We start from the raw sequence: 72,089 nt of genomic DNA on the forward strand, positions 1-72,089 counted from the left end.
CACTCTTCAAGAAAAATCTTGAGTGGATGGGAAATAGGAAATACACCCTGGGGATCACTTCCATGTCTCTGTTTGACAGTGGCACAGGAAAATAACTTTCTTGGGTGGCATAAGCCAGGGAACCTTGTTGGCTAAGCTTACGTAGGCCCTTGGGCTGATAGCCTAGTACCAACCTATGAACCTAGCTGAGTGTATGACTGGAATATGCAGGAATGTGTTTTTACTGTATGATGGTGTGAAAAACAAAGTGATATATATTTTTTAAGTAACTGCCATCAGCAACATGAAACAAAAAATCAAAATCCAAGTTAAGCACAAAAAGGGAATGGTGAAGTAAAGCCTACACTGCCAGATATTTTAACTACAGAGTTGTACTTAACATGGAGAAAAGGGTATGTACTGTCTGTCCAGAGTGACAAGTGTTAGCTGCTAATTAGGCAAGATTATAGTACCAAATATATTTAAGAAAGCCAATGAATAACATCTTCACATTTTAATTTAACAGCCCACATTTCAGTAACTAGTTTACAGTGTTATTCTTTGTCTCTTAAGTTCAGGAAAGCTATTTATTGCCATTTGATAACCAGGTAGATAGGCTGATCAGTTGCCTATTTTCAGCCACTGCCTGGGTTGCAAGAGAGCAGAAAACAAGAAACAAATAGCAATGCACACTAAAGATAGTTAAGCTTTACTTGTCTTTGTTACCTAATCATAACAAGCTTCACATTAAATTGCTGTTGGGGTACCAGTCTAGGAAACTTCCTAGGGCACCAGTTGACCTAGGTATGGCTCTGACTACAAACGTGCCTTTCAAAGTTTACTTGCTTTGCACCCACCATGGCAAACAAGAAAAATAAATTAAAAGATGAAGGGAATGACATACAATGCAGAGAAAGGGAAAAGAGAAAGAAAGGAGAAGAGAAATAACAGTAGCTGGAAACATCCTTGAACAGATTGCCTTATGGTTAACATAAGTTAGTAGCTTGTCCTTCAATTCAGTAACAACTCCTACAAAATAAAATTATAAATGTCTAATCTATTATGTGGTATGTATCCAAAGCAAACATAACCTAACAGCAATTAAACTAGTTTGCACTTTTTTGTGTGGAAATGTGTGCAATTTAATGCTGTTCCCAGGAAGTTAGGATATACTGTTTGAATAATTTACAAGACTACCTTTTGAGGGGGAATGTTAACAGTTAATGTAGTGTATTTATTATTCTAGTAGGTACATGTTGCCAACTAGCTGAAGCTGTTTCAAGATTGTTTTCATTTATACTTGTAAATGTGTGCATCTAATTTTTATGCATTTTTAATAAGGTTAAAATGTCCTGCTTTGCTTGTAATGTGAATATGGGTGTGCTGCTTTTACTTGGGCCTGTTTATTGCATCGCTGTGCTGGGTAAATTACTCTTATTTGCTATGTTTTGAGGTAAAAGGAGCCCATGGAGTCTGCTGTACATTGTAGTTTATTTTACTTCTCTTGCAAAAAGTATTTTTAAAAGTTAAAATGTTTACGGACTTTTTTCCTGTTTATTTTTTTTGCGGATGGATGCTCAGAAGTTAATGCAGTGTATTTGAGATTGTGCTAAACCATGTCGTTGTTACAGGGCAGTTTGCTTTTATAAGTAGCAAAGTTTGTATTTTGTGTTTTAGTGATGTCTTCAATAAACTTACAATGTACTGTTTTCATTATAATCTGATTATGACCATTGCTGCTGCTGTTGGGCATGTTCATTAATAGATCATTACGCTGTGTATATTAGTGCCATACATTTCTTTTAACTGCTGTGGTCAAAAGCTAAATCAGGTCTATGGTATCCACTGTGCATTCTTATTCATTTTAGTGTTTTTTTGGTTCAGTGAATGTGGTTAACTTTTTTTTCTTGAGGGGTGGGGTGAGGTGGACATCTTTGGTGGTAAAAGTAATGCATTTCATTTTCTACTGTAAATTACCGGATGAAATGTTGTGACTTTTATTCAAATATTATTTCAAATCGGGCCCTTCTCCAAGTCATAAAATCAAATTCAAAATACACTTTAAAAAAAAAGTGATTTAGTGTACTAGTGTGCAGTATGTAGTACTAGGGTACAGTATGCAATTTTGTGTTTTTTCTTTGCTTTAGCTTTAATTTATAATAAAAAGTCTTAATTTTATACTTGGCTTGTATGTGGTATGCAGAGTTTTTAAGTTGTCTTTCTGAATAGTCATGGTTGGTTTATGAATTTTAAGTGCCTGTTTAATGAGTAGTGTGTTTTTTATTCCTTTAAAGTTTATTTACTGTTACAACTGAATAATGTGTGTTTTTGCAGTAATAGTTAACTTCATTTAAATGGTTTGAGTTTTCAGTATGCTGTAATGTCACAATGTTGTATCCTTAACTGTAATACTACATCTCCTTTAACACCTCTGGTGATGTCGTGGTGGGGGTGTAGCCAGTGTCATATTGACCACACCCCTATCCTATTGGCCACACCCCCATGTCCCACTTTGGCCTTGTTAAAAGGTGGCAACCCTATGCTCTATTCATTGGTTTCAATAGAGTGTGGCATGAAAAGGTCAAGACCAGACTTCAGCCTACACTTTAATAGAATCCCCAAAACAGTCCTACATTCCCACATCACAACACAGTTCACTTTCATGGGGCAAGCTTCTTGGGCACTCACTTGAAATAGGTAACATCAGCTAATCCAATTCATGATGCAATCTGTATTATGTCAGAATCCAAACCTTAGTGAGGCGTACTATACACTGTATGCTCTGTGTTTCTTAACACCAGACTGAGGGGGCATATATAGATCTTGTTCTAATTGTGACATATTAAGCTTCACAGCAGGCTTATTTGCCAAACTTTGTACCAATCCCAGCTGATAATATGTCTTTATTACCCTAATAATATCCTTCCAGTACTTACTATCTAAGCCTTTCAGCCTCTCTTCTTCTTAGCCCCTAATATCTAGTTTCTTTATTCCTCTCTTTCTCACATTTCACTCTGTTTCTCCCACTATATCTTATGAAAACTTTTCTTCATTAAAGTTTACTGACTTCATCCAATACTTAATTTGTATACCAAGCATTCTGTATTGCATGGTTTGCATCCATTATATACTCTTATTTTTGCTCTTAAGTTTTTTTTTTACATTATTGTCTTTTATTAGCCTTTTATATTATTGTTAAGACTATGGCCGGGATTCATTAATACTCCGTGTAAGACTGACTAAGTCTTACTCGGAAACTGCAGTCTAAGAGTATAACATCAGCGTGTCAGGCATATTCATGAGGGCGTGCTGACTCAACTCTAAGGCTAACATGGAGCATGCACGAGTGCAGGGGGTATGTCAGACTGCCGAGAAGTCCAAATATCCATGCCCTTGCAAGTGCCTAAACTGCACATGTCAACTGAAATGAGCGAGTCCGCTCAAATGTCTACATACCCAACACTACACTCTCCCACATTCTAAATCCATGTACAAGTTTAAAATGTAAAGCTTTCCTTTTTTTTTTTATTATTCCTGATATAGCTGCCCATATTTGCACGTGTATGCGCAGGTTTGCCCATTGCTTAGCTGCAGTTAGCAGTGTAGACATCGAAGAGGATAATAAACTACTTATATGCAAATTAAGCCAAAGAGCAATAGCATAGTGCTAGAGCCTTCGCACAAAGAGGAGGCATTCCCAGTTCGAGCCCCACCACTCCCCTTCCCATTTTCTGTAGGAAATCTGTGCATAACAATAATTCCTGACATTTACCTTTTAAATTTTAGTAAAATGCATTGAAATGGCCTATGTGGTAGTGAACGATATTATATATATATATATATATATATATATATATATATATATATATATATATGTATATATATATATATCTATATATAATCTATATATATATATATATATATATATATATATATATATATATATATATATATATATATATATATATATATGAAGGTGGAACGGTCATGCATACTGATAAATGCATAAGTAACGTATCTTAAGCAATGTGAAGCACTGCTAAGCAAAGTTTACTAGTATTAAGCACAGTTAAGTATAATTGCTCATAGCTTAGCACTGCTTTAACTAAAGCAATAGCTTTGCGCAGAGCTGCGCATCGTGCCAACTAGCGCAAACAAAATATGTTTGCGCAGAGCTGAGCACCACGCCAACTAGCGCAACGTTGGGCAACGTCGGGCAACGTAGAGCAATGTAGAGCAACATCGAGCAACGTTGGGCAAAGTTGAGCAAAGTCGGCTAAACACAGCCACACCTCCTAGCTGGTCTGGCCAGTAGTAAAATAAAAAGCAATGACAGACCTCGAACCCAGGATACTGTGCACCATAATCACAGTACTGAACCACTAAGCCAAGACAGCTTTACATATGGATGCAGTTCCAACACAGTCATATATCAATGGAAGTTTACCCAAAGCTAAGCAGGTTTGCTTTTAGCTGAGATTTTTCAAAACTGGCCAATCACAAATAAGTGCAGGAAATGAGGCATATTTAAGCTCCATAGGTGGGAATAATTGCCATAACTGGTTCTAGCTCCCATCTGCAGACAGTATGGCTGGTGTTGGAGAGGGAGCTCATTTCCAAGCGCAACGGTGGAGCATTGAGGAGTCAAAAGTAATGTTTGGCTCCTTGTCCATCATCATGATGCAAGACTCCTGCAGGGCCAGTTTCAAGGCACTGAGTACAAAGCGGAAGCCTGGAACCGTCTAGCACAATTTCTCACCAGTGTCTCAGGCGTCCCTCGGACTGGTGAGCAGGTCAGACACCACTACTCAGACCTGAAGAGTTGCAAGGAGGACCGACTGAACCAGTGGATACAGGAGGCTTGAGAAATGGAAAATGCCCCACTACTGAGTATGTAGCCATGGAATGAAGTATGTAAGAATTGTTATTGCAGTCTATATTATGGATAGGTATGTCTCAATATCCCTTCATTTACTTCACAGCTGCAGGTGTCCATGCTGTGAATCAGCAAACCTATGCAAATAGGCTGCTAAGACTGCACCACCAGACAGGTTAGTAATTATTCTGCATGTGTTGTCATATAAAAGAAGTGAGAGAGCCTGAAAAAAGTGTTGTAACCCATTAATAAAGGTATAATAAGTCTTGAATAACTTCTCTGCATGTACTGTTATATAAAATAAGTCAGACAGCATGAAAAGGTGTTGTAACCCATTAATAAAGGTATAATATGTCTTGAATAAAAGTCCTCTGCATGCACTGATATATCAAATAAATGAGAGAGCCACTAGAAAAGTGTGTAATGTAATTAATAAAGGTATAATTCCTGGAGTGTGTCCGTGTCTTCGATATGTTGTTTCACCCTTGCATTATAGAAATAGTACTGTTGTATTAAGCGCAGTCAACCCACACATGGGTAGGCCCATATAAAGTGGATGAAGGGAGTGCCAGTAGCTGTTAAGCATATATACAGTCCTCAACTGTCGGTTCATGGCTGGCATGTACAGGTTAATCTGGCACATGAGTATTTTGTTATTGTGTTCCCCAGAAATGTCAGTGTGCTGCTAGAAATGTAGGGGGCTGTCAAAATATACCTGATAATGTCACTGAAACACATCCAGATATGTAGATATATAAATATAAATGAAATATAAAAAAATGTAGCAGTAACATCTGCATCCTGGACAGTTTGAATGTCAGATACAGGTCAGGTATATCAAGAACTAGCAAAACCCATTTCACAATTTAACGGACATTGCCTAGTGTTATAATATATGTAGGGGATATATAACTGCAGTCAATAGAAATGTAGTGTAAACTATAAGTATATATAAGTTGTTAATGGATGTATCTTTTTACACCCTACTGTATGTGCATAAACAATGCAATTCCACACCTCAATGGGTATGTCTAATCTCATAACATTTGTTTGGACACATGTCCTATTGGTTTATAAATATCTGCATTTAATTTGATGCATGTGCCCTGTTCACATACCACAATCTTGGTGGCCTGTTGCCACCAATCAATCCTACATGCTGTTGGAATGTTCACTGTTGTTCTATACATGCATGTGTTATGCTTGCTGTTCAACTGTTGGAACTCTGGTGTGTTGGGTTAATGGGAATACTACTGTATGCTGTTACAACTAAATTGAAATGCTGTTGGCTATTACTAAACCATATTGTCATTAAATCTTCCTAAACATAGAACGTATGGGAAGGCCGGTACCAGCGGACCCACCTGTCTCACCTCAGCTGGTGATGGCACCTGGCAACAGCAGGTCCGGTGCCCAGCCCGGGACCTTCTCCTCCACTGTTCCTGTGCCACCTTTGGGTGGAAGCGCTGCAGGGGATGGGGCTCTTCCCCGCCATGCAAGCGTGGCCGGAGGAGGCCCACCTCTCACCCTCTGAACGGTCTGGGCTGGGGTGCGTAGGGAGATCGAGCATTCAGTCGCTGATCCTCTATGCCAGCTCAAGGCAAGAGTAGTGCGACTCATGGGTGAGCCTGCCCCTCCTAAACTTAGAACGTATGGGAAGGCCGGTACCAGCAGACCCACCTGTCTCACCTCAGCTGGTGATGGCACCTGGCAACAGCAGTTCTGGTGCCCAGCCCGGGACCTCCTCCTCCACTGTTCCTGTGCCACCTTTGGGTGGAAGCACTGCAGGGGATGGGGCTCTTCCCCGCCATGCAAGCGTGGCTGGAGGAGGCCCACCTCTCACCCTCTGAACGGTCTGGGCTGGGGTGCATAGGGAGATCGAGCATTCAGTCGCTGATCCTCTATGCCAGCTCGAGGCAAGAGTAGCGCGACTCATGGGTGAGCCTGCCCCTCCTACGCAGCCCCCAGCACAGCCACCCTCTGGGCTGTGAAGGTGCATTGGTGACTGCCCATGGGTGGGGATCTCAGTTCCACTGTTGCCATCTGTGGGCTCATGGGCTTGCGATTTCCAAACATCCTTCCCCGTCAATGATGTTCACCCACCCCATGTGTCATATTCCGCCCCTGTACACATCTTGCCTGTCTTATCTGTTTACCTCCCCAACCTACCTCCCAAAATATACCTACTTCCCCTACCCCACATTCCACTCTCACCTAATAAAAAAGGGCAATGTGCTCCCACAAAAAAATTACGCCCCGTACATAGCTGCCCATTTTGTACACATGTCCGCTGGACACATAAACTGAAATTTAATTGGCAGTACAAAATACTTCGTTGTCCTCACCCCTCTCTCAGGGGTGGAAGGTTTCAAATTTCCCTCCAAATTACTAGTATATGCACAGCTGTTGCTGTTAAAGAAATGGGCAGCTATGGACCTTCCCTACACCCGTCCTGCACATCCCTAGCTGTTTTCCTTACTGTCTTTCCCTCTTTTTGCCCCTTTTTCACCACTGTCCTATCTCCCCATTTTCTTTTCTTTCAAAGAAATGAGCGCGGGGGTTAGCGGGAGTAAGCACTTTTAAGCAGTAGTTAGCGGGTTTGCGTGAGTGTGCTCTTGTGTGCGCTTAGCCAAGTATTGCTAAGCAGTGCGCAAACCCACGAAAACCTGCTTACAACTGCTTAAAAGTACCTTAGTCACCCTGCATATGAAGGGCCATGTTCTGCTCAGCAGCAAAATAAAACACCACTGTCAGTCTCGAACCCCGGACCTTGGACACACTAGACTGCATGAAATTCCACTAAGCCACAGTAGATATACTGCAGGTTGTTGCTGAAATATATATATCATGCATCAGAATGAGTGAATGTAAAGGAAAGATAGGAATGCCATAACACAAAACCTGTTTTGTGGAACTTTACCAGCAGTTGTTGTGGAATTGCATTACATGACTGTGATAACAGAACCAGCCATTTTAGCAGTAAATAATATTACAGCAGCACTTTACAACCCCCACACAGTGTCATAGCAGGACAATCCCCACCCAAATGTATGAAATACCTGTGTGTTCAAGGTCCAGCAAGGATTAGGTTAGCACAGTACTGGAACTGTCCAGTTTTCATGAGCATCCTGTGCTAATGTCAACAAAAAAAACCCACAAACTGTGCAGAAGTGAGTACATTAATATCCACAGTATAGCAATTCACAAACAGTTCATGTACCAAATGAAAACATGTCATTTACTATGTATGTATGGCAGCTAATTGTATATGTAGAAAAGAAACTACATACTCCCATGTATCTTGTGTTAGCATTTGTAGGGGTGAGTACAATTCTACACTGACAACTGTGTACTGGAAGTGGCAACATTCAGGTCTGAGTACAACATTCAAATCACTGGCTACACCCCTAGCATCAGATACAAGAAGTATACCAACCTTCTGACATACACAACGGTGTCCACAGCAAACATGCATGGTCCCCACTTTGGAAAGCGGAAAAGGCTACGCCTACCTGACTTAGCAATTTATAGCATTTGGTTGCTATGACAGTGAGTACTGCAAGTACCACACAGCAGGCTGCATGCAATTGCCAAATGGTGGCCATCACTTGGTGCAGAGGCCATCACATGCACATGTGCAGATACCTATAAAAGCAGGCTGTACTTGCTGTCCACACATGCAATCATCTCATTGCAGGTACGGAGAGAGAGGGAGAGAGAGACACAGAGTGACACAGAGTGACACAGAGAGACACAGAGAGACACAGACCACAGCAACAGGAAACAAAAAAGATATAAAAGAAAATATATTGACAAAAATATATATTGAAAAAAATAATATATTGAAAAAAATATATATACTGAAAAAAAAATATATAAAAAAATATATTGAAAAAAATATATATTGAAAATAAAAAATATATTTAAAAAAATATATATTGAAAAAAATAATATATTGAAAAAAAAAAAAAACACAAAAAATAATTTATTTATTTTTATTTATTTATTGCAGTTGGTTTACCAGGATAGTCCATTGGGCCATTGAAGAACCCGTTTTCAATGGAGTCCCGGGGAGAAAAGCTCCAAAAAAGAAAATAAATGTACATTAACATTTGACAGTAAATATGTAGGTACATACTATAAAAGAACATAAGCAAACATAAATGTACTTAACATTTGGCAGTGACAATCTTGGTACAGGCTAACAAAGGACTAAAAGCAAAACATAAATGCGTTTTAATGAACAAACATAGTAGATGAATAGAGTAGAATTTGTTAGTATAGGCCAAAGGTAGAGTTGGTTATGTGGGGTGGGTACAAGAGCATTCCCATTGAGATGCTAGGTGTAAGTAAAGTGACTTCTTGAAGGTAGAGTGGTTTGAGGTAGTGCGGATGTTTGGTGGTAGGGAGTTCCAGAGGCGAGCAAGGCTGAAGGAAAGGAGGTTTTTGCCTGGGGGATGAGTCGGTTTGTGGACCTCTAATAGATTTTGATTATTAGACCTTAGAACTCTATTAGGGTGGTGCATTTTAAAGGCAGAGGAGAGGGAGGGACAGTTGGAGGGGTTTAGAATAAGCTTGTGGGCTAGAGTTAGTTGAGTGTAAGCAAGATAGTTGGGAAGTTCTAACCATTTAAGTTTATGGAGGGAGAGACAGTGGTGAGTGGAAGACTTATGAGTGGTAGCGAATCTAGCAATTTTGTTATAGCAAGAAGTGAGCTGTTTTTTTAATGAGCACTGAAGATTAGTAAGTAGTGGGGCACCATAGAGGAGGGAGGGAATAAGGAAGGAAGTAGCTAGAGTGATTTTAGTGGTGGGTGTGAGGTAGGCATTTTGTCTATACAGCATGCCAAGTTTTTGATGTGTTTTTTTGATGTTCTTTTGTAGGTGGGAATTAAATTTTAGTTGGTTGTCAATGTGGACCCCAAGTAGTTTGGTCTCTGACACTATTTCAAGAGGTGAGTTATTTTGACTAGTAACTAAGAGTGAGTTCATGTTGGGGGGAGGGAGTTTGGAGGGAGTAAATAACATTAATTTGGTCTTGGTGGCATTGAGAGCTAGATGATTGCTTAGCATCCATTGCTCTGTGGAAGAGAAGGCGTCTTGAGTAAGTTTTTGTAGGGTGGAGATAGAAGAGGCAGAGCAGATGATAGTAGAATCATCTGCATATTGGACAATGCTAGAGAAAGGGATAGATTTGTGGAAGTCATTAATAAAGATATTGAAGAGAAGAGGGCCCAATATGGAGCCTTGTGGAACTCCGGTAGGGGTACTTAGGAAAGAAGAAGTTGCTTTTTTTCCAATTTACAGCTTGATTTCTGTTGGATAGATAGCTAGAGAACCAGTTCAGAGAGGAGGAGGATAGGTGGAGTTTGGAGAGTTTAGTTAAGAGCAGGCTGTGAGAGATAGTATCGAAGGCTTTGGAAAGATCAAGGAGTAAGGTGGAAACGATTTGTCCAGATTCTCATGCTTTATTTACTATTTCAAGGAATGAGAGAAGGGCAGTCATGGTGCTATGATGAGGTCTGAAGCCATGCTGCATGGGAGTTATAAGGTTGTTGTCTAGGAGATGAGGAAGGAGTTGGATTTGCACACATTTTTCAAGGATTTTTGAAATGGGGGACAGGATGGCTATGGGACGAAAATTGGTAATGTTATTATTGTTACCACCTTTGTGTAATGGTATAATAAAGGCTTGTTTCCAAATTTGGGGAACTGTGCCTTCTAGTAGGGAGCGGTTAATTAGGATGCTAATTGGGTAGGCCAGACTTTCGGCAGCAATGTTAAGGAAGTAAGAAGGGATATTATCAGGAGCATTGGTACATGGTTTCAATTTCTGGAGGAGTTTCTTAATAGTAGTAGTAGGAATGGGATTTAAAGTGAAGAGAGTGCAGTCGGGCAGCGTTGAATTCTGGGGTGGTATGGATGAGGATATGATTTGTATGGAAGAGGGGGTAGAGGAATTGGTGGATTGGGAGTAGGGTGTTGATGTAGAGATTATGGGGGTGAGTGATGGGGTATTAGAAGATGGGGAGGAGGTAGAGAATGAGGAGGTCAGTTTTGAAATAGAGTCAATAAAGAAGGAATTAAATTGGGTGCTAAGTCTAGTTCTGGAGCATTTGGATCTGGGGTAGGAGTATCTGGTTCGCTGGGGTGGAGGAGAGTGGAGATTCCTTTCCAGAATTTTTGAGGGTTGTTTTTGTTTTGGTTTTGGAGTGTAGAGAAGTAGTTTTGTCGATCAAAAGAGATGTGTTTCTTAGCTTTATTGCGGAGCAGTTTGTATTCGTTGAGGAGTGGGGTTGTCTTATGTTTTTGGTAGCGTGCCCACACTTTGTCTCTTTGTCTCATGAAAGATAGAGTAGTTTTAGATAGCCAAGGGGCTGATTTAGTTTTTATTCTCTTGGTCTGTAGGGGAGCTTGGGAGTCAAGTAATTTTAAGAATGTTGAGTTGAAGTATGAGACTGCGTTGTCTAGAGGTAATGTTTTTAGACAAGTCCAGTTTACTGCCTTTAGTGAGTTTGAAAAGGTTATTGGGTTGAAGTTTTTTGGTTGCGGATAGTAATGAAGTTGTGGGTCCGTTGAAGGATAGTAGGGAGTCGGTGGGTAAAGGTGGGTAAGTGGTCACCTAGTGGGTCGGGAAGGATGCCACTTTTGGTGAAATAGTGGGGATGAGAGACTAGGATCCAGTCCAGTATAGTCCCATTTGAGGGGTTTTTGGCTGGGTGAGTAGGCAAGTTGATCAGTTGTGAGAAATGGTAGAGGTTGATATTAGTGGTGTTTAAAGGAGCTTGGATAAGGGCCCAGTTAATGTTTACGTCTCCAAGGATTATGGTTTCATTACTAATATTACTGGATAGCCAAGAGAGGATAAGTTCAAGTGTAGAGATATTGTCACCTGGGGGGATATAGAGGGAAGCTATACATATTTGTTTGTAGTTATTGATTTGTAATAGAGTAAGGAGAAGTTCAGCGTTGTTAAAGTGTGGGATAGGTTTGTTGTAGGGAGAAACTACTAGGGAGGAGGAATATATAAGGGCTACTCCTCCGCCTTTTATGAGAGGTCTGTCTTTTCTTATGATGGAGTAGCTTGGGGGAACTACTTCAGAGTCCTTAATATGTGGTTTCAACCAGGTTTCAGAAATAGTCAAGATGTCAGGTTTATTGTGTATAAGCCAAGCATGAAGGTTGGGGACTTTGTTAACGATACTTTGTGAGTTTAAGGAAGTGAATAGTAAGGATTTAGTTGTGGTGGTTATAGTGGCAGGGCCTGGGTTGGGATGGATGTCACCTGATAGGAGAGTACTAATCAGGTTTTGTATGTAATAGTTTAGGTTAATAGATAGCAGGGTGGCAAGATTGGGGTTTATTGTGAAATGGAGGGATTTGCTAGTGCCTATAGGAATGGAGATTGTGTGATGGGGGATACGTTTGAATCGAAAAAGAATAAGGTTGTCTGAGTGGTATAGATAGGAGGAAATGAGAGAGTATGATTGTAGTGGAGGTGGGTTGTGGTGGTTAGTTATATGAAAGGATTGGAAGTTGAAGGAAATAGTAGGCTGGGAGAGATGGTGGAAGTAGGATAAGGAGAGGAGAAGTAGTAGTGAAGGGAAGATGGAGGAGTATTTAGAGAGCATATTGTAAAATGTAACAGTAGGACAGTGATAGAATATTGTTGTTGGTGTAAAGGAGATAGTGTTATATAGAGAGAGTGTATGGTATATCAGAAGTGAGGAGAGTAATATTAGTTATAGAGGGGTGTGGTCTGGAAGAGGGAATGGAGTAGGATTGGTTAATCAGATGAGAATGGGGAGGAGAATGAAAGTTCGTTTTGGCGGGAAAGAAGGAAGGTGTGTTCAGAGGTCTGAGTACTGATTGGAGTAGAATGGAAGTGGGAGTGGATTGTTGGAGGGATAAATGTAGAGGTACTGGGGGCGGGTGGGAATTGGGGGCAGGGTGGGGGAGCGGAGTGAGCCCGCAGGGCGAACGGAGCGGGTTGAGCCCAAGAGCAGAAGAGGAGCGAGAGACTATCAGAGAAGCAATATAAGTAAAGTGTAAGGAGTAGAATGTGAAGTGGAGTGGGTCTGGACAAGGTGCAAGGAGTGGGCTGAAGGTATCGAAGGAGAGAGTTGTTAGGGTCAGTTCTATTCTGGCACAAGGAGAGTTGTAAGTTAAAGCCCTAAGCTCAGAAGAATGGAGAAGGGGTGTTCACTAGTGGACTATGCAGGAATGCAAAGGCTCACCAGTGAATACTTGGGCTGATGGGATGGAAGGAGAAGGGAGCAATAGTGGCAAAGAACAGTGAGAGGTATGGAAGATGGAGGAGTATAGTTGAGTGGGTTTGGCTGCTGGCAATCCTGACAGGGAGTATACTGCTACTGCTAGGAGAGCAAGAGTACAATAGTACAGGTGTAGCAGATGTACGTACTTTAAGTTCTTATAGAGTCTCTTGGGTATACTTGTCTTCGAAGGGAGTTGAAGCAGCAGAGAGTATTGCTTTGGCAATAGGGAGTACAGCCCTAGTTAGGTCCAAATATCCACCCAGGCAAGAACACAGGGGGAAAAGATTCAGGGCAAAAATGCTGGAGGAAAGAAAAGATGGAGGAAAACAAAACACAGTTAGTAACACTTTAAAATGCACTTTATCTACTACTAAAGCTATGTAAGGAGGAAGCTACTAAGTGTATTAATACTAGTGTGTTTGTACAGTCTACATAGAAGGCAGTAGAAACATTTAAAGGAGGCTAGTGGAGCTAGATAAAGCATAAACATATATTACCTATTCTAGTAGAGCTAGTAATGTAAGCAGAGCAAGGTCTAAATACACAGTATCTCACAGCAGCGTTTTACAGAGCACGTGGAGGGAAGCACATTGCTTGTAATAAAAAACGTCGCCAGTACAATTAAAAGTGCCACATGCAGTATCACACACTAAGAAAGCACTATCTAGAGTCCCTGTATCCTAATGTAAAGGATTAAAGATTTATCTATACAGCTTTCAACAACTGGTAAAAGCATCCAGTGGCTTAATCCATACAGCCTTCAAACAATTATGTAAATCAGGCACAATGATAGCGCTTAATCTGGGAAGGCAGTTGTTAGCAAAAAACATTTACAGACAGTCGCTAACCTCTAAACATCCAACATACAGCCATTGAAACAAAGTGGTGAAAACATCTCATAGTAATAACTATACAGCCTTCAGACAACTGGTAAGGCAGTCGCTAGTGAAAAATCTGGGAAGGCAGTTGTTAGCGTAAAACATTTACAGACAGTCGCTAACTTCTAAACATCTAACATACAGCCATTGAAACAAAGTGGTGAAAACATCTCATAGTAATAACTATACAGCCCTCAGACAACTGGTAAGGCAGTCGCTAGTGAAAAAACATTCACAAGACAGTCGCTATCTAAGATTTAACAAAACAGCCTTTGAAAGAAAGGTAAAACCTCTGGTAGTGTTATCTATATAACCTTTGGACAAAACCTAAATCAAGGGAGCAGAGATAGCGCTTTACCTGGGAAGGCAGTCGCTATTTGAATAAAACATTTACAGACAAAAGCAAGGCATCAAAAGATAGTGTTTCAACGGGGAAGGCAGTCGCTAAATAAAACATTAGCAGGTACATCCATGCAGTCAACATAGTGCAATACAGTAATCAAACAGCAGCATAACTGAGAGATATGCGTGAGACCAGCATATAAACTGACAACAAAACAGGCTAAAGCGAGTCAAACACAACAGGATAAGCAGGTTCATAGAGTTCCGAGCACCTTTACAGTAAAAGCAGGAGCCCTCTTAAAACAGTCTCAACTTACAGAGCGACATGCTCACAGCCGAGGATGCACAGCAGCCAGGAACGGGCGAGATTAAAAATGGCGCCCAGGGATGGGGAGGGACCTTTATCACCTTCTGGGAACGGATGGAGAGGGGGGAGGAGCAGGAGTAGGATAATGGCGGGAACAGAGAGGACGAGTTATACGACTACAATATGCGGGGGGGGGGGGCAGACCAGGGAGTGGAGAAAAAGCAAAGGAGAGAGGTTAGGAAATGTAGAGGAGAAGGAAAGGGCAGGATATGTAAAGTGGATGAGAGATAGAGAGAGGGAGGGAGAGAGAGAGAAGAGAGGTATGCACAAGGGGATCAAGTGGTGGAGATGCAGTAGAAAAGCACAGGATGTGTAGGTGGGAATAAAATAGTAGGGAAGATGGAGAGTGAAGGGAGAAGAAAGGAAGTAGAGTGCAGAGTAATACAAGGTAGCTGAGCCCAAGAGCAGAAGAGGAGCGAGAGACTATCAGAGAAGCAATATAAGTAAAGTGTAAGTAGTAGAAGGTGAAGTGGAGTGGGTCTGGACAAGATGCAAGGAGTGGGCTGACGGTATCGAAGGAGAGAGTTGTTAGGGTCAGTTCTATTCTGGCACAAGGAGAGTTGTAAGTTAAAGCCCTAAGCTCAGAAGAATGGAGAAGGGGTGTTCACTAGTGGACTATGCAGAAATGCAAAGACTCACCAGTGAATACTTGGGCTGATGGGATGGAAGGAGAAGGGAGCAATAGTGGCAAAGAACAGTGAGAGGTATGGAAGATGGAGGAGTATAGTTGAGTGGGTTTGGCTGCTGGCAATCCTGACAGGGAGTATACTGCTACTGCTAGGAGAGCAAGAGTACAATAGTACAGGTGTAGCAGATGTACGTACTTTAAGTTCTTATAGAGTCTCTTGGGTATACTTGTCTTCGAAGGGAGTTGAAGCAGCAGAGAGTATTGCTTTGGCAATAGAGAGTACAGTCCTAGTTAGGTCCAAATATCCACCCAGGCAAGAACACAGGGGGAAAAGATTCAGGGCAAAAATGTTTAAGTTCTTATAGAGTCTCTTGGGTATACTTGTCTTCGAAGGGAGTTGAAGCAGCAGAGAGTATTGCTTTGGCAATAGGGAGTACAGCCCTAGTTAGGTCCAAATATCCACCCAGGCAAGAACACAGGGGGAAAAGATTCAGGGCAAAAATGTTTAAGTTCTTATAGAGTCTCTTGGGTATACTTGTCTTCGAAGGGAGTTGAAGCAGCAGAGAGTATTGCTTTGGCAATAGGGAGTACAGCCCTAGTTAGGTCCAGATATCCACCCAGGCAAGAACACAGGGGGGAAAGATTCAGGGCAAAAATGTTTAAGTTCTAATTGAGTCTCTTGGGTATACTTGTCTTCGAAGGGAGTTGAAGCAGCAGAGAGTATTGCTTTGGTAATAGGGAGTACAGCCCTAGTTAGGTCCAAATATCCACCCAGGCAAGAACACAGGGGGAAAAGATTCAGGGCAAAAATGTTTAAGTTCTTATAGAGTCTCTTGGGTATACTTTTCTTCGAAGGGAGTTGAAGCAGCAGAGAGTATTGCTTTGGCAATAGGGAGTACAGCCCTAGTTAGGTCCAAATATCCACCCAGGCAAGAACACAGGGGGAAAAGATTCAGGGCAAAAATGTTTAAGTTCTTATAGAGTCTCTTGGGTATACTTGTCTTCAAAGGGAGTTGAAGCAGCAGAGAGTATTGCTTTGGCAATAGGGAGTACAGCCCTAGTTAGGTCCAAATATCCACCCAGGCAAGAACACAGGGGGAAAAGATTCAGGGCAAAAATGTTTAAGTTCTTATAGAGTCTCTTGGGTATACTTGTCTTCGAAGGGAGTTGAAGCAGCAGAGAGTATTGCTTTGGCAATAGGGAGTACAGTCCTAGTTAGGTCCAAATATCCACCCAGGCAAGAACACAGGGGGAAAAGATTCAGGGCAAAAATGTTTAAGTTCTTATAGAGTCTCTTGGGTATACTTGTCTTCCAAGGGAGTTGAAGCAGCAGAGAGTATTGCTTTGGCAATAGGGAGTACAGCCCTAGTTAGGTCCAAATATCCACCCAGGCAAGAACACAGGGGGAAAAGATTCAGGGCAAAAATATTTAAGTTCTTATAGAGTCTCTTGGGTATACTTGTCTTCGAAGGGAGTTGAAGCAGCAGAGAGTATTGCTTTGGCAATAGGGAGTACAGCCCTAGTTAGGTCCAAATATCCACCCAGGCAAAAACACAGGGGGAAAAGATTCAGGGCAAAAATGAGAGCGACACGCTCACAGCCGAGGATGCACAGCAGCCAGGAACTGGGGCGATATAAAAAAAAGTGTACAAAACACACAGAGCTGACTACTACAAACACATACAAAGGAAAGGTATGTAACAAATATGCATTTACTGGCATGTAGTAGATGTTTTTGAAGAGTACTCTACATAGTTTGAATCATCTATATGTGGCAGCAGTACGTATCTATGCACAGATGCCCTGCATATCTACTGCCATGGAGAAATCAGTGTGTAGCTGTGTGCAGTGGGATATGACTGTGACATATGTAGTTCAACATTAAATGTCAAACATCTGATCCATGTTATCTGTGTTCTGTACAGTAGTGTGTACAATGTCTGTTTGGGGGAGTAGCACATACAGTTATGTAAACATGGATGTGCCAGAGTAACAAATGCATGATAGTCATATTAACGTGTAGCTTAGCATTGGCAACAGCTGCACCAGGCTAGTATGCTAATCTAGCATTTGCAGCTATATATACACCCTCTAATATTACTGTGTGCTCACATGTGACACCTGTTCATGTTGCAGCAAGGCCCAACAGGTCAGCCGTGAGGGACAAGGACTTACAACAGGGTGGTCCTTGTGTGTGTATGGCACGCACATATGGAGAGATCTGTCTGTGTCAGATATATTAGCATCTGTACATGTGCATAGAGCAAGGGACATACTGCAACTGTTTGTGAAAGGTGGACATATATATGCTGTTGAAGGTTGTTATGTGCATATTTCTATGTAGGTTGTAGTGTGTGGCAAACCAGACAGCATACAGTGCTGGTATATGACATTTGGTGGTTAAACACTGTGGGTATGATTCATCAGGTTTGCAGTGTTGCAGCCAGTGAGGCCTGCTAAAGCTGCAGGGGCTGAGAACACCTTCAATGCATTCCACCCAACACTGTGCAATATTATGACATAACTGTATACCTCACAACCTTCGCATACTTGATATTCCCACCATGAAAGGTGGACTGTATATGTGCCTATATGTATATCTATATGTACACCAATGGATGTTTATATGTATGTGTGTCTATATATATATATATATATATATATATATATATATATATATATATATATATATATATATATATATATATAGAGAGAGAGAGAGAGAGAGAGAGAGACAGGGTCATATTTACTGCAACAGATGCCTGGTGACAAAGCCATGGACTCAAGCTCAATGTTGACACTGCATTGGCATCCCTCCTTGCAAAAACTCAGTACCCATTAACTACCACATAGGTGGTAGTCTACTTAACACCGAATGTGTGATAAGAGACCATGGGACACAGGTGGATAGTAGTCTCCCCTTTGATAATCACAGTGCCACACTAGTCATGTAATCTGTCTACATGGCACACGTCATCACAAAAGGTGTGTCATCCAGGGAAATATAGGTCAGTGTTCCCTCTACTCCACACACATAAAACCCATTATAGCTTACAATGCCCCATGTGGTATGTACCTCACAAGACATCTACAGCAACTGGAAAGGACACAGACATACCTCACAAAGAGTAATACCAGCCTCAAACAGATGCCCTATGCAGACCGTCTCACAAAACCACAGCTAGACTGTGTCGCATACCGCCTACCCAGAGGTGACCTCTGCCTAACATACAAAGCTATGTGAAACCCAGAGCTGTTGGACATGCTCCACGTAAACAGATCACAATCCCTACGAGCTACACGCTCTAGGGACCTAAACCTTGTCATCTCAATAAACAGCACATGCTGGAGGGATAGATTCTTATCTCAGAGACATCCCATACTCTGGAACAAACCACCTATCAATAGCAAACAAAGCTCCTAATTAGCAGTCGTCATATATAATCCTGATGATTGTATGGGAGATAGGAAATACACCCCAGGAATCACCTCTGTGGCTCTGCTTGACAGGGCCACGTGAAATGAAATTACCTGTGTGTCAAAGGTCAGGGTAGCTTATGGCTAGACATCTTTAGGTCCTAGGGCCAAAAGCCTATAACCTACCTATGAACCAATACGCACCCCCATGTACTTGTTGCAATAATTGCTATGTGAGGTTGACTGAGTGTGATGGTGAATGTGTTGGTGAATGTATCAGAGTTCTGTATATGAGTGATAGCTAAGTGGGAAACTGTTTCTGTCATGGTATTATGTGTCCTAGCTGTGATCCCAGCAAAAGATGTGTATGCTATTGCTAGGCAGAAAAAGCAGTATGCCATATGGTCTGACGTAGTCCGTTGGTGTCAACTGGGGTGTCCCATTGTAGGCTACAGCAGTACATGTATGCTTATTGATTGTTACTGCTGTTGAATCCAACCCCTGTATGAACTGTAGTACTACCTGAAGCTGCATGCCTAAACAGCACAGTATGGTGTATGTCCACATTTCTTGGAACCGCTGTTTTGTGTGTTCCCCGTAGTCCTCACAGATGACATACCTCAGGCATAAGGTTTTGTAACTACTGACACACAGTACTGTATGGTACACAGGTAAAGGTCATGTGGGTTGCCATACCTTTGTGTCTGGTATGTATGTCTGATGTGTGTATGTGTTTATGCCTGTACCATGGCCTCAGCATATGTGTGTTACAGGATATAGGTGCGTATCTATCAACATGTATAGTCTAGTACAGCAGTAAGCCACCTATATTAACGAATTAGCACATATGTTAGGTAGGGGTTTGCCATCAATGACTAGTGTGGTATACTGGTAATACTGTAACTGGACTTTACAATCATTGCAATGGATTACATGTTACTTTATGCATTAGCTTGATATATACCCCCTGTGGCTAGGTGGTACATTGTGTCGCATACAGTGTGCCATGTACTGTTGTATAGTTTTACATACTGGTTTATCTTTGTTGCTGTGCAAAACATGGTTTGATATATAGAGTGTGCCAGGCACTGTCAGGCAGTTGTGGGTTGAGCACTGATATGTAGTATTGAAAGTGTGTATCCTTTGACAGCCAGTAGGTTGCTATATATGGCAGTTAATTGATATCTGTACTTTAGAATGTTAAGTGTGCCACTTGACTTACTCACACATATTGTTTCATTGTCTTCCAGGGTCGTGGCCCACCATCGTAATCCCTCGTATAGCCCAGCAGATGAGGAAGGGATTACAGCCACCATGGTTCAGCACTATGGCCTGCTGTTCTCAAGAACCAGCCAGGACCAGCATGAGTGGACTGCACTGTGGCAAGATCTTGTCCGTAGGGTAAATGACATAGGCATGCATAACCGGATATATGAGCAGGTATGCCATCACTGCAGTGATTTAATTAGATATGTCCGGCAGCGTGCATCTGATATCAGTAGACAACAGCTTGCCACAGGTGGTGGGGTAGCCATCCATCCCCCCTCACCATATTGGAAGAACTGCTCCTGAGCCAGGTGGCTTCTGGCCAACAACAACAACAACAACAACTAACATGCATCATCATGGAGGCCGGAGCCACCCAGCAAGTTGACATGGAACGTGCAGGTAACATGGCATAGCTGTACATTACTGTTACCACTATTGGTAGATCATGCTTATGTGAGATGTGTACTGTGTAGTCACAAGATGTGGTGCCTATTTTGTTTGTTTGTTTGTGTCTTTCGGCTTTTCCCAGTTAGGGGTCACCACAGTGGAACTCCGGTCCGCTAATGATTGGTAGTGGATTTTTACATACCAGGTTACCAGCCCTGATTCACAACCTTCAACGAAGGCACACCCCATTCAAGTATGCGTCCACACAGAAGTTGCTCTAGCTGAGAATCGAACAGGACAACGTCTTGCTATAAGGCGACAACGCTACCGCAGCACCACCACTGCAGTGTTGTGCAATAATAACAATTAGGAATATAATCTGCAGGCCTGTGACTGTCAACCATCGTACTACCGTAAGATTACAAACACACAGTAGCAATGCCACAGTTGTTGCGACTGACAAAGTGTCTCATATCTTTGTAGGTCCCTCTGGTGTGACAGCAAGGCAGCAGACCCATGCTGGTGAGTGTGTTCTACATTTAATATTGCTAATTAAATGTGCATGTCATAGGTGAGGTGTAGGCCATGTACACGTCACACACCTGCACATAATGCATGCTGTGCATGTTTGCTGTGAGACTATGCACATCTCAGTAACGCGAGTAGCTGCCTCAAACACATGCAATGCACAGAGCATCCCACACAATTGTGGCAACACTGTAGTGGATATTGGATAGGCAGAGTCGATACACATGCACACAGCATACACAACTGTGTCATACACAGTACATGTTAACATGCTACACATGGCGTATTCAGACACCCGCTGTAAGGTCACACTCCAGTATCCCAAATGTCATCCACACAGCACACATAATATATCTGAGGGGGTAGAGGTCTCTCATGTGGATGTGTGACACTCTTCAACACATAACATTCATGTTAGGCAATGGCCTCTATTGGGCACCTTACAAACCCATGTAACAACTGGCTGTGAAATGGTGAATTTAGCCATGGTACTGCAGTTCAGGTACAGCATGCTATGTGCCGGTCTGGCACACATTAGTAGCCTTGAGTGACCACATGATGCTGCATGATGATGGCTCATGGTACTACACCCCATCCAGTTACAGTGGCCACAGTACTACACATATCATTAATTGCTATGCACCTCAATGTTGTGTGTGTGCAAACATATGCACCTATACACAATATGCATAGCAATCACCATTTGTACAAAGTGACACACATATACCTTGTAATGCTATTGAGTGTATAGGTCACATGACACACATTGTGTATGTGTGATGTTTAATGTTGCAGTTGTGTTGTAGCATGCCATGTCATGGCTGGCACTGACATGTCCACAATATGTCCTACACTCACCATAACAACTGTACAATGGCTATGTTGAGCAATGGTATTCCATGAGGTATACATGCACCACTCATCCTGTGTGTATACATAGCATGCACATGCTAAACCTGTGTCCACAATTATCTGTTAAAGACACAAATGCTCTAATCAAAAATGGATATCAATGTGACACACAGATACACATCCAGCCACAGTATGTATACCTGTGAGTGATGGTGCACAGGACATTGCAGAGCTTTTAATACTTGCACAGCAATGTTGTGTCCATGTACACATTGCGTTCCAGAGTGAGGCCAATCACTGAACAAAAACACACATGCATCAAAGCCATGTATACTGTTATTAGCAAGGGCTGTCTACACTCACACTGCATGCTGTTGAGCAACACACATCCTGCATGCTGACACGTTTGATATAAATGTTTGGTTTGCAATACTGTACCCCACCATCACACACTATTGCGTATGTTCTGGAATGCTGGTGGTGGTGTGTGTGTGTGTGTGTGTGTGTGTGTGTGTGTGTGTGTGTGTGTGTGTGTGTGTGTGTGTGTGTGTGTGTGTGTGTGTGCATGTGTGTGTGTGTGCATGTGTGTGTGTGTGTCTGTTTTAGTGAGGAGTGTATTTGTGTGCATGTGTTCATGTGTGCATGTGTTCATGTGTGCATGTGTTCATGTGTTCATATGTGCATGTGTTCATGTGTGCATGTGTTCATGTGTGCATGTGTGCATGCGTGCCGACATCATGTACAGGTCGTAAAGTGTGTTTCCTGTCTTCCTCTCACAGGTGCTGAGTTTAGCTGGTTCACTGCAGCAGGGAAACTGATGTCACTGAGCATAATAGTGATAATGATGACAGGTGTGTTGAGGCACAGGCATGTTTGCCAGGGTCTGTCGTTGGGCCACCAATCGACAGTACACAAGTGTCCTCCCCATCCATGCACACAGTCATACTGCCAATACATCCATCACCAATGCCCTTAGCTGAAGGACAGCATACAGCCAGCATTGGCCAGGACAGTGTGGTATCTATGGCACATGCATCCCGACACAGCAGCCATACCCAGATGTCTGGAAGGGTACCACATAGGCAGATGTCCAGGGGTTCTCATCAGAGCACTGCTGCTCATCATGCCACTGGCAGATGTGCCACAGGTCTTACAACCTCATGCATGTTCCAGGCTGTCATGGAGGCACAGGCACATATGGAGCAGTACACCAGACAGGGACTAAGGGCACAGAGGGCACATACTGCCGTAATTGACAGTATCCATGGCCTAGCATGTTCCATTCATCATTATACTGAGGTGACTGATAGACGGGGTGAGACATTAGATGTCCTCCGCAATGTCATGTCCATGTGTCAGGACAGTGCGGGACAGTTGAGTCATTGACGTGGACATATGCCAGCATCATCAGCAGCTGGCAGTCACCGCGGACGTTCCTCAAGTCACAGCCGCTTCCGTAGTGCCAGTACCAGCCCCAGCAATATCGGGGGTGGGTTGTCCATAGACCATTTTAGAAGACCATGTGCACGTGGCTCTGGACAGTCCCAGCAGGGACCTGGGTCGAGTGTACATCCATCTACCTCTGGGGATAGCACCCAGTCAGGCTTAGTAGCTGATAGTGTCAGTAGCACCCCTGTCAGGCACAGGTACCATATCTGTGGCCAGAGACGGTGATCTGTAAAGCTTGGCAGGTACAGTCTGTGGCTATCTCACAAATACCTGTATATGGCAGCCACATGGTGGAACTGTGTGCATGCAGACACACACACACACATAAACAAGACACCTAGGGCTAACATATACCCGCACACATTACATCAACATTGGCCCATAGCAGTACTCTTGACCCTCACACACACACACACACACACACACACACACATACACACACACACACACACACACACACACACACACACACACATGTCGATTGTATGGCTCACTGTAGGCCTCTGGCAAACCAACAACACACCCTGTGCATATGATGAAACCTGTGCCACAGCCATAGAGTCGATTATGGACCACAGTTAGCAGTCATCTGCAAACCTGTTCAGCAATACTCCTTCTGTGCTTGCCTGTACCTCTGAGCAGTGTCTACTGAACAGGTGGGGTCCCAGGACCAAGACCTGTGGGATGCCATTTGTGTCTGGCTTAGAGTCAGACATGGCACCTGCAACTCTGAACATGTGTGTTTGATCTGTGAGCCACTTGGAAACCCATCCTGTGACATAGCTGTTAATGTTCAAGCTGGTAAGTGTGTCCATGATGACAGAGTGGGGAATGGTGTAAAAATTCCTTTATGAGGTCCAGGTGGGCTGTGTGGACTACTTTCATCTCCATCTATGTCCTTGGTAACTGTTTGAAATAAGTCAACTATGTTTAGGAGGCAGGATCTACCTTTAACAAGGCAAGGTTGTGAGAGTCCAGTGTATGGAGGTCTCCAGTATCTCTATTTATGGGTTCCATGACAGTTTGCTCAATAGCTTTGTAGACCAGGCTGAGTAGACATATAGGGCAATGTTTTCCAGGTTCTGTTGTGGCATTCCCTTTGTGGAGCTGGATGACCGTTAGTGTATGCCATTCTTTGGGTACATAGCCTGTGGTTTGTTTGAGTCTGGGCAGTGAATGTAGGTGAGGGTGTAGTTCCTTTTGGGCCTAGTGTAAGATGCAGCCTGGGACACCATCCAGTCCCATTGATGCTGTGTTCTTGGCTTTGGAGAGGGCTGTCTTTACCTGCATGTCCATGAAGTCTGGGGCTCTGCATCCTTCTGTGATGGATACAGGCCCTTTTGGGGGTGAAGCGGGGAAGTTTACACTGAACTTGTCCCCCAGGATGTGGGCAATGAAAGCTGGTTCAGTGTATTTTTTGCATTTGTCAGTAGATGACAGCATATTTGGAAGTTGACACCTACATGTCTGGTATAGCTACCGCAGGCTTTGTGGTTGTTATTCTTACATTCCTTGGCAATTTTTCATTAGAAACTGTCCTTGAATTATTTTATGAGTGATCATTGTTTCTTCCTAATAATGATCAGTGATGCCTTTCCTTTAGTGAAGTTGGCTCTATCAGGTGTTAGTTTCCTCCTTCTGTTGTCTAGCTTATTTATGGCCAATGACCACCATATTGTTTTCTTATTTTTGGAGGAGTGCATCTTGGTTTTATTTGTGATGCCTTGATCCATGCATCCCTGTAGATGCTCATAGGATGCACTTGTAAATGATTCGGCAGATTGTATACCATTATCCTATAGCATGAGGGCTTTGGAACTTTCCACTTTATTCTTGGGACGTGTGCAGTTTGCTTTTGTAAATGTCTTCACGGTGGTTTCATTGAATGGGTGGGGGGGTGGGATGTGGATGTCCAGTGTGATTAGTTTATGATCTGATATTACCAGCGAGGGTTTTATCTCTGTTGTAGAATATTGGTACCCCATGTTGGTGATGATCATGTCCAGTATGGTGTCACCTCTAGTGGGCATGGTGACCAGCTGTTCCAGGGTGTTAGAGTTTTTAAACTCTAGGAGACATTGGGCAAAGGATGTTGTACACGAGTAATTCTCCCGCTCAATGTTTAGGTAGTTGTAATCACCTCATATAATGGTGTTTGATAGGACCTTTATATTTTCCACTGTTCTCAGGAATACTGAGTGAGGTTCCTGAGACAAGGTAGGTGATCTGTAGCAGGCTACAATCTGATGAGCAGCTTTGCCCAATGTTAGTTGCACTTGCATGGTCTCCAAGGCCTCATGCTGTGCCACTAACCTGAAGGTGTGGGTATCCATAAGGTAAATGGGTACACCCCTTCCTTTTGTATTTCACTCATGGTTTTGGGTCCGAAGGTCAGAGGGATTGTGAGTGTTTTACGTGGAGCATGTCCAACAGCTTTGCGCTTGATATAGCTTTGTATGTTAGGCAGTGAACACATCTGAGTAGGCGATCTGCAAGGGAGTATAGATGGAGCATTTTGAGATGGTCTGTGTATGGCATGTATTTCAGGCTGCTAATGCTCTTTGTGAGGTATTGCTGCAGGCTTTCCAGTTGTTGTAGTTGTCTTGTGAGGTACATAGCAAAAGTGGAGTTCTACTCTATTATAGTTCTAGTAAGTGATGAGTAGTGGGGAACAATGTCCTCTTCTATTCTGCATGAGACACATTTTGTGATGAGGTGTGCCACATAGCAGGGTTTCCTGACTACTGTGGGATGTGATTATCACAGTTGTGTCCACTGTCCACCTGTGACCCAAGGTCTCTTGTCACACTTTCAGTGTTAAGTATACTACCACCTATGTTGTAGTTCTTGGCTACAGAGTTTTTAACAAAGGGGATGACAAAGCACCCTTTGGCATTGAGCTAGAGCTCATGGCTTTGACACCAGCCATCTGTCTCAGTGAGGCCCTTTTGTAGGATGTCCACATCTTTAGTGTTTACAATTATGGCTCCTAGTTTGCTGTCCTCTGGAAACTTCAGTAGCCACAGACCTTCCATGTTAAAGTTTACTTTAGGGAAGTAGATACTAAACAGGACAAGACACAGGACTGGACCTTGTGGTACTGCACTCGTCACTGGTCCAAAGTCATACTTGGAGCCTGCTACTTTCACAGTGTGTGTTTTGTCAGTAAGCCTGTTGGAAACCCATCTTGTGACATAGCAATTTATACCTAGTTTAGTGGGTTTATCTATATTTCCAGAGTGTGGGGTGGTGTTGTAAGCTGTGGCAGGATCAACACAGGCTGCGTGAACCACCTTACCCTTGTCTATGGTTTTGTTGACTGCTTCATTGCCAGCTATCATATTTAGGAGACATGATCTGCATTTTACAAACCCAACATGGTTGTGGTCAGGGTCTGGGGATTACCAATGTAATTTTTTATATGTTGTATGATGATACATTCCATGGCCTTGAAGAGTGGGCTCATCAGGCTAATGGGGCATTAGTTCCTGTGGTCTGTGGTGTCTCCACCCTTGTGTAGTGGGATAACCGTCACTGTGCACCATTCAGCAGGCACAAAGCATGAGGTGAGGCTATGACTGCACATGGTACATCAGTGTGGTACCTGTTCATTCTGTGGTTTGTGTGGAACACAGCCTGTAAAGTTAACTGGTCCCATGGCTGCTGTGATACTGGCTTTGGAGAGTGTTTTTTACCTGTGCAGCCATGATGACAGCAACTTTGCAGTCTTCCATTATAGAGATGTGCTCTTTTATGGGTGGGTGGGGGGGTAAAGTTAACACTGATCCTATCTGCAAGGATGTTGGCAATATCAGTTGGGTCTGTATATTTAGTGCCATTGAGCTGTAACTCAGAACAGATCTAAATGTAGCCATGACATCGACCTGTCTGTTGGGCAGAGATCTCCTGAGTAGACAGTATGCAACAGAGTACAGATTGGGTTACATTCAGTCTTGTTGCATGGGGCAACTGTTTGAGGCCAGTAATCCTCTTGTTAGGGTACTTCAGTGGTCTTTCTGGCTGCTGAACATGCCTAATCAGATTAATTGCAAGTGTGTTGTGGTACTCTCTGATGGGTCTGATGACTGATGAGTAGTGGGAACCTCCTTTGACCTACATGCACAGACCTTGGCAGTTTGTCTGAACACATAGCATGATTTTCTGACAACTTTGTGAATGTGTTTCTGAAGTAGAGATGTCTATCCACATTTGTCCATAGATCCCTTTTTATCACCTCCGTATTTGGCATACGTGTGTGAGCATGCCCAGTATGACCTTTCAGTGTGATGCTGAATGAAATCCACTACATTTGTTGGAGTGTGTGAGCACACCCGGTATAGACATTTATACTATATGTGTATGGAAAATCAAGTTGTATTTTTGCAGCAGGCCTCACCTTTGTGTCATAGATCAACAGGGATCATGCTTTGCCTGCAGGGCTTCCATGAGACACTTTGCATAGACTTATCAACATTTCTACATACAGGGGGGACAGCTATTATTTGTACATTTTTACCCGGGCCACACTTGATTGTTACTGTGGGTGTACATAGGATGAGGGGTTCACCTGACACTTATACACATTTGCTATGCCTGCACTGCTATGTACGGTACACCATTTCAGTCTGTACTGTTGCCTATTGTACTGGCTTGATTCATACTACTGTACTACACGTCTTAGCGTCCATTGCCACATATATTAGATTGCAACTTCATAGCCTTCACAACCCACATCACACCACCTGGCCTGATGATCTCTGTCTGCATAGGCCTGTAGGTGAGGTTACCCATATGCCTCTTTAGGGGCATGTTACGGCAATTCCTTGTGTTTGCATTAGTGTACATTTGTCCTGCTGTATCTGTGCTACTGAAATGCTATCATGGCTTAGTGGTTCAGTACTGTGACTATAGTGCACAGTATCCTGGGTTCGAGCCCTGCCACTGCTTTTTATTTTCATGCTGAGCAGACCAGACTGCTTAAGGGACAGTAAAGCTAATATGAGCATGTTTACCTGTCTTTGCTCAACTTTGCCCGACCTTGCCCAACATTGCTCAACGTTGCCTGACATTGCGCTAGTTAGCATGGGCAATTTTGTTTACATATACTAAATATTGGTAAAAGCTGCTTAGCACTGCTTTATATTGCTTAAAACATGGCAATCATGCCTCAGGTGGTGCTGCAGGGCTGCTTATGTTGGATGCACATACTACACTCCCTATACATGTTTGGAAACAGGTAGTGTTAAGTTAGGCATCCCTTTTATTTTATGTGTGAGTCAGAGACAGGTATCATGTCCAAGGTTCCTACTTTGTATGTGCTATGCGTTGCCTCTTTGTCAAGGCCAAGGCATACTGGGCACGCCTCCTTCTGCCTACTGGGGCAGGTTCAGGTTGTTCCTCCTCCGAATCACGCTGTGCCTGTGCAGGCCTTGGCAATGGTGGGGGGCCGTTTAGCCCTGCCCCATGCTGTTCCTGCTGCAGCTGTTTTTGCAGGATCATAATGTGTAGCATGGCACATACCATGACAATTTGGGTACATGTAGTTGGCGAGTACTGCAAGGCTCCACCAGATGTGTCCAGGCACCGGAACCATGACTTGAGCATCCCAAACACATGCTCGATTACATTTCGTGTTTGTGTGTGTGCCTCATTATGGAGTTCTTGTTCAGGTGTGTGTGCATTTCTGATGGGTGTCATCAGCCAAGGCTCCAGTGCGTATCCAGCATCCCCCACTAGGTGACCGTCAAGGATGTCCCCATTGGCAAATGTCTGGTACAGCTGTATCAGATGCCAGATATGGGAATCGTGGTAGCTTCCAGGGCAGCCAGCACACACATTCAGTATTATGCCCTGGACATCACACACAACCTGGCAGTTGATGGAGTGGAAGCCCTTGTGGTTGATGTAGGCCCTACCCCGCTCACCGGCTGGTGCTTTGATGTGTATGTGCGTGCAGTCAATTGCACCCACTAGCTCAGGGTATTCCGCTATTTGCTGGAAGAGAAGCATATTGCTGGCCAATACCTCACAAGAATTGGGGAAATATACATGATCACCAACATGTGCTGACATGGCATTCAGGAACTGGTGCAGTACCCTGGATGCTGATGCCTGTGAAATCCCCATCATATCACCAGTTAGTCTCTGGAAGGTACCTGTTGCTATTATTCTTAGACCAACACATACCTTGGGTTCCACTGGGATGGGTTCCCCTCTGTTGGTTCTGTGTGTGAGGCGTGGCCTGCACAGCTCAACAATTTGCTGCAGGGGGTCTCTGTCCACTCTATAGCACTCCACTATCTCCAGCTCATGTAGCCCCTGGTAGGTTACCCTGGGTCTGTACACTCTTCTCCGTCTCCTCACTGTGGGTTGCTCAGCAGCATTCACAATGGCACCACCCTCAGCATCTTGTACATGTTGCTTTCTAATAGCAATGGCAAACCCTAACATTTTTTTGTCTCAGTTAAGCTTTTTAAGTTTTCACTTCTCTTTGTAGACTGCAGTGTTGCAGTATTTCTGAGAAAAACATGGGGGGGAATGTTATTTGCAGAGTTTTAAGTGCTGGGCTGGGCTGAGCTGGGCTAGTGTACTGCCTGTGTAATTGGCTGATTCTGATTGATTTCACCTGGCAGGTCTGCTAGTTCTCATTGCTTAACTTCCTACTACTTCTTTTCCTTCCTTTTCCCTTTCTGTTTCCACAGGGGGCATCAACATGCAAACAAGCGCAAACACGCACACATGCGCGCACACAGGCTTACACAGGCTTATACAGGCTTAGGCGGGTGCACATGCATGCACACAGGCTTAGACAGCCTTACACAGGCTTACACGGGTGCACACACATGCACACAGGCTTAGACGGGTTTACAGGCGCACACACACGTGCACACAGTGTAAGCATCTTTGCAAGAAACTTTGGTAATATCCACAGCGTACACCTTCGGTTTCTGAGTTTCAGTTAAGACAACTGTAGACACTCCTCTTCCAGTCCTGAGTCACTTACAGCAAACACATGCCACTCTGCTCCAATAAGCTTACAGTCTTTGGTACATACCCCCTCATGATGTCACCTATTTTCTACTCTGTTACTCCCCTAATCCTACTCTTACACTCTAGGGACATGGTTCACATGGCAGGCAAAATTGGGATTCACTATCCTTATCCTCATTTGCATAGGATTGCCTAGTAATGCTTGATTACATCTCTCAGACTGAGCTTCCCCCCTTAGCAACCACTACTCAGTAGCCATGTTGTCTTCAGCCTGACATTCACCTGCATGGCAGATGAATATTTTTAATAAAATGCCTATTTTTGGCTTTTATTTTTTTTTCTGGTTTTTAGAGCACCGCACGTTTGTGCGGCGCTGCGCTATGCTTAAACATCGGAGATCGGGGGAAAAATATATATTTTTTATTATTTTGCAATGGATAAAAATGCCAATGGCCTTATATTTGGCCATTGGCATGCTTCCTCAACTGGATGCATCCTTTATTTGGAGCTGTCATAGCTCTGTTTTGCTATTTGCAGAACGGTACTCTGTTACCAACGGAGTACATTTCTGCAAATAACACTACTCTTACTCGGACAGGTTAGTGTTTCCTGGATCTAAAATTTACCTCATTTGCATAGCTTTCAGCAGCAAATGAGGTCATTTGCATAACATAACACTGTCCGTCAAGGGTAGTTTTAGGAGCTTTCATGCACACCCCTGCCGGCTGTTCCTGGATCGCTCGGCAGACATATTGGCTGCCTGGAGTGTTACTCTACTCTTAGACTCCATGCAAGCCTTCGTGAATCCAGCCCTATCTCTTCTTGTAATTTTTGTAAATGAGCCTTCACTGAAAATGGGCCACTGGCCCAGTCGGAGATACCCAGTAAAAAATGTAAAATAAACAGAATAAATAAAAGTTGTCTAAATTTTGCTTACAGAGCAGAAGTTTTAGGGCAACTATTTCATGATTGCTCTAGTAAATAACCATTTAACACAAACATAAGGAAGAGAATTTGATTGCAGATGAACGCAGTGGGAAGCTGAAACTATTTCAACAACATAGTACCTGCTTGGCAAAAATCTTGCATGTGACCTTGTTAAGAGCAGTATCTTTCCATCTCTCAAAAGTGTTTGCCTTTATGCTGTACTAACTTAGGTCACACAGATCTAGTACAGTAGGAATATCCTGTTTGATAAGTTATACTAAACTTACAACATTGTCATCAATGTACATTATAGCCTTAGGAATTTAAATTAGCTTTGGCACATTCAGTTCCCACCATTCAAAAACGGAAGAGTTTCACTTCATCGCATAATGTAGTGTTTGCTACAAAAGATGAACAGCTAACATTAGCATATTTAAATATTTCAATAATTATTACTGTTGGGATTGAATATTTATCTGAGAAAAATATTACCCTTGTCTACTCTTTAAAAAAATTATACCAGGATAAAAAAGTAATGCAGCCTGGCTTCAAAGCTAAACAAAGCTAAAGTATGTGCAACTGTTTTCATTAGGGTGGGTATCTCAACATCAATCTATACAGCTGTGGGCACAGTTCAGCTAATACTTCATACTGGCTGCCTTACACTGGTTTAACAGGCTGAGATGGGCCGTATAAACTTAAGGTTGGTGCACAATTGCAGTCCTCCACCAAAATAATAAATGAAGATAACAGTCTGTTTAATTCGTGTTTTGTGAATAATAAAAAAAAGATCTCAAAACTATTCTGTCTGCAGTCAATGAAAGGCATACATGCTGCACTATTAGACAACTGAATATGAGTGCACTCTCCCTCCCCTCTACATCTACAAACTGATCCTCTGATACCAGCCTGCATTTGTTAGACAACAGCATAGCTATATCCAAATAGAAAAAAGCCTAATGGAGTAAATGCTCTACGGTAGGCAGCAAAAACAGAATAATGTAAGAAAAATAACCGCAGAGCAAAACAATGAAGGGGACTAATGGTTCCAAATATTCATATAACGTCCCAGATACCAGCAAAAAGTTGTCCGATAAAAAGAAACTGTCAAGATACTTCAAAAAATCAGGTTTATTATAACATGGCAAGGTTAGCGTTTTCGCAAAAATAGCTTCTTCAGACCTTATTACAAACTGATCCCTGAAACAAGTGATTAAAATATACAAAAGGGCGCCAAGACAACAGGCTTTCCTTAAAGAAACAAAGCCTATAATAAAAACCATTATTAAAAACTAACATAAAACAATGCATGTGATCTAATAGAAAACTTAAAAACATGTTCTTCATAATACCACTAAAATAATGGTAAAAATAAAAAACAAATATATGAGCTAAACCATCATTTCTGATGTCGCAACCTCCTGGACTTCAATAATGGGTGTATAGGGACTTTCCCATTGAGTCCTGGTGGTGCATCACCTCTAAATTTAATGATCCAACTGATCTCCCGAACTTCTGTGTGATTTTCAATGTCTCCCCTCCTGTGTGTTGTAGAAATCTGTTCCAAGATCCTAAATTTGAACCGATGGTGTGGACCACCCTCATTATTGAAGTCCAGGAGGTTGCGACATCAGAAATGATGGTTTAGCTCATATATTTGTTTTTTATTTTTACCATTATTTTAGTGGTATTATGAAGAACATGTTTTTATGTTTTCTGTTAGATCACATGCATTGTTTTATGTTAGTTTTTAATAATGGTTTTTATTATAGGCTTTGTTTCTTTAAGGAAAGCCTGTTGTCGCTGTATATTTTAATCACTTGTTTCAGGGATCAGTTTGTAATAAGGTCTGAAGAAGCTATTTTTGCGAAAGCGCTAACCTTGCCATGTTATAATAAACCTGATTTTTTGAAGTATCTTGACATTTTCTTTTTATCGGACAACTTTTTGCTGGTATCTGGGACGTTATATGAATATTTGGAACCATTAGTCCCCTTCATTGTTTTGCTCTGCGGTTATTTTTCTAACAGCATAGCTATACCCATACTGTGGTCAGTGGTGCAAGAATGGCCTGCTGGCCTAAATCCTTTCATCCTTAATCAATTAGTTGTGCTCCCATTGATATAAATTTGCTGCAGAAATATTTCTTGATAAGTAAAGGTCCACAGAAGAATCACAACTTTATTCCTCTTCTTCCAGTGATGAATGCCATTTGCATTCTGTTACATAAATCAATGTCATATGAACCAATTCATAAAAATGAACAGCCTCTTTTCCTTTTAGTACACTTTGCCATTGTCTAACTACTTGGAAAGGAATTCAGAAACATAAAGTTAAGCATGATATGCAACAAGACACCTTAAGTTCATAGAATCCCCTCCCCACGACACCCCATCATCCCTTCCTGTGGTATGCCAAAAATAAATAAACAGATAACTTCACTAACTCCAGGAATAGTTATGCAGGCCTGCCTTCTCCTATCATCTCACTAACAGAGGATCTCTTAGAAGTGGAGAAAATGAAGAAATAAATATAGCAATCTAATGCAAGCAGTTGAAATAGCACTTAGAAGGACTTTCCTTTTCCTTTACTTTCAGTAGTGAATGGGAAAAATAAGCAAATGAATCCAGTGTGTGTGTGTGTATGTGTGTGTGTGTGTGTGTGTGTGTGAGAGAGAGAGAGAGACAGACAAATTGTGAGTGAGGAGCAACTTCAAATGCTTTATATGAAGTAAACTGCTGGTTATAGTGTTTATGTATTTCTTTGATCACAATAGGACATCTGAAGTGTGCACATTCAATGAACTGCTGGATTCATTTACAGCATGTGTAAGAGAGTGTGCATGTGTCTGAGAGTGTGTAAGTGTGTGTGTGTGTGTGTGTATGTGTGCATGTGCTTGTGTGCATGTGTGCTTGCATGTGTCTGAAACAGTGTGGGTGTCAGAGAGAGAGTGTGTGTGTGTGTCTATAAGAGAGCAAGAGGGAATGTGTACGAGAAACCAAGAGTGTCTGTATACGACTGTCTCTTTTTCCTTCTTTACCTGTTACTGTGTTTATGTTTTTGTGTGCACCTGTAGACATAATTATTTATATATTTCAGATATAAAATACTTCTCCAACAACAACTGCATATCCTAAAGCAATCCAGAAACATTAGGCAGAGGAACTATCCTACATCAAAACTGTATATACTAATAATAAAACAGACAGATAACAGGCTAACTGTTAAATTGTTTTGCAAGTGCAATAATGCCCTCTAGGGTGGGCACTACAGGTGAAAACACCTTCCAATGGTAGTGAGGCTCAACATCTCACAATACCCTTTCAGGCATTAATGCATGCTTAAAGTAGGAGCCCAGTTTCAGTTTTCGTGCAAGTTAGTTAGTCCCAAATATTAACAAAAAATACATCACAGATGTATGGTAACATCAACAGTCACAGGCACGACTATCGCATCATCTGGTGTGTTCCCTCATTGTTTAGTAGCAAATTATTCAGACTGCATGATTAAGTGCACACAAATGTCTCTTGCCTATGGGCAACCATCATGAATCAGTGCTTGTAAGTAAGTGTTTTTAAAATGCAAAGAAAATGGCAGAAATGTAAACAGCAGCACTTGTAGTGACTTTGATTAAATCGATATCTCTGTGGGGAGTTTTAACAAAAAGTTTAAATTACATACTGCCATAATGGTATCAGCAGCAAACATGTCTTTGACTTAGTTAATCGTACCTTGCTTATCTATTCCCTGGTTAACTCCAGTTTTGCCTCTTCTACTTTAGATAAGTTTTACAGATTTCCTCACAGATAGAACCCCTTCAGTACTAAATACAATAAGAGTCTGTCTACTGCTCACAACATTACCAGCAGTGTTCTCCAGGGCACTATTCTAGCCCCTGTCCATTACAGCATTTTCAGTTATTATTAACTTGTAGAATTTAGCATCCTGAATCTCATCCTGTCTGTATATGATCAGGTAATCTATATCTTGGACACTAGCCATAACACAATCATAAAAATCTCTTCGCTAAACTTCATTTGTGGTTTCTAGCAAAGTTCTGAGGTGTAAGGAGGCTGGTGTTGTGTGACAGGGACAGCTCTGCATTCCCACTCTGATCTGATCCACTACTGTACCTGTGGATGCACATGATCTATCATTGGACAGAAATATTTGTAGCACCTGGAGAACTGCAGCACAGAGGAGACAGAGGTGCTACTGCAAGCCATAAGTGCACATGGTAGGCATATCCTGGAAAAGGGTAAAGAAAAGAAGGTCTTCCATGACCAAGTGTGGCACGAACTGGTGTAGTAAAGTGGGTGATCACACTAAGACACTGCTGCAGATGCATTTTGGCTCAGAGCATGATACTTTATGTCAAGACCAAGGCTCAGAAAACAGACAGTGATAAGATGAACACCAGGGTCAGACCCCAACACAGCAGCAGCAAATGACAGTCTATGTGAATTTCCTGGCATCTCTGAGTGGTGACATTGAGAGACCCCTCATCCCCAGTGATGGATTGCATGTGGGAACCAGGCTGATGGCAACTACCAGAGCTCACATAGATGATGCACTATGTGGGAACTGTTATGTGTCATTCCTGCTGAACAGTGAAGGGCATTTCTGTCTGCTTTGCTAAGACATGTCATACAAGTATGTCGCCCAGAAATATTACACTCACATCAGTGGGGCTAGGCATGGAGGTTACCATTGGCACCAAGACTACAGAATGTTACTGGCCTGGGTATTACCCTTAATATCAATCAGCTGATAATCTGATCATGGCAGAGCAGATCAGTGTGCTGGTTGGCCTATGCAAAGACCTTCAACTACTTCAGGGAATGCAGTGCATTTAAGACTGCAGGCAGAGTAACACTGAATATAGGGACCAAGTGCTGATATGCCTATTGAGGGCAGAGGCATCTAACTTGGCATTCTTTAGTACATCCATGTGGCTGTGCAGAATAGGCAGCCAAGGACATGCTAGGTAATCATTGCACAATGCTGGCATGCACAGCAGGTAAAAGCAGAGGATACATGACTCCTGAGACAGTTACACTGTCAACACTGCCCCACGACTGCCTTCATCTCTGGTCATGGACACTCACATGGCTATAACTGACACTAATCCAGTTCAATTGCAGTCTCTCCACTAGTTGTGGTTATTGCTCACATGGCTGCACTATGGTCTCCACCCTAGTCACTGATGCTCACATGGATGAAGACAAAGCTCATCCTGTTCCATTGTAAGCACACTGCAGCAGGTAACCCAGACAGGGTTCTGCTGTTCAAGAGCAGCTATACTACTGTTAACATCTGCCTGTGCTTGGACATGATGTGTAGGAAGTCAAATGACTGCCAGAACACTGTGGTAGTTGTTATGGAGATATTGCCACATGCACACCTGATGTGCTTCATCATCCCCTGGACCATCAGCCTCCAGACCTGAAACTACATAGCCACATGGTACTTTTAGTAAAACTCCCACCCCATTAAGCCCAACCCCATCACTAGAGGAAACTATCTCTGGCACCTCACCATGTCCCTCACCACTGCAACAGGGACTACCCATGATTCCTCTACCTTTGCTAGCACTGCTGTCCTCTAACACTGTATCCCCACCTGTGCAAATCATGATGACTGTAAACTCCCAACCTGACAGGCTAATATGGGTATGCAGTGTCTGATTAGCCACATGACCAGTGAATGTACTGTAATCCATAGCTAGGCAATGTTACTGCATGCATTGGTTTTGTTCTGTGTTTGTCTTGTAATGATCTAGAGATATGGGCCAGACACTATAATTTTGCCAATGCTATGACATATTACACTTACCTGTGCCTCTCATTAGGACCTGCAACATCAGATTCCTCTTACAGACAACTCCTCATCTAGTAACTCCTCCATTGTTGGTGCAAGTATGACTGGAAGGACTAAAGGCTTCCCTTGCTGTAACTGTTTCCATAACACCATGTTACATAGCATGGCACAGACTGCTGATATCTTCCTATAGGTTTCAGGATCATACTGCAATGTACCACCAGCTTTATCCAAACAGCAAGAACAGACCTTCAGAAGTCTGAACACATGTTCAATAATGTTCCGTGTCTGCAAAAATGTGGTGTAATAAGCATTTACATCATAGTTTGGGGGCTGTAGATGACAGTAATCAGCCATGGTTTTAAGGTGTATCCTACATCCCCTGCAACTTACAAAAGTGGACACCATTATGCTTGGCCTACTGCTTACACCAGTGGAACCAGTATATTGAGGAAACTCTGGAAGTCAATGTGTGCATCTATTAAGTAGATGATCCTGTGGAAAGTTTTCCGTTATTAAACACTGGTATAGGTCACATACGTGCCGATATTGTACAAAATACCCCTTGCGCCACACACCACATAGCAGTAGTTTGATTAGAAGCCCTTTCAGATGATTTATTGTGGCTAATGACCCTCACACATTAGGAATATTTCAAGCACTGGCTTTGTGAATTCCACACCAGTTCCTTGACATGATGCTATAGCACATGGAGGATTATATGTGGTCCACATGAACTTCCATGGAAGGAAGCTCTACTCTAGGCTTCTGTGAAGTAACCCATTTCTCTGAGGCTCTAGACACCATTGACTGCACCCACATTGCCATCAATGCCTCAATTGTCAATTAGTGTGTAGTGTTAAGGGCATTATACACAGTGTGTCTACGTGACATCAAAGCAGTTCCCACAGATCCCATATCTGGTAAATTATACCAGCAATTTGCGCAGGGTAACTTCCCACACAGACAACTTTATTCTTAATGCCAGATATGGTCTAAACCCAGTGCTCATGACATCAGTACACTACCCACAGAATATGGTTGAGATGTTACCGACTCACAGCATCATCAACTGGTTTGGATGGTTGAAGACCCCCAGCTAAATTCTTCTGATGGTGCTCTGCAGTATGCTTCAGAGACCTGCAGCAAAATATTTGTTGTCTGTTCAATGCTGCACACTATGTTTGTAAACAGACAGGGCAGGAAAATGCCTTTGGAGGTGATGGAGAATGTGTCATTGGATGAGCCATCAGAGGAACCAGAAATAGAACATCATGCAAGGCAGAGCCTTGCTCAGTACACTGCATCACTGGTCACAACAGCATTGGGCTGTAACAGACACAACAAAGATCAAAACTGATGCCTGCAATACTACATCCTGGCTGTGTAGCACAGGGCCATATAATACAGAAGTGAGGACAGGCTACACTAGTCATGATTTGCACATGTGGGGAGTAGCAAAGTGATAGTCTGATCAGAAAAAGGCACATTGGTGGAAGGGGGACTAAAGATGTAAAGGGGGTGAATGACAGAACTGAATATACTTTGCAGAAAGGGATTGTGCTTCCTGTGGGCAGTCACTGTCTAGATCTTTTAGAAAATTACTTAGTATGGGTTTCAGAGGACACAGCTCCTCCAGATGTTGTTGCAGTGTACATACTCATCTGTGATGGATACTGTGAGACCTCTGATGGGAGTATTGCAAACCATACATGTTTCTCATCACAGGTGCATTCAATCTGTGGAATGACATGGGCATCAATACCTGCAAGGACAGAGGTGATCTGTGTGACCAAGATTGCCCGGCCATGCCATGAGCATGATCACCACATAGGCTATGACTCTGTGGGTAGAAAAAACATGCCTCACCAGGTTCAGTTTTGCTATGCAATGCAGAGGAGGTAATGATACATGACCTTGACCTACCTGTCCTCTGTGGCATACCTACAGTGAAGGCAGATATGCAGCGGTCATGGGAACAGCACTTGGCCTGCTGCATGATGACAGCTGCATCCATGGAGGGTCAAGGCATGCAGGATCCCATCCAACATATAAAGCGATTGATCCAAACTTAGCATGACCTCATTACATAGTCACACAGGTTGGACACTACATCTTTCATCACTGCAATGATGGTGGTGGTAGCATCTGCCTATGCCTGGATGAATGTTCGCTACATACATTAATGAAATTCCCCTTATGATACCCAATGAGCAGGAGCCATAACAATAATGGCAACAAGCTTGCTGTTCCTGACCACTGACCCTGGTGCATGAACAGGGGATGAAGATGCATCCTATGTAGGAGTGCTGAGCATGACCAGTTCTTTCAAGGGTACTGGAGAGGTGGGGGTTGGTTCTAGAGGCAACAGAGCTTTGTCACTGGACATGGGTGGTAGTGTTATATTTCTGACAGTGGCACTATGCCTTCAGAATGTGTTATGTTTAGCTGCCATCATCATCAGCCCCTTATGCAGTATTAAAATCAAGCATTACCTGTTCCACAACAGGGGATGCTGCTACTGTGGCACCTGTGAAAACAAACTGATAAACCTCCATGTGCACCACTGCTAATATGTGATGATCCCATTTGCTAGTGCTGTATCAATAGTATCAGTAACTGCATATGTACAGAATGCAATTAAACATACCTGATATTGTATATGTGCCTGAATTACATATGTGCCTATGGGGGGGTATGGTGGTGTTCAACATGAGCTCACAGTTCTGATGCAACAGCAACATGATACTGATATATGGAAATACCTATTTAGTGCATCCTGTACAGAGTCACAAGATGATGCATCCAGTTCAGCACGACATCCAGGCCTTCACAAGCTTTTTGGGTTTTCTCTCTTTCTCTCTCTCTCCTCCTAAAGAGGGACACCTGGAATTATTTAGTGAGGGTGGTCTGTAATGATGCACACCCACCCATAGTCAACTTTTCCTCTGTAATGGTTTGGGCCTCTGTGTGAGCAGCAGAATCATATCAGTGACCGTGTGATGGACCCTTTGTGCTGATCTGCTGTGGCCACCCACCGTATAAACATTCACACCAAGCTTAAGTCAAATACGTTCTTGAAAGGTACGGTCACAGTCTTGCCTGCACTCATAATCCACAGTCCATGCACATGCATAGCATTTGGTAACAAACTGGTCTCCCTCTGGGAGATCTTCTCCCGGTTCTGCCACTGCTTTGGCACCACATATGTGCCTGTACATGTGGACATACACCTATGGTCATTGTCAGGAAAACATATTTACAGCATTAGCTGTACTGATCCATCACCAAAGTGTCTACAGCAGCCACAAAAGGAGCCATATCTGCCATATTACAGTGAAAAAGGAAGAGTAAGAAAGTTTAAGGTATGAAAAGGTACTGTATTTGTTCATATTTAGAGATATAATTTATTCTGGAGTTGAGCAAGAATGGATCCTGATTTTGGTTACAAAGTCTTTTAGAATGGTTTTAAAGGACTGAATAGAGGGTACTGACTTGATGAATACAGGTAAAGAGTTCCAGGCCTTAGCAATATGATATGAATACAGACCATGCTCAGCAGATTTTCTAGGTTAGTGGACAGAGAGGAGTTTTTGGTCATTGGATTGTAAGGACCAACTGGGAACATGGTTATGTAGAATGGTATTTAGTGCTGAACAAGCAAATGGATGGTGGATAATTTTGCATGTGATAAGAAGGTGTGTATCTGTTAGCTGACAGGGGTTGTTCTTGTGTTTTAGTGCTATGCAGTGATGGGTTCTGAAAAGGGTATTTGCTGCAATTTAAGCCACTTTATTCATTGTTCAGGTTTTGATTTTTGTGATGCATGGAGGTTAGTAAGGAAGGGAGCACCATAACATAGTGAGGGAAAGACGTAAGTTGGGGCAACTGTAGTTTTAGATGTGTTGGTAAGAAAGTTATTGGCACAGGTCTTTATGCAATTTTGTATATGCAAGCTGAATTTCAGATTGTCATCCTCTATCATCCGTAATAATTTGCTATGAGAAGTAACTTCAATAGATGTATTATTCAGAGGGAGGATTTTATTTATTTTTTTCGTGAGAAGGGGATCAAAGGGGGAAAAGTAGTATTTTGGATTTTTTGGTGGGGGTTGTGCATGAATTCTGAGTTATAAAGACATGTCTCAGTGACTGATAAAGCTTGCTGAGAGTGCTTTTGAGGTGTGCCATGTCATCAGATGTGCATATGAGTGTGCAGTCATCTGTGAGCTACATTATGGAGGCCTGTTGTGTGGATGTGTGGAGGGTATTAGTGAGAATGTTAAAGCATAGTGGACCAAGGATAGAGCCTTGTGGTACACTGATGTTGACTGAACAATGTGGAGAGAGGGTGGAGTCTCATTTTAGGGTCTATATTGAATCAGTGAATGCTTAAAAAAGTGAATGCTGATTCATCTACCCTATTTAAGTGAAAGCTTACAATCCCGAACACTCAGAACAGCGATTTTTCGCCAGGGAAAAAAATCACTGTTCCACAGAAAAAAAAAAAAAAAATCTTAAAACAGTATATAATGTGGGGGGCTTCGCCCCCACCTCCTACCTAAATATACCAACTCCGAGATTGCACCACAGTAAAGGAAATGGCAAACTCCCAAAACCGGCCCAGCGATTTTTTTCCCTGGGAAAAAAATCGCTGTTCTGGGTATTCAGGATTGTAAGCTTTCGCTTACATAGGGTCGATGAATCAGCATTCGCTTTTTTAAGCATTTGCTGATTGAATATAGACCCCCATTTTACTTACTGATACCTATTGGATAGTAGCTTTTGAACTGCTTTCGCACCACATATGTGCCTGTACATGTGGACATACACCTATGGTCATTGTCAGGAAAACATATTTACTGCATTAGCTGTACCGATCTATCACCAAAGTGGCAACAGCAGCCACAAAAAGAGCCATAGCTGCCATATTACAGTGAAAAAGGAAGAGTAAGAAAGTTTAAGGTATGAAAAGGGACTGTATTTGTTCATATTTAGAGATATAATTTATCCTGGAGTTGAGCAAGAACGGATCCTGATTTTGGTTACAAAGTCTTTTAGAATGGTTTTAAAGGACTGAATAGAGGGTACTGACTTGGTGAATACAGTTAAAGAGTTCCAGGCCTTAGCAATGTGATATGAATACAGACCATGCTCAGCAGATTTTCTAGGTTTGTGGACAGAGAGGAGTTTTAGTCACTGGATTGTAATGACCAACTGGGAACATGGTTATGTAGAATGGTATTTAGTGCTGAACAAGCAAACGGATGATGGATAATTTTGCATGTGATAAGAAGGTGTGTATCTGTTAGCTGACTGGGGTTGTTCTTGTGTTTTAGTGCTATGCAGTGATGGGTTCTGAAAAGGGTATTTGCTGCAATTTAAGCCACTTTATTCATTGTTCAAGTTTTGATTTTTGTGATGCATGGAGGTTAGTAAGGAAGGGAGCACCATAACACAGTGAAGGAAAGAGGTAAGTAGTGGCAACTGTAGTTTTAGATGTGTTGTAAGAAAGTTATTGGCACAAGTCTTTATGTAATTTTGTATATGCAAGCTGAATTTCATCATCCTCTATCATCCCTAATAATTTGCTATGAGAAGTAACTTCAACAGATGTATTATTCAGAGGAAGGATTTTATTTATTTTTTCATGAGAGGGGGATCGGGGGGGGCAGTAGTATTTTGGATTTTTTGGAGGGGATTGTGTATGAGTTCTGAGTTATAAAGACATGTTTCAGTGGCTGATAAAGCTTGTTGAGAGTGCTTTTGAGGTGTGCATATGAGTGTGGAGCCATCTGTGAACTACATTATGGGGGCCTGTTGTGTGGATGTGTGGAGGGTATTAGTGAGAATTTTAAAGCAAAGTGGACCATGGATAGAGACTTGTGGTACACTGATGTTGACTGGACAATGTGGAGAGAGGTGGAGTCCCATTTTAGGGTCTATATTGAATCAGTGAATGCTTAAAAAAGTGAATGCTGATTTCATCGACCCTATTTAAGTCAAAGCTTACAATCCCGAACACTCAGAACAGCGATTTTTTCCCAGGGGAAAAAAATCACTGTTCCACAAAAAAAAAAAAAATAAATAAAAATCTTAAAACAGTATATAATGTGGGGGGCTTCGCCCTCACCCCCCTACTTAAATATACCAACTCAGAGATCGTACCATAGTGGAGGAAATGGCAAACTCCCAAAACCGGCCCAGCAATTTTTTTCCCTGGGAATAAAATTGCTGTTCTGGGTGTTCGGGATTGTAAGCTTTTGCTTACATAGGGTCGATGAATCAGCATTCACTTTTTTAAGTGTTCGCTGATTCAATATAGACCCTCATTTTACTTACTGATACCTATTGGACAGTAGCTTTTGAACCATAGAAGGGTGGGCTGAGATAGACCTAGTGAGGACATGTGAAGAAGTTTATTGTGGCAAACTGTGTCAAAGGCTTTAGTTAAATCTGGAAATAAGGAGGACACTAACTTGCTGTTATCTCTAGCTTTATTGCCTGTTAGTATTAGTAAAGTAAAGTATTAGTATTAGTTAGTAAAGGTTAGTATGGGAGGGATGGAAGCCATGTTGTGTGGGGACTAGGACTTCTTCCTGCAGAAGATTCTATTCAAAAACAAAAACAATTTGCTAAACTTTTTTCAAGTATTTTGGAGGGATGGGATAAGATTGCTATAGGTATAAAGTTAGTAATGTCTGTTTAATTTCCTGCTTTGTGTAGAAGGATAATGTGTGTTTTTTTTCTGGATAGAGATGATGTGGGATTCCCAGAATGACCTGTTATAGGGCCTGAGAAAGGATAGGCAATGGTGTTGGCTGCAATTTAAATGTACTTGCTTGGAAGGTCATCAGGTGAAGAAGAGCATGGTATGAATTTAACAGTAGTTTTACATAGGTTGTGGGAACAGGTTTGAAGATGAAAGCGAATGCGGTGATATGTGGCTGTTGGGCAGGGTTGGGATTAGATGTTGGGGAGTCCTTGGTTAAAGATGCTATACTGTCTATGAAATAAGAGTTGAATTCTATTGCACTTTTGAATGGTGAGTTATTCTGAAAGGGGTTACAGATTAATTTTTGGCCAGAATATACGATTTCTTTTAATAACTAACCAGAACTTTTTAGGGTTGGGTTACTACTGTTCTGAAAGTAGTTATAGCATAGTTTTTGTCTACATTTATTTGTTTTTTAAAATGGTTGTGGAGCATTCAGTAGTTTACAAAACATTGTGGTGTTTTATATTTTGCCATAGATATTGTGATGTTTCAGCATTTTCCATTCTTTCCACATTTTTTCTCTATCCCAGACCCACATTAGCATTCAGCTCTGTTTTTATAGCTAAATTGCATTATTTTATTTCAGTCTCTTCCTTCTAGGAGGTACAAGGCTATTTAGAATATTTAGGAAAGTTGTATAGAATTCATTTACTGCATCATCTAAGAGAAGGAATTTTAGGATGCTCTAGTTAATAGAAGATAAGCTAGTAATGTATATCTCTGGGTTAAACTGGAAATGTTGCCTGTTTTTTATAAACATGCTGTTTAAGTAGATGTGTGAGATATCTGATCTCCCCCTTTTTTAATTTCTCCAAATCTTTTGGGTTTCTAATACCATGATGGGAATGGACCCCATCCCTAAGTCAAAGTACAATTAAAGTTCATGAAATTAGTATTATTTCACTCTTTGATGTCAGCAATGTGCCCAGTAATGACCCCTTCCGCAATTCCTGTGGAGTTACTGTACATGTATTGGTAGCATATCTAAATATGATTGTAGATTCTTTTTTATAAGACCCATTGCTCCTACTACTATTGAAACTATTTGGGTCTCCTTCTTCCACATTGCTCTCATTTCTGCTTGCAAATCTTGATATTTTATAGCTTTGTGTCTCTCTGTACACAGGACACTGTAGTCACTGGATGTGGCGATTTCAATGATCAATGCTACTTTTGTCTTCTTTTCTTGGACCACTATATCTGGTTTTCTAGCATATGTCTTTTGAACTGTAGGTAATAGATGATCTCATGTGATGTAGACTTCATCATTTTCTATGATGCTTTGTGGCTCATGTTTCCATTGTTTTTCAGCCACTTCAATACCATAATTTTTGCACAATTCCCAGTGCAAATGTCTTGCCACATTATTATGCCTTTCAGTTAACATTCCTTCTGCCATTAATATGTCACAATCAGCAACCAGCAATGAGGTGTGCAACTGTTTCCAGTTCTGTTTTACAAAACCTACATTTGTCTTTCTCCCACATATTCAATGGTCTTTGTAAACCAACGTATATGTAGCCCACTAGCTTGCGCCACCAATATTAACTTTTCATCTCTTGGTTTGAATTCACCACTCCTTAACCATTTCTTCATTTGTTCCTGATAAACATGAGGTTCTTTCAAACGTTTTATATACTTGCAGCTATATTTATGCATTTTCCACATTTCTTGCCTTCTCATCTGGTCCTCACCTTCTATGCTTTCTTTTGTTTTTGGCACATTCATTTGCTGCTTGGTTTTTGCCATTTGTGGTTTCATTTCCATTCCTGCTTGATGCAGATATGCTTCCACTAGCCTAAGCAGGGAAGTCATCTTAGATTTATTTTCCTCATGTTTCAAAACTTTCACTACATTTGGGTCTTGTGATGTCAGCAGAAAAGTGTGGAGTCCCACAATTACATATCTATACATATAATCGGTTTGAAGGAGGCCCATCCCTCCTTCAGAACAGGGAATATGTAATCTTGGTATGCACTGATTTTTATAAATCATCTGGTGCACATGAAGCATCCTTCTTGTTTTCCTATCTAATCTTTCCAACACATTTTGTGGCCAATCAATCACTCCAAAATTGTAAGTTAGGACAGGAAGATCAAATTGGTTTATAGCTTGGATTTTGTTCCTATATGTCGATGGTGTTTTCAGGATTAATTTAAGTCTTCTAAAGTACTCCTTACTAAGTTTTATTAGAATTTGTTCATGTTTTTTGTTGATCCTTCATCAATTCCCAAATATTTATAAACTCCCCCTTGCTCAAGTTCATTTATATCACATTCTTGTCCCAAACTGATGTTTTCTTGGTGCTGCAGTTTTCCTGATTTAAAGGTTAATTTTGCACATTTATCAAGACCAATGGCATTCTTATATCATCTGAAAAAGTTTTGACAACTTGCAGTTTTATTTTCAGTTCCTCGTCTGATAAGCTATACAGTTTCAAATCATCAACAAAGAGAAGATGAGAAATCTTTACACTTTGTTATTTTCTAGGAGCCAAATTATACCCATGGCTTAAGTTGTTAAGTAAACAGCTTAATGGGTTAAGGTCAAGGCAAAATAGCATCAGTGACACAGAGTCACCATGGAATATCCCCACTTTGAATTTTTATCCCTAGAATAATAATTTGTCCTTTATTATGGATTAATTGCAAAGTGGTCTGCCACTGTTTCATGGTCACTGTAATGTAGTTGATCAGTGTAGGGTGTATCTTATACATTTTTAAGCACTCTTTTATCCATGAATGTGGTATACTATCAAATGCTTTCTTGCAGTCAAGCCATGCCATACTTAAATTCTTTCCCTTTTATAGTTCTCCACTATGACTTTATTTAACAGCAAATGATCCTTTGTTCTATATTTCTTTTTTTATTGCCCTTTTGTTCTATTCCCATAATTGAATTTTCTTCTAAATGACTATAGACTCTGTCAGCATCAATTCCAGTGTATAATTCATATGTCATTGGAAGGCAAGTCACTGGTCTATAAATTTTAGAGTAGCTTGCAGGTTCGCTCCTAAATAGGAGCATTGTTTTTCCTGTTGTTAGCCAGGTTGGTGTCTGTTCAGGGTGCACATATAAATAGTTCTTACTCATGGGTAAATATTCATGCAAAGATGTTAATACTTTTAACCAGAAATTAGGTACTGCATCTGGGCCTGCCAATTTGATGCTTTTCTTAACTTTGTTTTAATCTGTCTGGATGTTACTTCATATTATTTCATATCCTATACCTTTAAACTTCTTATTCTTTCTTTTACTTCTTCTGTCCATTTAGCACCTTTGTTATGTTCCACAGGATCGTCATAGATACTTCTCCAAAATTTATCTATTTCTTCTTTTTTTGGTGGTCTTTCATTTCCCTTTACCTTGTTTCCCAATTCTCTATAAAATTTTTCTAAGTCATCAATAAATTGCTTATTTTGTACTTTTCCTTTATGTTTAACTGTGTATCTTCTAAGTTTTTCCACCTGTGCTGAGATTTTTAGTTTATTTGCGATAGTGCATGATAGATCCTGATCTGTTCTAATACTGCACATTGTTTTTATCACATCTATCTTTCTAAGTACTTATGTTGTTCTGTTCCCTCTTCTATACTTTTCTGACAGTGACACTTCTTATCTTAGTTGCATTAGAGTTTTCTCTGTTCGATACTTCCATGATGGTATTTGATTTCTCCCCTTTCTCTCCATCACTACCCTGTATTCTTGTGATAGAACTTTTTCAGTCATTAATTTAGCTGCATAGTATTATATCCTATTTACTTCTGTTCATATTGCATGGATCTCTATGGAGAATCCTAATTATTGTATTCATTTGTTTTATCAAACTTCTGACTTTTTGGGTTTTATCGATCTCCTGCAGTCTATTTCTTTCATTGATCTTAATATGTTTATCTATCCCTATTAAGTCAAGCAACTCTTCTCTTAGCTTGTTTTGTTCTAAACTGAGGACACATTTTTTTGTTTTCCATTTCCTGCAGGCATTCTATAGAAAGTTATATTGCATCTTCCTGTGCCACATTGTCCTCAATTTCATCCTGTGTCATCTGTTGCTCTGTCATGTGAGAACTCACTGGCCTATCACTCCTCAACATTAACTGTGTCAGAGTTTCCACAGTTTTCTGTTCCTTCCCTTGCCGTCCAACTTCAAGTGAATGTTTATACTCGTTTCCTGTGGAAGGCGCCAGAATATTTCCATATGGCACCTGATAAATTGCTTCCTGTTCCACTGGTTTCCCCTTAATTTGGAGTTCCATTCATCTATCCTTTTGCGGTGCTTTCTGAATTAGATTTTCTACACTGAATCCTTCCCTTTAGAGGTACTCCATAACCTCGATTTCTATTTCTTTTACACCTAAATTACTGATCTTCTTTTCTACTTTTCCTCTTTGCCTTTTTATTTTTTGTATTGTAAAGTTTTTCATGTCCAGATTCCTTTGCATGTATTTCTCTTCAAATATCTTTGGTGCTGCTCTTTTTGTATTGATTAGTTTTGCTTTTCCTCTGCATAGATATTACACCATGTTAACTCTCTTTTTCCTTCCCATGTCCATATTTCTTCTTCAGACGTCTCCTGATTTTCCTGTTTCTTCTTCCCTTGGGGACTCTTTCCACCGTGCTGTGATGTAACCTGTGTTAGGCTTTCTACATCAAATCCTTCACTTCACAGGCACTCCATAACTTCGTCTATTTTTTAACTTCTGCTTTACTAATCTGCTTTTCTACATTCCCTCTTTGTGATGTTATATTTTTATTATGAAATTGTCCACGTCTGGATGCCTTTGCTTGTATTTCTCTTCAAGTATCTTTGGGGCTGCCTACATTATGTTGATTAATTTGGCTTTCGCCTTTGCATAAATATTGCACCATATCAAATCTCTCTTTCCCATGTCCATATTTCTTTTTTATAGTTTTCAAAAATATCCAGGTTCTGTTGTTTATATTTTTGCACTTCCTTGGATGCTTCTTTTCCCAAACAGATCAAAGTTTCCTGGTCTATATACTGTTTTTCTAAAAAATCTGTTGTATTAATGCCCACAAATTTACACAAAGTTAAGCGCTCTTTCTTATTCCTGGTAATGACCTGTTAGTTTAAAATTTTCTACTTGTTACTTCTGAACAGGTATTTTGAAGGATATATATTAGTTTCTATATAATTTTGAATTTTTTTTTATCCTTGGTTTTACACTTTGTTCCATTATTACATTTACCTTTATATAATATTTCCTTATTTTTTGAAGGCAAACGTTGATCTAAGTGAACTACTCAGAGCCCCTTTAAATAATGGTGTGGTTACCCTACCAGGTTATTAGTTAATTGTTTAGTTACTAAAATGTGCACTATATATGGAGCTTTGGAATTCCATTGTTACTTAAGTTCTGAGGAAGTCCAAAGTAGGACGAAAGTGCTTAACTTTGGAATTTTTATCTTGGCTTGGTCTTAATAAATTTGGATCTGATTCCTAGCTTAGCATCTGAGCTGACGTGATTTTGCAGTTTTAGTTTTGGAGGTTTATACTACGTTTTGGGCACACTTGTTTGGTTATATCTTCTACTGTAGCTGTATTGTCACTAGGAGGGATATACTTGTTTATATTTGCTAATATTCAGGAAAGTAATATGCTCCTCTGAACTTAATTTTGATATTCATTTGTTGCAGGGGAAAATGTGGTAGTTGTTGGGAAATATTAAAGCAATACCACAATCTTTCCTCTTTATACGGTCATTAGGGAAGATATTATACTGGGAGGTGTAATTATGGAGTTGCTTATGCTGGTTTTAAGCCAAGTTTCAATTATAGCGAGAATATCAGCTTTGTGTTACATATTCCAGGCATGTAGCTCACTAATTTTATTTCTTATGCTATGAATATTTATGGCAGCAAAAGTTAGATTACTAGGTTTGGGAGTTGACCATTGTGGGGTTACAGTAGTCTGTGGAAGAGAATTGCCTTGATGTTGACTATAATAGGTGGGGTCAGGATTAGGGTGAATGCCTTCTCATAGGAGGATTATAATATATTGGGGTGTCACTGATTCTTGTTTTTTGGAGATTATTTTTCCACTTAATTGTATTTTGATTTGAGTTGAAATTGAGTTTATCAGTCTATATTTGGGGTAAAAGCCCAGGGGTGTCACTAAATAGGTCTTGTATAATGTGTAGAGGGTTTAGGGAGAAAGTACGGATAGGTGGTTGGGACAGAGCTGAAGAGATGTTGAGAGCTATTATTGAGTCATGATAGGATGAGAGATGGTACAGTATTAGGAGAAGAACAAAGGATAAATTGAGGAGTAGAATGATGAAGTAAAGGTAATCTGTATTTTATTGATGGCAGGTAGTGGGAAAATATGCTAATAGTGCAAAGCAGAATAGCATACTAAAACAATATAAATTCTAAAAATACAAAATAATTTCAAATGTTCAAAAAACTTGCATCAGAAAAAACACCATCCTATCCTGCTCCACTCAAACAGATTGAAAGTGCAGCTTTAAAAACTTTCTTCACCATGGATTCCAAATACAGGGAAAAAGTATTCATATACTGGGCACCATTGAAGCGTGAGGCATCTGAAAAGATTCAGAAATTATTGTAATTACCAAGTTGGTACCTTTTTACAGCATTGAGATTCCGATGTTACTCAATATTCAAAACTGAAACTTAACCTAATGTAACCTGATATCACTACATTCCTCATAGCAAGACATTTCTTGTGTGTGCTGTGTCACACAAAATAGTGCCCTGACAGCAGTTACAATGTGGGGATAACTTAAGACCATCAAATATACCTTTGACAGCAGTAGAGGACGAAACAGCTACAGTGGTACTCTCTGTAACGCAGAGGTGGACACATTACATTGTGGCACTTGCAAAGGGGTGTTGTCTAGGCCATAATTAGCTGTGAAAGCAAAAACACAGAATAAACCTTGTGTCTGCAGTAGCACATCCAGAGTATGCAAGACGATACACTGATGGGCCACACAGTGAATATGCCATTATCAATCCAATACAGGCCACATAAATAGGCAGGACATCATCATCATCATTTGCACAGGTGTGGCAGCCAGGGCACTGTGGTAGAGGACAGAAATACTAGCATAGGTAGAAGTGTTATTGATGTTTGATGTGGTAGCCATGCAGATGGCTATGAGGTGGAGGAAGTCACATCCTTCAGTGATGGGGTGGTACTTCCATGAGATGAACATTGGCTGTGTGCCTCATGTGGCCCTGGAGTATGTACAGGAACCCTGTTATGGCCCACCATTTTGATATAGTAGTAGAATATTAATAACAATGTTGCACATGGTAAGGCTACAGGTGTGTGAGATATCACTGAACTGCAGGACATTCAGTGGTTTGTCCAGTTCTGTGTTCCTGGAATAGAGTCAGAAGAGTGTTGGCAATGAGCATGGGGATATCAACATCCAGAAGCAGAGAAAGCCATGGACAGTGTGAACAGTGATGCTCGCATTTGAATGGAATATGCATAAGCCTGACATGACAATACACTGCATATCTTCTACTGTGGCCACAATGGGCTATTGCCAGCATCTCACAGATTCAGTGGTGTTTATCAAGTGTGATACAACTTCCCTTAGCTGGCATGTATGCTCTAGATCTATAGAACATTTTACTCCAAGGAATTTAGAATGTTTCACAGTCCTTGTGTTTGTTCCTCACACGGGCCTAATCAATGACTTGTACATCCACTGATTGATGCCAACAGTGATACCAGGTCAGGAAATGTCCTAGAAGTATGACAGTGGCAGACACCTACATATGTCTCCCCCTAACATGAGTGTACATGTCAGAGGCAGTGTGGCCTTCTGAGGCAATCTTTGGGGAGAACACCTGGGTAATTTGAGTGGAATAGAAAAGGATGGGATATCCAATGCTAAACAAAAAGAATGCAGAGGTTAATTTACCCCTTCACATCCATCTCAGCTGTGGGTGATGTTAGTGTGCCATCCAAAGTTAGCATTGCTGAATGTACCACAGTGCCAGACTGCTCTGTGTGCATTGTGCCATCATCATTGGCCACTGGCGACCTGCTGACATCTGACATGTTCTGGTCTGCTGTGATGAAGCCTCTACCAGTGGAGCATATGGATGCAAGCAGACAACATATCAGTGGTAATCCTGGATTACAGTTGTGATTTCCACCACTGTGTGTCACACAAACTGTCAACTGGGTACACATATGTACCTTGTGGTGCAGACTGTCACTGTTACAGCTCTGATATCTCTGAATGACAGACACATATGTATTAGTCTGAGGAATCCATTCACAGTTGCAAATTTGTGTCTTACAGAAATAGCATGTGGTAGTACTAACCTAGAATATGCATTATAGAGACTCAGTTAGTCATCTCCAGCCTATGTCCTATGTCAAAGCCACCTCAAGGCACTATTAAGATTTTCTCACCATTCACAGTGAGGGATACCAAGAATTGCTCCATCTCTGTAGGATACATTTTTGTTGGTGGCCTACCCACACTGGTCAGCCTGTCTCTGGTAATTTCCTTGGCCTTGGCTTTCAGTAACCTATCAGTGTTCCTGAGATTCACCTGTGTTACTGTCTTGTTATGGCCACTCACTGCATTGATGTTCTGTACTTGTCCCTGTCACACAAGGTCACAGGAAGCCTTGTCTACCTTATCCCTCTCAAGGATGCACATGCCATATATGTGCAGGGCCTGTAGTACCACCTCCTTCTCTAGTACAGCAAATGTTTGTAGGTGCTGCTATTCCTTCATGGCAAGAAATGTGTACCTCTGAGTAGCACATATGAATCAGCATGTGATTACATGACTATCAACAACTGAATTTCAGTACAGTCCCCTGTACTCATTTGGTAGCCACAGCCCTGAGTACTTCTATGGTGTCACTATTTTAAGACTGTGTTATGGTATGATAGTGGTGAACATGTCAGCTGTGTTTGCTGTCCATCAGATCTATGTTAACTGGGGATTGCGTATCCTGTGTATCATGTCATGCAGTCTGCATATGCTGTACCCTGTTGGAAACCCTACACAGCAAGACAGTAATCAGGTCTGACCATATTCCTTGTGCTCTGTCAGAGTGAATACCCCCATAGAATTGTGATGTGGATTGAACACATTCTATCTGCCCTTTCAGGTTGCATCCACATGTTCTCTGTCAAAGTGAATACCCCCATAGAATTGTGATGTGGATTGAACATGCTCCCTCTGCCCTTTCAGGTTGCATCCACCTGGCAGAATTATACCCTGTCTTGCCCTGTCCCATCTGCTCTGCCAGGTTAACCCCACATAGCATGGCAATCCCATGTCATGCCCTGTGCTGCATTACCCCATACACTATTTTACTCAATTAGCTCAGTGTTGCCTCCAAGCACCTTTCTATAGTCACTGCAGTCCTGAGGTCCATCACCAGCAGTTTTGTCTGCTGTCATTTTTGCCTGCACTGCAGCCCATTCTGTCATCCACTCTATTCTTATTCTCTAAGTTTCTTGCCATAGTGCAGTCTCCCAGAATGTGACAATTGTGGTTTTGCCCTGCTAAAATGTGATGCATAACACAGTAATTAGGTCAGTGAAAAGCCTTAGTGTGGCTGTCTCTGAATCATAGCTGTAAAGTTATGCATTACCAGCCTCAGTCAGTGCTGTGATACTTCATCGACCCATTCCCAGGCTGGGAGGTTATGTGTAGTGTGTACATGTGCACAGCCACTGTGAAGCATGTATTGCTACTTGGCCACACTAATGTTAGTTTGTATTGTGCTACCATGTTGCTCAGCAGTGTGAGTCATATGGTAACAAGTTTCTGCTGCTATGTGAACCAGACTACTTGTTTTCTCCTCATTTAGACCTGCACAGTGGACCTGCTCAGGTTCAGAGTGAAGCAGGATTTCTGCATAATGCATCAAGGGGAATATGATCTTCCTACATGTGCTAAACACCGGCCATAGAGAGGACTTAGTGGAGAAGTATGAGGACCACTCTTCTCTAAAACTGATGTCTGGCACCAGCTTGCTAGGGTATCAAGTGATTGTACTGGCATTAGCCACTATGGTGAACATTGCAGGCACAGGTATAGCGACCTGTGGAAGTGCTCCTCTGATCTGTTTTGCCAGTGGAAAGCAGAGGTTAGGGAGAGAGAGAGAGAGTAAGAGAGAGAGACAGAGGCTTGAATAGGGTGAGGCAAAGGGAACAGCCACCCTGGTGCAAAATGTTAAGGAGCACAATCAGCAGATTCTGACTGGTCTTTAGTGCACTGCATTTGTGGTCAGAACTGAAGCTCTGCAACACTCCACATCTTCAAAGAAATGAATGTCAGTATTGCTTTTGCCATCAGAAATAAAGCCCTGTAGTGCTTCACATGTGGCATAAACTCCATCAGCTGCTTGTTATATTTGCAGCAAGCAGTTTGCTACAGTTTAAAATAATAGACGGTAATCTTTTTCTTCGTCAGGCCTGAGAAGCTCTTTTTTTATATTAAGTTGAGGAGGTTGCCAGATCAGGGAACAACACCTGGCCCAAGAGCAGCTAGCAACACCTCTGAAGAGAGCCACTGTGGTACTGCAAACATTCTGTACAAAATTTGGCACTGTACATTATACCTGTCAGGGATATGATATGCTTGTTTACTTACTTGTTTTATGTTTTCCACTGCTCAAGGAGATACAATCAAAAAGGTTGGCCTGTCTAAGGAGGTGTCACCTACCCTTCAGAGCATGCAGTATATGGTCTGTACTATGCTATTTTAATGATGTACAAATCACATGTATCAATCAACTGTATTGATTTCCCTTTTATAGCATTTTTCTGTTCTTATGTGCTGTTTAGTTTTTATTCCTTTCCTTCACTTTTTCTACTAGAACAGCACTGATGCAGGTTGTTGTAAGCTAGCTGCTAGACTGCTCTGTACCAACATGTGTACTGCTGGGTGTCCAGCAGTTTCCCAGCCGAAAGCCCTGCAGAATGCCAAATTTCACCAAGAGAAAAATTACCTGGAGGGCTCACTGTTGGCCTTCATGGTGATATATGAGAAGGAGAAGGCAAAAGCTCCTCATCTGACAGGGTTGCAGGGATTTCCTCCAGGATAACCTAGGAATAAGTACAGTGTCTAGTAAGGACCAAGTTAGACTAGTCTGTTGTCATACAAGACATGCAAATCAGAGTTTTTGCCAGAAAAGGAGCCACCTAGTGAAAAGCTTCAAATTTGCCACTGATGCTAGTTAAAGCACAGGAATGTTTAGTTTTTCCAGAAAAAAGAAAATATAAAAAAAACAGTGTGTGGGGGGGGGGGGGGCTAATTGGAGGACTAAATAGAAAGGTGCCCCCAAAGAAAGCTTTGCACACTTTAAGCAAAGTCAGGATGAATCCTATCAGAATGACAGTTGAATATAGATGCCAACTGTACCTTTCAGCACTCTCTGACAAATGTTAAAAAAAAATGGAAAAAGGGATGAAAAGGGATCCAGATTGTGACATGCAGCTCAAACTAAAAAGCTTCTACATGTATCACTGAACGTCTTTTCAGTCAAGGGTTGCTGAGATGATGTTAGAGTATCCATCACCCTTGTTGATTTCATGCTATCAGTTGGCAAAGAGCAGTGAAGCTGTTAGCCTTTTATCCTGCAGGTTTATATGTACCATGCCAGAAGTGTGCATCAGAAGAGTCTTCTTTAGAGGCAGCCAGAGAAGAAAGTTCACCTCGACCGTCATCAAGTACTGGAACCATTCGGGTCTGGGGAAAAACAGGGATACTAAAATCCCTTCGGCCTTGTAAAACGTGGCCTCCTGGAAAAATAGCCTCTTCAGCAGAGATTAAAAAAACATAAAGTAACCCCTAATGCCAGTCAAGTATACACACACACACACACACACACACACACACACACACACACACCACTGCCATGGTGACACAAACATGAGGAAAATAGAAAAGATAACACATTGTAATCACTACTAGTGCACACAGAGACTGCAGTACCTTATGGAAAACAACAACTGGAAAGTTCAACATTAAGAAGTTTAACACAATCAGGACGTTCCAGGGCCTCAAACATCTACCCTACACAGATAGGCTAAAAGCCCTGTCCCTCTACTCAGTCTCCTACAGACTTCTCAGAGGTGACCTCTGTCTGGCATACAAAGCAATTTCAGACCCCACCCTGATGGGACTGATGCATACCTGCAAGTCAAGCTCCACTCAAGTAACCCGCATGCGACCTCAACCTGGTCTGTGACATAAATAGGACTTGTTGGCGGGACAGATTTGTGTCCCAGAGACTCCACTTTTTGTAGAATAGACTCCCTCTCCATGTAAAGCAGAGTACCTCATTAAACATTTTTAAGCGCAACCTGGATAACTGGATGGGGAACAGAAAATACACCCCTGAGATTCCAGCTATGTCTCTTGTGGACAGTGGCACGGGGTGCTGACTTGTTGGAACATGGGCTAAATTCTTGGCTGGGCTTGTAAGGGCCTCAAGGCCAATAGCCTAGTAACTTCCTATGATCCTATGATCCTATGCAGCTGATAAGGTGTAAAGAAGCCAATCCAGTCACCTCTTGATAGACATTGGAGGATGGACTGCAGCATGACCATGCAGGAGGAGTCTCTCAGATGAAGGTGTTTTGACAACTGAGATCAAATATAACTCTGAAATACTGTGGGCACCAAAAAATCTGGAAAAAAACTTCCTGTTCTTACAAGTCTGTTGCGACATCCTGATTTTTTTTTTAATGAGAAGCTGCTCCACTTCTTTTTACTGTGTTACTTTCTGATGAAGTCATGTCTGATAAGGGCACAGATGTGTATTTTAATGTGCATTTGAATGGAATGAAGCAGCCATTTCTGATGTTCTTCCTTATCCTACACTCTTTTTATATCCTGTACCACTGAGAGAAGTAAAGGGGAACTTGCCACCAGCCACCTCCAAGGAAAAGTGTTTGGAGTAGAAGACAAGAACAATGAAAGTCATCCTTTGATTGCTCTCGATATCACTAAGAATGCTAAGACCCATGATCGTTGGATCAACTATGTTGCTGAAAACTGGGTGAAGAGAACTGACCATATCTACCATCTTGTTACTGCAGGTTCCATGGGGTGCACTATGAAAATGACTTTTTCAGGCTGTTGATTCCTATAAAATGAAAGCTGAGAAAAGCAAAAGGACCCTGGTGACTGAAAGATATTCTGTTTGTCCTTTATGCCCTGAAGATGTCAATCAGTTTCAGGGCCAAACAGTGAAGATATCTTAAAGGGCACATGCATTTCTTTTCCTCAGTGATAGTAGTAAGGCATAGCCAGGAGTGTCAGCACACATCTATGCCAGATTTTTTCTGGCCTCACAGCTTCCTGTTTGGTATTAAATGCTATGCTGGCCACGAATTTGCTGACCATAGAAGACGTGGAAGCCTAACTGATGATGTTCTCTTTAATGGATCAATCAATTAAGTCCTAAGCAATGTATGATATTTTATCCAAAATGTCATACTGGAAAAAATATATGTGAAATAATAGTGTCCAGAGACACTAGGTGTAAGACATTCTCATCCCTTTCAGTGCCCTGGATTCATTACTGGGGGGGAGGGTGAAAATAGTGCAACTGATAAGTGGGATTTCTTCTCAGTACAACTGCATATACAGTCACCTCTACCTTAAAAGATTACACTAGGCTTGCACAGTCTGGCAGGGATCTAACAATGCTATTCTTGCAAACTGGTGCTACAGTGTCTAGCTATTTTCACTTACTTGCAAATAATATCAACAAAAGCAAAGACCACCTGGGGCAGGGAGCAGTTGTTGAGACTGGCACACATCTTGAAGTCTCTGCTATGGAAAGAAAACTTCTAGAGGTGGTAAATGACCTGTCTACCCTTCATCATTTATAAAACATTGCTAAATTAAAGGTGCTTTAGCAGACAACATGGAGAAGTGGACTCTATCATCAACTTTTGAAAGGGGGGATCAGTGTGGTGCGTCTTTCTGTTCCTTTTCCTTAGAATGTCTTCCAACTATTCCATATTTAGAAAATAGTCATTGAAAAGTCAAATAAAGTGGAGGTCTCAGCATTGTCTGCAAATCAGTCAAGAACACAGCCTGTTGAGAAAGCTGCAGAGGAGCAGGATTGAAGTCCTGTGCTGGACCTCCAGCGCTGGGATATCCAGTTTTGGAACAGCCAGTGCTGGCTCCCCAAAAGTCAGCCTCATCTATGAAGCCTGTGGTGGCCCTGCTAACAATGGTCTATCTAACTCTGGGCAACCTGGAGCAGGAACTAATGCATATCCTAGCAACAGGCTAAACTAACACACCAGAAGCCAATGTAGAAACCAAATGTGAGAATACTAGGTTATATGTTCAAGGAAACAGGTTTATTTAGACAGGGTGATGCAGAGCACCCTCAAGGTAGAATAAAACCAACAGGAGCCCATCAGTGGAATGCAGCCCGATGCAGTGGTATCAGTGTTGATCCAGCCAATACTAAAGAGTAAGTTGCTGAGAAATGTGAGCTCACAGGATGGCATTATGGCACTGCAAGTACAGAATTCATAGAATCAGCTGGACTAGGATGGCTGCCACATTTGATTTACCTTCACTCCTCTCAAAAACTCCATGGGGAGGGATAGAAACTGTATGCTTCTACTGAATCCCCATAATGGTCTTGGCAAGCTCTGTAGATTTGATGAAAGGAAGAAGAGAAGACCACTAGACAGGAGTATGAGAACAGAAGGGCCCTCAAGCAGGGGTATGTAGAGAGAATGCAGGTCCTGATGTAGATCTCACCACCATATTTGAAGGATGAGAACCATCAGGAAGAGAATCCTCTGTCCCATTCACTTAAATACATGCAATTGTGGAAGACTGCATAGCTTTGATCCTAACTAGCTTGGGATATTTATCCTTAACTGCAGTCTGCTTAACAAGCTTGGCCAATTTGACAAAGAACAGTTTCTTAGCATACAGGAATATGAGCACATCTAGAAGAACAATGCTTCACTGGAAAAACTAGGAGGTGAAATAGGCTGAGGAGAGGATGGCCACCCCCTTCATCTACAGAAAGAAATCACAGAATGAGCAAGGAGTTGCTTAAACCTTTCTTAACCTTACTCTCTAAAAAAGGTGCAAAGTTTCTTTCTTTCCTTCCATAAAGTCAGTTTAATAAATTTATCTCAAATAACATAGAATACAAACAAGGAACCTAGGAAATATGCTCATTTACAGTGACTGCCAGCACTGATGTTTGCATGCTTGTCATATTCACACCTACTACAGGAGCAAAGCATAATGGTGCAACTGGGCAAAAGCATTAAGACAAATGAAAGAAGAAAGAAAAACAAAAAAACCCTCAGATGTTGCAAAGAGGTACCTTATACAGGGTGAATATCATTGCCAACACACAGTCATTAAACCAGAGAGAAACAGAGTGCTTTTCAAAGTGTTTTTTTTTTTTTTTTTACTGTAGCCTGGAAAAGGAAGAAAATGGAAAAGGTGGTGAAAGGCACCAGTTACAACAGGCAGGGGGAGGTACAAGAGCAGGGTCTATATCATATGTTCGAACTTTTAAAAGTTAGAACGTTGTATGGTCGACACCATATGATCGAACTTTTAAAAGTTTGAATGTTTCAACAGAGATCTCCGTACAGTGCAGAATGGGAAGATTTCCCTTTTCTGCACTGTAGTGTGATCTCGGAGTTGGTTTATTTAAAAAGTGGAGGGTGTGGGGGGTGCAAGGGTGCTTGCCCCCCTGCTTAAAACATTCAGGTAGGTTTTTTCTGTAGTTTATTAATTTTTTTTTTAGATTTTCAAAGTTTTAAAAGTTCGATCATATGGTGTTGACCATATGACGTCCAAACTTTTAAAACTTTGATTATATAATATAGACCCCAAGAGCAGCATGGAACAGTTTTATCTATTTAAATATCTGATTCCAATAGGTTAACAGAAAAGGCGTGTACATAGAAAATTGTTTAGTTCATGTGTCATTTGGTGGAAATATGTTTATGAACAGTACACCTCACAATATTAGAAGCTACTGTGTTTGTTTTCATGAAACTAACCTATATCACAGTCAGTCTATCCAAAAAGACACACTGTCCCAATAGTAATTATATTTGTAAGAGTCATCCATGAATGACATTCTTTAAAGCTGAACCATTGTTTTCAAAATTAAAAGGTAATGATGTCATTGGAGAACAATGTGGCTGTTTATTATAGTACACTAGTAGCCAATGATTTAGGTATTTATTGAATGAGGGGGTTCTTAATCAATACAAGATGAGTACAAACAGTGTCAAAACAAGAAACTGTTCAATCTTGTCTGGTGTTTTTTCAGTAAGACATAATTGGAAAAGATATTCTAAGGTGTTTTTGTAGCTGAAATGAACATGCTGATGTTATTAACAGTGCCATTTGTCCATAGTGTGCCTAACAGGTGTGAGAATATTGACCCTCTCAATACCCCTCAGTTTAGTTTACATTCATTACCCAATGAATTAAGCAACATAGTTCACACTTTGAATGCTGCTTTTCCTCTTGAAAAGATGGACAAGTGTCAAGCATACCTCTCAACTGTGCAGATTTTCACCGACTGTCCAGATTTTGGCCTCATATTTTGGTCTGTTCTAAATAAAACTTATGATTTTCTGGCAAACCACTGAGAATTGAAGTCACCAAATAATGATATACATTTGAATTTCAGACTTTATATCCTTTAGAAAATACACGCTACTCTGGCAGCTTTCGAAGTTTATAAGAGCAGTATTTACAGTCTGTCTCTATTTTTGGGCCTTTGACCCCCATTATTTTAGGCTTTGCTCAGATGTCTTCAGCTAAGAGGTTGAGAGGTACGGGGTCAGGCTATCAGCACATCTCAGCATAATACTACTGAGCAAGTTTTTTATGGGAGTAAAGAAGTGAGCTGAATTTATTATAAAAATCCATTTGTTCCTTTGCAAGGGACAATTGTTGAGTTTAATCAAGCATTATCATCCTCTAAAACCAAGTGATATTTGAGATGGACAAAGTATTCGAAGAGAACATTTTTAAATATAAAGGGTGCATTAAATCAAATTTAGTCCCTAAAGTGCTGAGGCTTTATACATATACAAATTGTGTTTCACCTGAAACACATTCATACTGACCTGGTTACCTTGAACAACAACAGCACCACTGAATTATATGTTTATTTTTATATGTTTATTTAATTACAACATTTTGTTTAAAATGATAAATACTAAGATTGGAGAAAGCATCAGAACATTATATCGGAAATTGTTTTCTTGTCTCAGTCTGATTTAATATTTGAATTGCCTAGAAATGATGTCTTAGTGAAGCAAATAATACAAAATGTTTTATTTGTAAGTTTATAGCAATTTTTTTTAATAACCTAAATCTTACCAATACCAGAGGCAGTGGACCGAACAATACTACACGGAGTAAGAAAACAGTAAGGGAGACCCTATTACAATTCCTCATCAAATATCTCTCTTTTTAAGTTTCTCTGATCAGCTGCATTAAGATAGAGTAGCCTTAAATTGGGTCCACATTATTCAGCAGACCAATAAGACAACAACTAATGTTTTTTAGAAGAAAGTCTTCAGCAAAGTAATTAAAAGATTAACTTTTATAGCAGCTGCTGCAACTACCAGAACACAGGCAGGATCAGGATGTGCAGATACTAAGGATGAATGCTGATGAGTTGAAGCTTAGGGTAATTAATTTATATTCTTAGCTCTTATCATTGACAGAAGTGTAGCTGTTATAAAGCCGTTTTTCCTTTGTCTTCAAAGGCAATGGTACATTTAGTTAGGATTTTCACTCACCTAAAGCTGCATATTCAGAAAACAAATTTGTCTTGTTTAATGCAAAACATTTATTTTGCCAGACTGACATATGTGTATATGTACCCCTGCTTGGTATAATTGGGAAAGGTATGTTAGCAGTTAAAGCTCAGTAGTAGTACGGAGAGGGGGAGGTGGAGTAAATAAAATTATATGATGTATTTAAGGGTAAGAAATTGAGTGCCAGTTAGGAAGGGGGTAATATACATGTCTTGGGAAGACTGTTATCTGATCTTTTGGTGTGGGTGTTGGAGCACATTGGCGCCATCTACCTACAATCAAGTGACCAGAGAGTAATTTAGTTTAGGTAGTTTTATTTCTTTTCACCAGGATGGTAGACGTTGTTGCTTTGAAGGACTGGTGGGTGGGTGAATACAGTATCCCAAGCAGAAGTGTTGTTTCAGAAGGTGGCAGGTCCAGAACCAGGAACATCAGCACCAATGGAGATGCAACCGGAAGAGGAGAATGAGAAATGGAGACAGAGTTTAAGTAAGGCAAGAGATGGCTACAGGTGAATGGATGAGGCCTTGTGCAAGGGACCCAGAGCCACTTGAGCTTGCAGCACCAGTTCCACAGTTGTCTGCAGGTAAATCTTTTTGTTGCTAATGATGAGGGATCAGAGGATTTAGGTGTTGCTTCAGAAGGCAGTTTTTTTACAAGAGCTAAGTGCAAGTGACAGACTGAGGTTACAAGTGCTGTTAGGTACAGAACAGGCCAGTCCGCAGTTAAGTGAATCAAGGGTGGGATGATTTTGTTTGATCATCGAGACTTCAGGTTTGGGAGTAAATGATCAGTTTTAGATCAAGTTGGAATAAATTCTGGTCCACTGAAATTGGAATTCCAATAATGTCAGTTTTGTCAACATTTATTATAGGGGATCAATCTCTTTTAACTAAAGGGCAGGGTTTGTTCTTGATTCCACATATCCCATTGTCAGATAAGAAAAATATTTTGTGAGGGGAATATGTGGATGCTTTTGATTTGATTGATGCTGATGGAGCTTAGAGAATAGGGGAGGCAGAAACACCAGAAGCTAAGGATTTGTCAGTACATTAGCTGCTTTATGGAAGAGAAGATTAGGGATGTATAGAGCTAGAACCTTGGATAATCGGGTCCTTGTTTTTATGTATATTATGGCTGTTATACTACAAAATTATGCATTGCAGAGTTTACTGCTATTAGCTTATTTTCTTATGGTCAGAGAAGCTCAACTTATATAGTGGCAATGCCTGGTTATAGTATGATTGGTGCCTTAGGAAGCTGAAGATGATAGGTAAATCCATTGGGTGGGAGTCATGCCATGCTGATATATGGCTTGGTACTGTGATGGATAAGGTAGGAGGCCAAATATGACTTTTGATAGGGGATGGTAAGCAGAAGAATAGCATTTGCCGGGCATTTGGTGTGGGCAAATGTACGTGGTCTTTTTGTCATTTTGCTCACTCCTGCTCAACATATGGACAGTCTCATAGTGCAATGTCCTGTTGAAGAAGGGATAATTCTGGTAGATCTATGCAGTAGGATAGTGCCAAGTAGGGTTGTGCAAAATTAGGTAATCCCAGCAGTAAGGGGGATTTTTGAGGACCAAGAAGTCAGTGGCTTTTTTGGGAGGTCTCAGGAAGGCCACTTGTCCCATTAAGGTAGAAGTTTTGCAAGCCTCATTGGGAACTTATCTTAACCATGTAGAAGAGGAACCGTTATTGTTTGGTTTTGCATTTGGTGTTGGGATAAGATCAGGAGGTTCACGTAGGGAAATGATTCCTAAGAATTTTAAATCAGTTAGGGCTAATGAAAATGTTGCTATTGCTTTGCTTCACAAGGTAGTGGAAGCAGGTAGAGTTTTTCGCCTATTTATGAAGCCACCATTTGATAGATTTCATATATCTGCTTTGGAGTTGGTGCATAAGAAAACAGAAGGCGAACTTAATTTTATTCAGCATCTAAATTTTCCTAAGGGTGTACCTGTTAACAATCACATTGACAGGAGGAATGCTAAGGTTCATTATGCATGACTGGATGATGCAGTTAGTCTCATTAACATATTTAAGAACACTTGGTTATTTAAGTTAGATATTGAGGTGGCTTTTTATTTTAGAAAAGTGATGTCCATGTTGTGTGCTATGACTTATGCTACATTTGAAGCATTCAGAAGAATTGCAATGGATTTGGCATCAAAGGTGTAGTGGGCACTGAGTAGTGCACTATCCTGATGATGTATTCATTGGTTGGAGTGGAAGCTAGATGCAGGGTGATCTGTGTTTTGATTTAGGAGTACCACTAGCAATCAGCAACACAGGGGGACTGAGTAAAAGGTTAATGTTTCTGGGTTTGGAAGGGGACGTGGAACACAGATTATTTTGTTTGCCTGTATACAAGGTTAGTAAGTTGAAATAGATGCTTACTTCATTTGAGAAGAAGTTTATGGTTAGAGAGATAAGAGACTGATGGGTTTGCTAAGTTTTGTGTGATAGGCAGTTAGGCTGGGTAGAGGCTTTAATAGGTCCTTTGCTGATTTGTTGTGAAGGAAGAGAAGTAAGCATCATTGGTTGAGGATATCCAGAAGAGTAAGGCAATGTGTTAGTGTTTGGTTAAAGTTTTTGAAGGACTTTAATGGGGTCTATATTAGATCACCAAATGCTTAAAAAAGCGAAAGGTGATTAATCGACATTATGTAAGTGAAAACTTACAATGTCGAAGTGTCAGAACAGCGATTTTTTTTCAAGGGAAAAAAATTGCTGTTCCAACAAAAAAAAATAAATAAAAAACAATTTCAAGCATTACATTAATTGGGGGGCTTTGCCCCCCACACCCCCCTACTTAAATATACCAACTCCGAGACTGCACAACAGTGCTGAAAATGGCAAGTACCAAAGCGGCCAAACAAATTCTTTGCCAGGAAAATATTTTGCTTAACAGCCGCTTCGATATTTTGTGTTTTCAGCTTTTTAAGTTCGACCAAGCCGCATTCAAAAGAATGCATCTTCGGTCTTCTAATATAGACCCCTTTAATGGTATTTCACTTTGGCAGGATAACTGTTTAAAATCTGAGGAGTTACAGTTATATACAGATGCAGTGCTATGGCAACAATGGTTAATTTAATGAATGGTGTTTTGGCCTGCAGATTGGAAGGAGGGCATGGCATGTTTAGAACTGATGCCAATTTCAACAGGAGTGGTAATTTGACAGGAGGTGATTAGGAAAAATAAAATGATCCTCCATTCTTTTCCTTGTGAATATCTGAGCAATTGCCTCATTAAAGTTAGTCAGATCAGAGTTGGTGCTGTTGGTTTTGCATAATCTAGTTTTACTCAGCTTAAGGATCTGTCTGTTATTTTCAGCTAAGCACATGCCGAGTAGGTTAAATAAAGAAGCTGATATTCTGTCTCATTTTCAGTTCAACAGGTTTAGCCAGATGTCACCAGATGCAGAGTTAATGTAAGTGGCAGTGCCAGAGAAATCTGGAACATTGGCAGGATATAGCGAGCTGGTTAGTGACCCAGTCTTGGTCCAGGGGTATGAGAACATCTTGGTAGTTCCACTGTGTCATTGTTTGTGTCTTTTGGGCAGTAGCTTCCCCCTGGTCAGAGGTGGTAGTCTTCAAGGTTAGTGTGGAGGTATTTAGTTTGTAGATGGGAGCTATGTGAAGCAGTGTGTGCAGTCAGGGTTACATATGGCACCTCCATGCCAAGACATAACTGATGGGCTTATGTGATGTTAACAACAAACAATGCGTTCCGCAAGGATGGCGTGCAGGGTCAAACCAACAATGTAAAACCACCAACGACCAGCAAGAACGATAGTGAACACACAGTACTGAAGATATAATTTATTATTTCTTCAAATCCAGACCGGTTTCGGCTATTCAGCCTTTATCAATGGATACAAAAAGATTTTTTAAGTGAAATAAAGCAGCCTGCATTTATACTAATCTCTAATTACCTGGAAGCTGTGGTATAGCACCACCTAGTGGATGTAGTGTCAAAATGCATATACCATCTTAGTTACAAAGCATACGACCAGTGACATTTAATGCCAGAAATATAGATGTTAAATCATATTTTCAAAGATAAAAATCAAAGTTTTGGAAAAAAATCATCATTTGTGCATACAGATTCCATAGTGATAAACCAATAACATAGTCTATGTATATTTATATGTGCATACCTTGGTATTCAAAAATAGAAAATGGTACATCTATATACAACTGGTATATATATTTTTTTGGTATGATGACCACATGTTAATAAGAACAAAATAAAAAATAATGATCATATAACATATTACAAAATAGGGTAAAAATATAGTCTCATTATCAGCTATAATATTAATTGTAACGATTTGAAATAATCTCCTTGTAAATAGTACAAAGTCATCATTGTAATCATACAATACCCAATGTTTCAAGCCATCATAACAGATACGAATACAAATCCGTGTATATATATGTCTGTATCCTAAAAAAATGCATACCATACTTGGTTGGGTATAATATAAATAGTGGTAGACCTAACCACCATTGAATTAGTCGTACTAATTCTTGATCTGTATAAATATTTATTATCGTTACCATAATTATTAAATCACCCAGTATTATATGAAACTCACAGATGGTCATTCAGACCTGGGGGAAATACACATCCAAGGTTGGTGATCCAATATTGTTCCTTATAGTTTAAAATGGTGTGCCAACCTTGTTGGTTGTTCCTATCCCCCTGAATTTTGTCAATGATCATGAACACAAACTGATTATTGGGATGTTGTATCGTATGTCTGTACAAAGCATTTGTTTCTTTTTTGTTCCTAATGTCACTGCGATGTTCTGTCATCCTTATTCTAAGAGATCTAGAAGTTTGACCAACATAGAAGGCTTTACATTGGCAGGTAGCTAAGTAAATAATCCATGTACTGCTGCAATTTCCAAACACCCTTGTTTTAAATACACGATTGGTGTTGGCACTGGTAAATTCTTTTAGTGTACTGACTTGTAGGCAGGAGCAGCAATGACCACATAGAAAAGTACCAATTAGTTTATCTCCACTAATAGATTTTGGTCAAAGGACACCAGGAAATAAACCTAAGAAAAGGCCAAGGTCTATCCTGAAATCCTCTGACAAGACGTTAGTTAGTACTTCAGGGGAAGACTCATCATGCACAGACAATGACTGTAATAACTATTAAGAATCACCCAGAAGTAAAAAAACTAATGTTCAGTACCCTTTAGACATAGAAACAAGTGACAAGGGGGTCGCAAGCACAAATATAGGAATAAGATCCAATTCCATGGAAGGACTGATACAAACAATGTTGAGTTGACAGAATTTGAGTTTCATAATGTTTTGAACCTTTCTAATGTTCAACTGACAGATGTACAAACTACATTACTAAATAAAGGACTTGGTTTTATTCCCAGTTTTTTCATTGATGAACATAGCATTGTTAAGGATGTTTTGTCATTTTGTCGTAACCTTAATTTGAAATAATTCTTTTCAGATAACACCTCTCAAAGATCACTTGATTTCAAATTTTTAAAATCAGACTTTCAACCGCCCAAGAACAAACATGTCTCTATTTTCCAACAATCTGTACTTAGGGATTTACATTTTCATCACAACGAATCATACATTCTGGGCCAGAACATGTCACCCATGGGAAAGGTAGCTTTGGAGGAATTAAGGCATAATCGCGACATTGCCATTTTGCCTGCAGACAAGGGAGGTGCTGTGGTGGTTATGAACATTGGGGAATACCTCGATGAGGGGAAAAGACAGTTACTAGGTGTTATATGCAAATGTACATTGACCCGACTGGGGTCTTTAAAAAAGAAATAGACTCTTTTCTTAAACTAGCAGAGGATGAGGGTATTATAACAAAAAATACAGTTAAACATCTTACTGTAAAGGACCCACAGAAACAAATCTTGTATCTTCTTCCAAAAATACATAAGTCTATTTCAAAACCCCCAGGTAGACGCATTGTATCAGGGATAGGGTCCTTGACTGAACCATTATCAGCATTCCTAACACAGTATTTTAAACCCCTTCTAACATCGGTTAGGGCCCGACTACAGGACACCATGCACTTTTTACAAATTTTGCAGGATACACAGCTAGAACCAGACTGGTTAATGTGCACGTTGGATGTTAAATCTTTATACACGAGCATTCCACACTGGGTGGGATTACAATCCCTGCAATATTGGCTTGAGAGAACAAACCTATATCCTCCGGGTTTCAATACCTTACTTGTCTGCATGGCAGAACATGTATTAAACAAAAATGTCTTTTACTTCCATGGAGAATGCTTTTGGCAGTTACAAGGGACAGCAATGGGAGCTTCCTTTGCACCCATTTATGCGGATTTATTCATGTCCTATTTTGAAGAATGTATGATATATGATATATCACATACCATTTACATGGTAGAAATCGATATCTGGCGACGATATTTGGATGACTGCTGGATGGTGTGGAAGACGGATGAAGTATATTTACAGGAATTCATGGATTACCTGAATGGTAACATTTGGGGTATTGAGTTTACGGTTACAAGTAACATTAGTATTATCAACTTTTTGGATGTTACTGTTTACCGCAACAAAGATGACACTCTAAGCACTAAAACATTCAGAAAATACCCTCAATACAATACTTTGTTACATGCTTCCAGTATGCACCCGAACCACACCATCCGCAACATCCCTAAGTCTCAATTTATGCGTATTAGACACATTTGTTCATCTCAGGAGGAATTTGAACATGCCAGACAAGATTTATACCATAGATTTCAAGACAGAGGATATAGAGACATGGACATATATCAAGCTAGCTCATGGAGCAACACCATAGATAGAAGGACATTGTTACAATACAAAAAATCAGGGCATGCTCATCAGGAATCTATCTTGAGATTTGTTACCACATATGGCAGGAACCAACAAATTGCCAGGGATATATTGAATTCTAACTGGAAAATTCTTTTGGCCAATGACAGTTTAAGGACAATATTAGGCCCTCAGTGTCAGATGTCATACAGACGAGGCAAGAATTTGGGAGGGTTATTTTTACATTACAAAAATAGAGAAGGGGGAGGAGCGGTATATCATCAGATCACTATTAGTGGAGATAAACTAATTGGTACTTTTCTATGTGGTCATTGCTGCTCCTGCCTACAAGTCAGTACACTAAAAGAATTTACCAGTGCTAACACCAATCGTGTATTTAAAACAAGGGTGTTTGGAAATTGTAGCAGTACATGGATTATTTACTTAGCTACCTGCCAATGTAAAGCCTTCTATGTTGGTCAAACTTCTAGATCTCTTAGAATAAGGATGACAGAACATCGCAGTGACATTAGGAACAAAAAAGAAACAAATGCTTTGTACAGACATTCAATACAACATCCCAATGCTCAGTTTATGTTCATGATCATTGACAAAATTCAGGGGGTTAGGAACAACCAACAAGGTTGGCACACCATTTTAAACCATAAGGAACAATATTGGATCACCAACCTTGGATGTTTATTTCCCCCAGGTCTGAATGACCATCTGTGAGTTTCATATAATACTGGGTGATTTAATAATTATGGTAACAATAATAAATATTCATACAGATCAAGAATTAGTACTACTAATTCAATGGTGGTTAGGTCTACCACTATTTATATTATACCCAACCAAGTATGGTATGCATTTTTTTAGGATACAAACATATATATATATATATATATATATATATATATATATATATATATATATACACGGATTTGTTTTTGTATCTGTTATGATGGCTTGAAACATTGGGTATTGTATGATTACAATGATGACTTTGTACTATTTACAAGGATATTATTTCAAATCGTTACAATTAATATTATAGATGATAATGAGGCTATATTTTTACCCTATTTTGTAATATGTTATATGATCATTATTTTTTATTTTGTTCTTATCAACATGTGGTCATCATACCAAAAAATATATATATACCAGTTGTATATAGATGTACCATTTTCTATTTTTGAATACCAAGGTATGCATATATAAATATACATAGACTATGTTACTGGTTTATCACTATGGAATCTGTATGCAAATATGATGATTTTTTCCAAAACTTAGATTTTTATCTTTGAAAATATGATTTAACATCTATATTTCTGGCATTAAATGTCACTGGTCGTATGCTTTGTAACTAAGATGGTATATGCATTTTGACACTCCATCCACTAGGTGGTGCTATACCACTGCTTCCAGGTAATTAGAGATTAGTATAAATGCAGGCTGCTTTATTTCACTTAAAAAATCTTTTTGTATCCATTGATAAAGGCTGAATAGCCGAAACCGGTCTGGATTTGGAGAAATAATAAATGATATCTTCAGTACTGTGTGTTCACTATCGTTCTTGCTGGTCGGTGGTGGTTTTACTTATGTGATGTTACCAATCACTGGGAAGTGTTGTGGTCGCTGAATGCTTGAGAGAGGCTGATTTTAAAAAAACAGTTGCCATTAAGTAGGTGTCTTTTATGGATGTTAATGTCAGGTTTGCAAGCTCCTAGTTGTAGTGAGTGTGTTTTCTGGTTGGTTTTGTCCATTTTTATGTATGTTAGGGCATTTCAAGTTAGCAAATTATTGGGTAATCTGTATTGGAAGGATGCCTACATTACTGAAGTTAGCAGTTATCGTTTGGTTATGTTGATCAAAGAGGGATCAACAAGGCCAGGGTCAACAAATGGTGTTGGATGACAATGTGGAAAGATTGTTGTGTCAGTTGAATGGGTTAAGCTTTGAAGGAATTTGGTTAAACTGGCAGGAGGTCAAGTGGTTTTTCAGAAGGCTGGAGTAAATGCAGTATCAGAAGAGCAGTTTAGAATGATGGTGAGAAAAACATTGTTAAATTAAGGGGTTAATGGGAATCACTTTACGTCCCTCTCTTATAGAACAAGAGGAGTATCAGATATGATGCAAGACCATAGTTTGGTTGAGGTGCTAAGGAGAGCTGAGAGGTGAGTTTCACAGCATTTTTATTTTATATTAGACGATATTAATTGATGAATGGTAGGTATTATTTGATTGTTTTCAGGCCACAGCAAGACTGTCATCCTTGGCCATTCTTTCATTTATTAGGCCACAAAATGTGCAGCAATCAGACCTCTTGGCACAATGTTAGGACTTGAGTCATTCAAATGGGAAGTAATTTGGTGCAGTTTTAGAGATGTGTTGGAGGCAATTGTTTGGTAAGATAAATATATTACATTTAGAGATGGGTAGTATTAAGTTGCTCATTCATTTAGGGGGTAAAGATTTGGGTTTGGTGCTGAAAAGGTGATTACTGGGTCTGATTGTGTGTGATTTGGTAGTTTTGAGACAGAGGTTTCCAAAGGTGATGTTTATTTGGTTGTAAATAGTCTCTAGGCCAGTTAGGTGGTAAGCAATGTGTTTTAAAGGAATGTAGGTAGCTAGATGTTTTATAAACCATAACGTAGTGAGGGCAGATGGTTCTTTGGATACTAAAGTGTTGCCTCATTGAGAGTTAATAGATAGGGATCCATTATGGTATAGAAAAGATGAGATGCATTTTAGTGATGTTGGCCTTGGTTTATTCAATTTAAACATCACTTAGGCCATGATAGACATGCTGCAGGATAGTTAGAGTGCTGCTGTGTAAGGAGAAAGGGAAACAGCCTGCAAGGACCAGGCAGGTGGGTGGTGGTATAGGGGATGGGTTTTAGTAAGGACCTCTCTATTCCACTTTCTTTTTTGGTTGGTTAGAATGCAGGATTGAGTAGATGGTGGCAAGCTGCTCTGGCTGGCATGGTTGTTTTAGTGGGTGGTTGTGGTACTGCTGATGTTCTTGAATATTTAGTGGTGAGCAGTCTTACACTGCCCTGATTGTAAGGATAAACATGCTGTGAAATTGTATGGTGATACAATTTCATGTTATGTTCTGAATACTGTAAGTTTTCAATAAATTGTGTTTATGTATGTTAGGGCATTTCAAGTTAGCTATGCTATTTGTTCATTATCTCAGGCAGTTGTATATGTAAAAGTGAATAGTATACATTCCCTGCCTTCTACAGTATTAAGTGAAGTTCTTTTATCCTATTTTTAATGTTCATTACATCAGAATTTGAAAGTAGTTGTCAACAAGAGGTACAAGCTCTTTAAAACGCCCAAGTTCATTTTTAAACTAACAATCAGTGAATGACATTTATTACAAACATTGAGTAGTGGTTGTGCACTGAGAATTCTAAAGACAGACATGTGAAGGGAATAGTCGTCATGGGCATGACTGGTTGTATCGAAACTTTATTTTAGTTATTTATTTATTTTATTTTACATTTGTTGACCGGGATTGTCCGACTGAGCTGAAGAGCCCTTTTTCAGCGGAGGCCTGGGGAGAAAACCTCCAACATATTATACAATTTTCATTAGAGATTAGCATTAAACAGCAATGTTACAGGATTATTACAAGGCATTAAGCAGCAATACATTGTTATACAG

The sequence above is a fragment of the Protopterus annectens genome, chromosome 8.part0 (genome assembly GCF_019279795.1).
Source record: "Protopterus annectens isolate FY-2018-M chromosome 8.part0, PAN1.0, whole genome shotgun sequence".
Taxonomy (NCBI): Eukaryota; Metazoa; Chordata; order Ceratodontiformes; family Protopteridae; genus Protopterus; species Protopterus annectens.